The sequence below is a fragment of the Dicentrarchus labrax genome, unplaced genomic scaffold (genome assembly GCF_905237075.1).
Source record: "Dicentrarchus labrax unplaced genomic scaffold, dlabrax2021, whole genome shotgun sequence".
NCBI classification, from domain to species: Eukaryota; Metazoa; Chordata; class Actinopteri; family Moronidae; genus Dicentrarchus; species Dicentrarchus labrax.
The window spans coordinates 18681070-18753158 of record NW_026136705.1 but is presented as its reverse complement, the minus strand read 5'-3'; the positions used below and the strand labels follow the sequence as shown (position 1 = coordinate 18753158).

General features: G+C 38.8%; 3 protein-coding genes across 6 annotated transcripts; 1 reads left to right on the top strand and 2 right to left on the bottom strand.

Annotated features, from left to right (window-relative positions):
- Nucleotides 1–8316: 8316 nt before the first annotated feature.
- On the top strand, nt 8317–13909 carry ugt5d1 (UDP glucuronosyltransferase 5 family, polypeptide D1). Of its 2 annotated transcripts, none has more exons than XM_051401980.1 (4): nt 8317–8647; nt 10124–10422; nt 10519–11232; nt 11775–13909. In XM_051401980.1, the coding sequence occupies exons 2-4, from the start codon at nt 10129–10131 to the stop codon at nt 12357–12359; spliced, it is 1593 nt and encodes a 530-aa protein (XP_051257940.1). In that variant the 5' UTR covers nt 8317–8647; nt 10124–10128; the 3' UTR covers nt 12360–13909. The 2 variants fall into 2 exon arrangements, with proteins under 2 accessions (XP_051257940.1, XP_051257941.1); XM_051401981.1 differs by lacking the exon at nt 8317–8647 and adding an exon at nt 8680–9911.
- Nucleotides 13910–21948: 8039 nt separating this feature from the next.
- postna (periostin, osteoblast specific factor a) lies at nt 21949–40997 on the bottom strand. 3 transcript variants are annotated; one of them, XM_051400947.1, is made up of 24 exons: nt 40745–40997; nt 39796–39894; nt 34732–34796; nt 34440–34597; nt 34201–34365; nt 33938–34084; nt 33636–33777; nt 32106–32318; nt 31847–31981; nt 31449–31597; nt 30871–31007; nt 29753–29883; nt 29451–29581; nt 28058–28160; nt 27901–27968; nt 27715–27760; nt 27586–27621; nt 25432–25676; nt 25218–25392; nt 25060–25095; nt 23433–23477; nt 23110–23196; nt 22973–23008; nt 21949–22754 (listed from the first exon to the last, which is right to left on the bottom strand). In XM_051400947.1, the coding sequence occupies exons 1-24, from the start codon at nt 40861–40863 to the stop codon at nt 22699–22701; spliced, it is 2724 nt and encodes a 907-aa protein (XP_051256907.1). In that variant the 5' UTR covers nt 40864–40997; the 3' UTR covers nt 21949–22698. The 3 variants fall into 3 exon arrangements, with proteins under 3 accessions (XP_051256907.1, XP_051256906.1, XP_051256908.1); XM_051400946.1 differs by having other exon boundaries at nt 25218–25676; nt 40745–40996; XM_051400948.1 differs by lacking the exon at nt 23433–23477 and having other exon boundaries at nt 25218–25676; nt 40745–40995.
- Nucleotides 40998–45746: 4749 nt separating this feature from the next.
- On the bottom strand, nt 45747–71102 carry trpc4a (transient receptor potential cation channel, subfamily C, member 4a). The gene is made up of 15 exons (XM_051400942.1): nt 70421–71102; nt 66905–67134; nt 65624–65842; nt 61983–62123; nt 61220–61396; nt 58755–58955; nt 51398–51743; nt 50681–50820; nt 50383–50583; nt 50142–50263; nt 49688–49883; nt 49388–49582; nt 48663–48704; nt 48164–48253; nt 45747–47365 (listed from the first exon to the last, which is right to left on the bottom strand). The coding sequence occupies exons 2-15, from the start codon at nt 67061–67063 to the stop codon at nt 46652–46654; spliced, it is 2943 nt and encodes a 980-aa protein (XP_051256902.1). The 5' UTR covers nt 67064–67134; nt 70421–71102; the 3' UTR covers nt 45747–46651.
- Between the last annotated feature and the right edge of the window lie 987 nt (nt 71103–72089).

Sequence of the window (72089 nt, the reverse complement as noted above, 5' to 3'; positions counted from 1 at the left end):
AAGAGTTGTACAGATAAAAGAACAACACACTCTTTGTTTTTTGTTCATTAAGTTTAATTTGAAAAACAAAATTGTCAAATGTAGGGTAATCTAAAGAGGTGAGTTTTTTAAAAGGAAGGAACAGATGCAGACGCTGAGAGTGAGCATTCGAGGGATTAGGGCCAGCTACCCTGAAGGTTCTGTTCTCCATTGTGCGGAGCCTTGAGGGGAGAATGGAGAGTAGATGGGCAACAGAGGAACACAGTGAACGAAGTGGTCTATGGGGATGGAGAAGGTTGGAGAGGCACCAAACCATGGAAAGATTTAAAAGCAAGAAACAAATGTGTTATTTAAGTGGGAGCTAGTGCAGTTGCTGAAGGGTAGGGATGATGTGGTCCCAGCACTCTTGCAGTTTATTTCTGAACATACTGTTGTCTTTAAACACCAGATTGGGTACGCCGAGATGAAGGGCATTACAGTAATCTAATCAAGATGCAACCAGAGTCTCTGCAATGAGTGGGAAAGAGAGGGGAGGAGTCTGGGTTTTTTGTCTTTTTAAAACAGTACAATTAAAGATATGCTTTTGCTGCCTAGTGTGGGGTAGTGGTGGTGGTTTTGGAGAGTGTGTGTGTGTGTGTGTGTGTGTGTGTGTGTGTGTGTGTGTGTGTGTGTGTGTGTGTGTGGTGGCGTCATGAGTTGATTTCTCCACTGCTTACATCACGCGGTGGCCTTAACCTCTTCACTGTTTATGGATATTTACAAAAGAATCTCCAGTGTAAACGTTAAGCCGTAGAAAGTTACCGAAATCTTTGAACTAGGTGTGACTGAACTATTCTGTGTTCTGCACGAGGTCCTCATGCCTAAACACAGGCCCTTTTCAAGCAAAACGCTTGTGCCTATAACTTTGGATTTTGTAAACGGAACTGACTCTCTGGTGCCAAAAAACACACTCATACACAACATACATGATTTTTAACCCATACTCAGTTTATGTGTTGTACAGATTCCCATAACACAAAGTCTCACAGGGTGCCAGTATTGTTTGGTTTGTGTCCTAAATGGCCGTTTATGAGGCTATAAATATCTCTAGCTCTGTGTCTTATATAGAGTAAATAACACAATCAGTCTTTCTGAGGCTTTAGGCACGGGAAAGAGATATCCCTTTTTTACAAGAGTGCATGCCCTCTCACATACTGAACCGTCCAAAGTCTGTCACATCATAAAAACACATTTGAAGAACATATGCAGCACATTAAAATACAATATTAGCATATTAGAGATCTGAGGACAGCTTCACAAGAATCCTCATCCTCAAACAATGGGGGAAAAAATGCTGAATGCACAACAATCAGTAGAGGTATAACAGTCATTGCATTATGCATTGTACACAGTTTACCATTGTGTGCAATGCATAATGCATACACTTTATGGTTTGATCAGGTTTGACAGTTGGAGCGCTGCAGAGTTTCAAATTTGGCCTGTAGTATTTTCTAAAAGGATACAGTTAAGTGATTAAAGTGCCTCAACAAAGTGGACTTTTACCAGTAAGAGTGAAAGTTATTCCCATGAGGAATGACGCACAGCAGACATGCCCTTTCCTCTTCCTGTGTATGCTCTTTGTTAGCCTGCAAGTATTGGCCCCAGAGTTCAGTGTTGTCTGTGAAGATTATGGCACAAAATAAAAACCTGCACAGATTGCTTTCTTTGAATGGGCTTATAAGGCCTGTTTGTCTGATCAACTTTCAAGTTTTTGTTACCTTACAATGAGCTGGTTGTTTTCTAAAAGTAAACCTTTAACTCCTTCCACACCCAGAAACTTGTTTTTCTGCATATGAATGAGGGGTGAACAGCTCTTCAACAAAAGGTGTTAATCCACCTCTACAGGTGTACCAAACCCCATTAATATAAATCAAGTAATGTGGTACAATTTTCTGCGGTTATCTTGTCATTAACATATATGTATTTATGTTTGCTAATTAGAGTAAACACAGAGAGAGTTAAAAACAATACTAGGTGATAACATAATGTTCATTTGCAACACGAGGTCCATCCATCCATTGTCAGCCAATTATTCGAGTCTGACTCATGCTGTCAGAAAGTATAAAGTAGCCAGCACATCCTTCTCCCTTACCATTCTCTCTATTTCTTCCTGGGGGATCATGAAGTGGCCCTTTGCCAAATGATCTGTAATCCCTCCAGTGTGTTCTGTGTCTGCTCCACAGTTGTTGGGCATTCAGTTGGATGTGCCAATATGAGGTTTAAACTTTAAATTACTATCTAATAGCCTGTGGTAACTCATATGAACACTATTCTTTGTTGCTTAACACTAAGAGATGGGAACTTCCCTTTGCAAAGCTGATGACCTGAGCCTGCTAGAAGAACTACTGCCCAACTAGCCTCTTAAGAAAAATAAAGAACCTTACAAGAATCAGATATCAGAAACAATAATGCATTAGACATCACTCATTAATCATCCCAATCATCAAATCAATCATCAGTACCAAGTGTGTGTATGTGCATTTGAATGTGTGTCTGCATGAATGCATATGTGCATATGTCCTCTCCAGAGAGCTGTCAGTGCTACAGTGATGTTCTCCATGTCCAGAATAGAAGACAGATTGAGCATTATGGATGGAAAAATAATCACTGTGTTCACATGTGCGTGCTACTTTGCATTTGTGTGCACACGTGCAGGGGTCAGTGGCCCTCACGCTGAATCATGTCCAGTGATGAAGATGGCGAAATAGAATGAAATCATAAACCTTGAGGAGTTTTTGATCTCTCCCAGATGAGCGAACCGCCTCCATGGTACAGAAAGTAAAGCAGAGGTTAACGTTGTTAAAAAGCTGCTAAACTTTGGACCTTGTTGAGAACAGAGCGGATGTTAGGCATTTGTTGCTGATGCTATTGCGGCTTGCACATTGAGTTGTTTTTTGCTTTTTGATCTGCCACTGAAATACATTTGACCATCAGTCATATATGCATTCCGTCAGTGAGCCAAAAGCAACACAGATATTGCTTTGTATCTTACTTCTGCACTTCACAGACTGTAAATGATGCAACTGGCTCCACTAGTGTACATACTGTTTACAGTTGTTTATGTGAGAGACTTTATGGTGGATTGCACCATCGGTTGTTAACGGGGTGACACAAGTTTGCTCTTCTGACACTGTTTAGTTAATGAACAGAAGAGGAAATCTGAGATAAAGGTAAAGGTAAATAGATGAAACTTCTGGAAGTTATTTGGCCACATCTGTTCATTACATTAGTGGTGAAGATGAGGATATCATGCTATTTTATGCAGTTTCCTTTGTTCTCTTTAATTGATCCATATTTTCTAATCAAGTTATTTGTTTGAGACAATGATTTATAAATAATGAATAATAAATGAAGCATCATGAGAAGGATCTCTGGCTGGACATGTAAGAAAAAAACATTGATTATTAAAGTTTCTGAATGTTCATTTTGTGATGATAAACTTGCACGGCATTAGAGAGCAGATTAAAGACGCATACTAATATTTATTTTGCATTTTTTTAGTGTACCACAAATTGCACAGACTTTAGTTTACTGCTGCCAGTTTTCTAAATTGTAGTACAGGTTCTTAAGTTTCTCCTCCTTTCAGTATTGTCAATAAATTTGCAGAGGCTTTAAACTGTGAACAGTTGTTTTTATTGTTTTTTCTCAGAGTTTATTTTCAATTATCCTTATGTAGTGATAAAATTGTGAGAATAAACTTTTTGTAGAACTCTTAACGGCATGCTTGCAGGAAAACACAAGAGATGGCCAAAATCACTTTATCATTTTCATGATGTCCGTGTTTGCCTATTGTTTGCCTTCTGGATTTCATTTCTAACAAAAATAAATATACACTGCTGACTAAAGTGTACTATATGTACTCAAGCTTTCAGGTCTTTGCATGTTCATTTTCCAACTATTCAGGCATTAAATAAAACAAACCATGAATCAAAAAATGGATATTAGCATTTGGAAAAAGGTTGGTGGTAGTTTGTTCACCTTATGATGAACATGGTGCATATTACAAACACGGTCTTCTAACACAGACTACATCTGACTTGAAATGGCAATACAGTATTGGATCTTAAATCTTGACTTCATCAAGGAGCAGACATTCATTTTGTTGTGCACCTCATTGTACAACAAATTTGTGGCATTTTCTAAATTGTTTGTTTATGTATACAATGACAGATGCCATTATAATCTTACGGTGAGCTGGGATGATCCCATGTGACTCCATAATAAAACAGACTGTTCAGTCGTATCTAAGAAGTTGGCCTGCAAGATGTAATTTAAATAAGCACCTTAAACAATGAGAGGACAAATCAAAGGCATTTGGCTAAGGTGGAGCCTGTAATGAGCTTTATAGTTTGTCTCTGAGAACATATCTGTCCTTTAATTTAGGCTGTGTATAGGAAGCTAGAAAAATTAAAGGTCAGTTTGCTTATGTGTATTTATACGAGCACATATGAGTTACAAAGCAAGGCCCCCTGTGTGTAACCAAACCAAAGCTCATCAAAGTTAAGTCTAAAGTCTAACCTGAATAGAGTTTTTTGTTCATGAAGGACTTGACATTCTTCCTGAGGAACCATCCATTACTGAACCACTGATTCTGCATGTGCTGTAGGTTTCTTTCTTGAGCAGGTTGGCACATGAGAGAAACTTCATCTGGGTGTATCTCACACCGTTGTGTTTGTTTTTTAAGGTTTTCAACTGTCAGCTGCAGGATCCTGCTATAACACACTGAGATCATCATCTTCTCCACCCCAAGGAAACTTAAACGGCTATACTCCAAACACACACACACAGACACACACAGACACACCCACACACACACACACACACACACACACACACACACACACACACACACACACACACACACACAGAATGTCACTACAATGGGAGAGTCATTTGGCAAGTGTATACCTGCTCTCTCTCCATCTGTAAATGGAAAAAAAAAAAACTAAACACAAGAATGTGTAAGAGCTCTTACAACAATGGTGACATTGACCAATGTTCCACTTGCCTGACCAGATTGATGTGTGTCCCTATTGGGCACAAAGTGATTTTCCAATAGAATTCACCCAAATTGTACCATATTACTTGATCACTCATAAAAAACAACAACAAATGATAACAGTCCATACAGTGATGATTAATTGAATTTTATCTTTCCAACAAAAAACGAAGAACTTTTGTGTAAGTCAAAATTCAACCTAATTTTCTACTGCTCTTTAAGTTTTGTCTTCTTCAGGTCACGACTCAATGATCCTCCATTCTACTTCCACTTCAGCTAGTAGCACTGCACTCAATGTGGGAAAAACAAATTCCTTCACCTAAGACTTCAAGAACTAATGAGACCTAGCCACAATGAAAAGTCAACTGTAACTGCAGCTATTAGCTTGTATTTGACCTTTGAGAGAGAAAGTTCTTGATCCTGTTGTTTTTTTTAACTTTATTTCTTTTATTCACTTTGTCATTTATTCTGCATTTAATAGATTAGGCTGCATTTTTGGTAAGTCTATGTATTACTTGGAATTCGTTTTTGCCTTTAGCTATGGGATTTGACAAATGTAGAGTGTTAACTGATTAGTAAAATTCACAGCTTAACATTTGTTGAAGTTGCACATATTTTCCACTTGTCGCTGCCAGTGACTTTCCCTCCCTCTCCAACCTTTGGAATCAGAAAGTTTCTGTACACTTTGGCTCTTCTCAGATGGTGTTTTTAAGCTGCTCTCCATTCGCTAGTTAACCATTCTCAGCCTAACTAACACAATAACAATTTGGAGATGCATTTATTCCCCCGTTCATACTTCACTGACTCCTATCAAAATCTAGCCATGGTTGTTTGCTTATAAACAATCTCAAAATCCTTGTCAAGGGTGCAATGATTTAGACAGAAATTGGTCTTATTTAAACAGAGATTTGTTATTTCAATCAAAGCCTCTTTGCTTGAATACATACATTTTAATCACTTTACCTTCTGTATAGTGATGTGAATGTTTTTATATTTGTTATTACAGCAGTGTGTAGTGATTGATTTGTTGTTATATTTTTTTGGAATGAAAACATATTTTTCTGTGCATTTAAATACTATTTAAATTTAATTTATTATTTATTCAATATAACTTTTTTTGTGATGTGTTTTGGGCTTTTTATGCCTTCATTTTGATAGGACAGCTGAAGATAGTCAGGAAAGGGGAGAGAGAGAGAGAGAGAGAGAAGGGGGGGCGACATGGAGCAAAGGGCCGCAGGTTGGAATCAAACACGGGCCGCTGCGGTCAGGACTCACCCAACAGCTCACGCTCTATCATCTATATCACTTGCCTACCCATAACACAAACCAATATCCATATTGCCTATTTATTATTTATTTTTCAATACATGTATTTTTATTATTATCATTTTTGTCTTCTCTCTCCTACACATCATACACATTAACACAAGTGCCATATTTAACCGATTTACCCTAAAACACTTGGTTATTACACTAATTTAAATAAGAGTAACGGCATGATGTTATAATAATAATAATAATAATATTAATAATAATAATGTCATCCTTGTGTGTTTTGTTTTTTATATGTTGAGTTATGTTCTGTGCATCACAGTTTTCCTCTGTCCTTGTACATTTTTTCCCCGTTTCTATCAATGTTGCATCATGTTTTGTTTTTGCATCAATAAAAAAGAAAAGGGAAAAGATAATCATTAATTAATAAATAAAGTAAAAGCAGGTGAGAAACTTCTCCTCATTCATTCGTCCATCTGCTCTGATAATCTGAGCAGTTTGAAGCTGTTACTAATTCATCATGTGTGGGGCTGCAGAGACCTCTCACAGATGCATGAGTCAGACATCCCTGGGTTTCCACATGGTCATTATCCTGTCCAGAGCCCTGCTGACAAATGTAAATGGCTTGTGCAGACTGTAACAAAAAAAATAACCCTTGTGATACTGTAATGGCAACTTTTATTTATTCAGACTTAAGCTGATACATAAGATATATGACATGGCATAATTCTGTATGCTTTTTGCTTTAATGCCATTAAATGATTGTTTACATTTAACAGTTAATCATTTTGAAGTAGTTATTACATGTGAATTATTTGACAGCTGATGAACCGAGTCTGTCAGACCTACTTTGTAAGAAATTATGGTCTGGTGTGGGTGTGTTTGCCTTCCTTGATATAGCTGGGGAGTGAATACAAATAAAGGAAACACCTGGAAAAATACGGAACACAAAGTGTAAGAGCTGACGGGGAGCAGTTTCCTGTAATGTCTGCTCAATGCCGTAGGAGATAAGTTAAATACCAGTTCACACAAAGGGATTCTACGCTATAATTTTATTCTCATAAAGCACGTAATTGGTTAGTGTTAGTGTTAGTGTTTAAACATCCTGTTCAGAAATGTCATGATCGCAATAATGAATCCTTCAATTAGCTCAAGTAAAAGTCATAAATGTTATCATGAACAATATTTTGTTGTTGTCTTGGTTACAACATCTTTACCCGCTTTAGCTCTGTGCTGTATGGGAGATCTGGGTACATCGCCTGACACAGTGTTTCCTCCATCAACAGACCACTGGATCATGGAATAAAATAATGGTCATGGAGTTTCATCCTCCTCCAGCTGACGCGCGTCAACAAGTGCAGCTTGGTCAGCGGCCCTACGCTTCAACAAGTGACGCTGTCGGTACCCTTGTAGCGTCACTTTTTAACGATATGAGACAGTGGCACTGTCAAGTTAGCCACAACACATTTACCCACGTCCGGGTGGACTGACTTAGGAAAATAAATAAGCAACGTCCGGTTACACTTTCAAAATAAAGCTAGAAGAGAAACGGCATGAGGCAAGAGGTATTGATTAGTATAAGTACAGGGCTTTATTGCTGGTCAACCCGTGAGAAGTGGGTTAAAGAAATAAAAAACAAATTAACAAAAATAATGCTGTATGCATGTCTCATACATCTTGTGCTATAACCAAGCATACAGTATATACAGCTAGACACTTTACAGTTTGATTGAATAAACCGAAAATGACACATGCAAACACAATAATCAATTACACCTTCACAGCAGATAAACAGCCAACAAACCTCATTATATATCACAAAGAGTACATAAGTTAACTTATGTTATTATGACAACCACAGTGGAATCGGCATTCTCTTTAGCGGGCAAGTTTTCAAAGTTTCGTTCAGGCTAAAAGGCGCTCGGGTGAAACACATCGGGCGGAACAAATAATTAATTACGAAATAATTAATTCCGTCTAGCTGTACAGCAGCTACAGAAATGCTTATTGGTGAAGCACTGCACACACCAGACGGCCACATGGACACCTAGCCCACCTTTTGTGGGGATATAAAATTTGGTTTCCACCAACCAAATTGCACCAGACTAAACAGAAAATACTTTATAGTTTTGTGGCGGGGGTCACTGTGTGCCTGCGAAGAGAGATCTTTTCTCTCTACAGGTATATCAAGTGCACAATAGCGAGACGTCAGAAAAGGGCAGACAATAGGACCCAGTAGAGATTGTGTGGACATTGTTTTTTTCCTGCTGAGGAAAGTGGACGATTGTTTTACCTCCAGAGTGTCGGAAATCCGTGAAAAAGCAAAGAAACCAGTGAACTCAAGAACAGAGATAAACGGTATTATGATAACTGACTAACATTGTGATTTACTGATTAACTGTTTAAACTGTTGAAATTATAACTTTTCATTGTTCCAGCTTCTCAGATATGAGGATTTACTGATTTTGTTTATCTTAATTACAGTAAACTGAATCATTTTGGGCTCTGGGTAATTGTAATGGACATTTCTCAAAGTTTCTGACATTTTACAAACCAAAAGATTGATAGACTGATGAAAGAAACAATCAGCAGATTCATCCATAATAAAGTCATTGGGAAAAGTTGCCTATATAAAATAATTATAAATGAGGTCAACCACCTACAGCAGTAAAATGCTGCTTAAACATTTATTCATCAGTATTGATGATGTATAACTGTATAATGGGGCCATTTTTCCACATTAAGTACTTTAAGTACATTTCCCAATAATACACACTTACTTACATTAAGTAATATTTTATGTCAAGTACTTTTATTTTGTTTATTTCCCTGACCTTTGTTCTTTGCACTGTCCATGCTGCTGTAACAAAACGAATTTCCCCGCTGTGGGATAATAAAGGATTATCTTATCTTATTTTCAATGCAGGAATTTTACCTGTAATGTAGTATTTTTACAGCAAGGTATTAGTACTTTTACTCAAGTCAAGAATCTGACCTTCTCCACCACTGATATGAGAGTACATTCCTCAGGTCAACTGAGTTCAGTTCTGAGACCTGCAGCCTACATTCATAGCAGTTATATTTGGCACAAATTGCAGTAGACAAACCTCTAGGTCAAAAATCTGAAAATAACTGCATGTCGTGCTTAAAGCATGATAGCTTATACATGTACTATATCTGGGAAACCCTTTCATAATTTTTGCAGATATTTATTTACACTTTCACCATTATATGCGTGAAACTCATGTGGGTTAACATTACGCAACCCAGTCTAATGATCTTATGAAAGAGGTCAGAGGTTCTTCTGATGTAAGCATTGTTCTTGCGTGACAGGGAGAAACACATTCACAAAACTACGCTGCACAGAAATTTTAAAACATTAACTAAATGAATACAACGATGATGACATGACGAAGAAGAAAGCATCACTTTGTTTATTATCTGCAGAACGTTCATGGCAGCACCATAGCTTTGTGTGACACGTGTCACATGTAACTCATTTACCTGTTAAAGGACCGGTCATCTCTGTGACTGGAGTTTGAACTCAAATATGTAAGGAATCTTTTAGATGGACTGTCAGTCTGCGAGCACATAGGGTTACTGCTGCCACTCCTGAGCACAGGTAAGTACATTTCAGGAACATAAACAATGTTGTGGCTTATTATCATACTATACTTTCTTATCAGTGCTTGAAATTTTCCTACTGGTTACATCACAAAATAGATTGTTTTACCAGCAGGAACTGTTTCATTACAGATCGTACCTGATCTTCCAGATGATATGTTGAAACTGAAGATGTCTCTTATGTTACATTTTCTCTGTCTTGCATCTTAGGAACCATGCCATTGCAAAGTGTGTGTGGAATATTTTTATTCCTCAGCGTATGTCTGATTTCCTTCACACCACCTTGTGATGGAGGAAACATTCTGGTGTTCCCAGTAGACGGCAGCCACTGGATCAATATGAAGATCCTGCTGGAAGAACTTCATGCCAGGGGACACAGCATGACTGTGATAAGGGCCTCCACCAGCTGGTACATCCCAGAAAAGTCTCCTCTCTACAAATCCATTACCCTCGAAATGGATGAAGGTTTAGAGAACTTTTTTGATATTTACCTGCAGGAACACATGAGGGTATGACATTTTGCATTATATTGGGCCCTGTGTGGGTCATTTAGTCATTCATGTATCAACTTTTTCACCACTTTTTTTTCTAATAATTCTTTTCAGGCGCAGAGAGAGGGGGCTTCAGCACTTACTTTCTTCAAACTCACCAAGGATTTCCTTTCTATGATTTCTGAGGCCCATTTATTGTGGTCTGAGGCCCTTGTTCAAATCTTTGATGATGAAAGAATGATCCAAAGCTTAAAGGATTCCCAGTATGATCTTGTTCTCACTGACCCAGCCATAGCACCAGGGGTTTTACTAGCCAAGTATCTCAAACTGCCCATGGTGCTCAATGTTCGCTGGATCACCAGCGGAGAAGGTCACTTTGCGATAGCCCCCTCACCACTCTCTTACATCCCAGTGCCAGGATCGGGCTTAACAGATAAAATGAATTTCATCCAGAGGGTCAAGAACCTGCTTTTCTACAGCATTATACTGTTCCAGCAGAAATTCATGGTGGGACCATGCTATGATACTATCTGTAATAAATATATAGAGGGTGGATGTGACATCATCTCGCTTCTTCAGGAAGCAGACATTTGGCTGTTCAGGTCAGATTTTGTATTTGAATTCCCTCGGCCCACAATGCCAAATGTCATCTACATAGGAGGGTTCCAGTGCAAACCAGCCCAACCCCTGCCAGCGGACCTGGAAGAGTTTGTTCAGAGTGCTGGGGAGCACGGAGTGATCATAATGACTCTGGGAACATTGGTTAACGCTTTGCCCAAAGAGGTTGCAGATGAAATCGCCAGCGTCTTTGCCAAGATGCCTCAGAAGGTAACACATGCTCAGTGATTCCCTTATTCAGTCACATGAAATGTTAAAAAGATTAAAATGTGCACTTCCAAATGCAACTTGTTTGACCTAGAGAGTCTTACAGATATTCATGCAGCAATGATCCCATAACTAAATACATGAAATTAAAATTTTGAAATAGAAATTGCTGAAATACTAAGTGAACAAATCAGTCCTCCAAGGCATACATCTAATTAAAAAAATGGATTCATAGCTCTGTGATACACTTAAAGCCTGACCGGGGAGTTGTAATGAGTGGGTATAATAATGGATGGATTCATTCATAAAGGAATTAAACATTAATGTTACAAATGGTGGACTGGACTTGTACTTTTCAAGGTTCTTTTGTTTAATTTGTTATGTAAAGCGTCTTTGAGTATCTTGGAAAGTGCTCTTAAATGTATAATTATTACATAATTGCTGTGTGGTAAGTGGAGTGCTGGCTGCAGCAATGGTAATACTATTATCTGTTGGTGTGCAGATATACAGATAATTCATAATGATTCTTTTAATTTTCTGTTCAGGTGATATGGAGGCACAAAGGGGAACGTCCCTCTACTTTGGGCAACAACACCCTGATAGTGGACTGGATGCCACAGAAGGACCTTCTGGGCCACCCACAGACCAAAGTCTTTGTAGCTCATGGAGGAACCAACGGAGTCCAGGAGGCGATCTACCATGGGATTCCTGTGCTTGGCATTCCCTTGTTCTTTGACCAGTATGACAACCTTCTCCGTCTGCAGGAGAGAGGAGCTGGGAAGATCATTCAGCTAGGTGACGTTAGCGGTCGCAGTTTCGAGCAAGGACTCAGCGAAGTGCTCCATCAAGACAGCTACACACAGAACATGCAAAGACTGTCACGTTTACACAGAGATCAGCCAATGACACCCATGGATCAGGCCGTTTTCTGGGTGGAATATGTGATGCGCCATAAAGGGGCTCCTCATCTGCGCACAGAGGCTTATAAGATGCCCTGGTACTCATACTACTGTTTAGATGTCTTACTGCTATTGCTGACTGCAACGACTGTACTACTTCTCTCTACTTTGGCCATTTTCAGGTTCCTATGCTGCAGAAGTAGAAGAAAGATCAAAACCAAACAACACTGATTAAAGTCAACTTTGTTTAGAAATATGCTTCAATTAGTTCTTTAAAGCATTGAATTTAGACAAAAATGTAAAGTATCTTATCATCTCTTTATAATTAATGAAGTAAAATGACAATTAGTCAGTTGAAATAGCCATATGAAATATAAATATAGTGAAATAATGCAGCCCTTTTTCTGTTTTAAAATTAATGTTTCTATATGATTCTGTAATTTCACATCCACTGTTTTAATAGAGCCACTGACTCACTGCCCAGACACTGATCAATTTCCAGTGTAACAAAACCCTGAACACTTTTTATCTTGAAGATTTATACACGAAAACAAATTCATATGTGACTAGAAAGTCCAGAAAATCAACATACTGTATGTCCCCCCCTTCATTTAATTATTGATTAAAGCAAAGATCAATATATAAGGAATTGCTTTTGTTTATTATTACTCCTGCAATAGTGGATATTCTGCATTGAAAACTACAATAACTCACTCTAAGAACACAATACTGTAATTTTGGTCTTGCAGACTGTAACTTTATCTTCATTTCACAGATGTCTTGGCCTCACATGACATGCCCACATTCCAGCCGAAGCCCTAAATCCTAAAACACATGCCCCACACTATATGCCAGACATCACAGCTGGCATGTTTTGGGAAGGCTATGAGGCCACATTTCCACTGGGCCAGAAATACAACAATTCTGTAGCTCATTATTTAGTCAGGAAGATTTGATTATGATAAGAAACTAGAAAGAAACCTTCTGTTACTGTACATGTAATAAAAGACAACACAGTGTTTTCTTTGAGATGCCTGTGGTATATGACTGTGTGAGAAACAGCAAAGATAATCTCAAAATCAAGAACACATGTATCGCTACCAGCACGCCACAGGCAATCCAGTTTTATGGAAAACCTGGAGATCGATTATGTCCTCCTTATTATTCTTTATATTTATATCAATCCATATAAATTACATCATCTTCTAAACTAAAATTAATGCCAGCAAGAAGACAAACCTAAAAAATGACTATGGAAAATGCTATAATTTCAGAATATAGACCGTATTAAAACCATTTCCCTTTCCCAAACAGTCCAAAAACAGATGCTTTGAAACAATCAGTGGCTGGAAAGGAAAACTCTCTTTGATAAAGCATAAGCTCATATGGTTTTGAGTTGTAAGATGAGTGAGGTTGTCTTGGTAAATCCTACTACAAGCTAAATTACATTTCACTAATCATTCTGCAATGCACTGCTTGAAACTCCTCCGTTTGCTGATGAGGAAAGCAAATCTGTGAAAATATTCGAAGGTACGAAGGCAGTGAGGTGATTTATAAGGCTTGGAACCACATTAAGTATAACTTTCAAAAGAAACACACATGATGAAATAGAGAAGAATTGTGTGTGTGTATGGGTGTGTGTGTAGGTGTAGTGGCATGTGTTGATTTTAATGTCTTGTAATCCGGAAAAGTTTGTTGTGAATCAAATAAATGTGGGAAAGTCAAATTTTAAAGTTATGTTTACAGTAGTAAATAAAGAAATACAATACATCACGATCATACACTGCCTTGTAGGAGTGTCTACCTGTTTCTGGCAGTTATGAATAATTCATTCACAATTTTCAGGGTCAATGATTTGATACAAATACACATACATTTGTAACAATCCAGTACTCATTGATTTGTCTCAGTTTGGCTTTTGATTTAAACTTGACTGGAAATACTAATAGACCTTATCATCTTTATCGTTTTTTCACAATATTTCACTATATTGTGTATTTTCTTATAAATGAAATTTATTTTTTATTAGGTAGTTAGTTATTAAGGAGCAGCTGTGCTTTGTTAACATAGTTGCTCGCTGCAACATGTCCATTCTTTAGTGGGCTACTAGTTTATTTCATAACACCATTGTGTGTTATGCTTATTGCAGCTGGATACACTTTTATATTAAGCCATATTTTGTTTGTTTGGGACACTGGTCATACAGATAGACAGTAGTAAGGTAAGCTACAGGAGCGGTTTTAACTTATCACCATTGTAGTCCATTGCAACCAACATGAATTCAACATCACCACAGCTTGGTGAATCTGAAGTGGCCATAGACCTGACACAATGCTTTAAAAAAGGATGAAAGAATTACAATTAAAACTGAATAAATGGAAGAACTGATGCAATTGTTTCTTGAGTGTAAATCACAATTTAATGATGTGGTGAAACAAGCCAAACCAATAAATGTAAATCAGTCTGTTTTATTTAAACAAATACAAACTCATCTGAGTTGCTCCCACAACATACTCAAGTAAATATTAACAGGCTTGTTTTGTATCTACAGTATGTTGAAATGCAATCGTTGAATGCCTGTTTTCCTTTTTCCAATTAACTCACGTACCTCCATTGTGTTGTAAAAGATGGCAGATGAACTGAATTGTATTGTTTCAGAATAAATGTACCCTCAAGGTCAAGAACAAAGCTGAAAGTCAACATTTACTGCAACCCTATTTCCTGTATGAAAATCCATTTAATTCTACGTTGCACAACTTTTACGTTCAGCTCCCCACATTATTTTTTCCCCAAGGAATGCCTCAAGTAGTCCAGACATAGGGTCAGACACCCTAACATCTGCTGAACAGCCAACATGCATATAAAAAACAGGTGCTGTACTTGTCTAGTCACTGGTATCACTGGACAGTGAACACACAGCCTTCCTCCCTTTGTGTCCACATAACCGTCCCTGAGTCTGTTTTCAACTCTAGCTCTTCTCCCTCCCGCTCTGATTTTACACCCCCTTTTTCCTTGGTTGGTATTGGATGATGTCACTGTGCATGTTCTGTGTTAAAGACCAGTCAAGGCTGGGCTATGAATACAGGGAAAGCAGATCCCTGCATATGATTGAATGCAACATTTTGAGTATGGGTTTACCTTCACCCATGACTAGATTCTACATGGTAAAAAACTAAAAACTAGACGCCTGCCAAATAATAAAGAAATTGCAAAAACAATACAACAACATTTTTTTTTTACAAAGGAAGCATACTGCATCTTTTGAAATCCACTGCCTGCTGTGCAGATGTATATCCTGAAACTGGAAACCAAGAATTACAGCTGATATCTGACCCGGCTAGAGAGCCTTCATTTTCCAGATTTTCAAGCAGAGAAACACACCAAGCCCAAACTGACACGCTTATTTACTGACCTCACTCTGATGAGCTGTACTGAAAATAAGTTTTTACTCGGTAAGGGGGCTCATTATTTGACTTGACAGCCTTCGTTACTACAAGACAGCATAGATGGAGAAGAGAGAAAATCTTTTTAAATGAACTGATACGTGAACAATTTAGTGCTGAAATATGGCACAAAAAATGTTAATTCAACAAAGCTATATTGCTCCATACCTCTGTTCTTCAAGGAACAAGCATGCACTTACAGTTTCATGTACTCCTTTCTTGTCACTCAACACACTACACACACACACACACACACACACACACACACACACACACACACACACACACACACACACACAAACCCACACAGAAATTCAGCCTCTTTGCTTGTGCTCCCAAAGGGCATCTACAAGGCGTGACATCATTCTCTCCACAGACACACAGATCACATTAATTGCTGTCTCTGTGGAGGAACTACTGGCCAGAAGCAAACTGATCCACTGAATCTGCACAACAAATCCTATTCTGCTTTGGTTGGGGATTGCACGTGTTGCTGTCTGTTGAGTCTTGGAACTCACAGTCATACTTCAGCAATGTGAAATTCGTCCAGACAGACCACACCATCCATTTTCCTAAAATCTGTTGGATCATTTGACTATACACTGTGTTCCAAATTATTATGCAAATACGATTTCAATTAAACAAACATTTGATTTTTTTTTTTTTGCATAAAGCTGTATTTCGGCCACCCTTAAACAATGCCCGCAAGGAGAAACGATTGCAGTGGGCTCAGAAATACATGAAAACTAATTTTCAAACAGGTTTATTCACTGATGAATGCCGCGCTACAATGAATGGTCCAGATGGAAGGAGGCCACCATGTCCCAACAAGGCTGCGACGTCAGCAAGGAGGTGGTGGAGTGATGTTTTGGGCTGGAACCATCGGAAGTGAGTTGGTAGGCCCCTTTCAGGTGCTTGAAGGTGTCAAAATGACCTATGCAAAATATGTGGAGTTCCTAACTTCCTAATTTCCTGCCATGGTATAAAAAGCAGAACCGTGCCTTCCGGGGTAAAATAATTTTCATGCAAGACAACGCACCATCCCATGCTGCAAAAAATACCATTGAGGCCTTGGCTGCTATGGGCATTAGGGGAGAAAAAATCATGGTGTGGCCACCATCATCCCCTGACCTCAACCCTATTAAGAACCTGTGGAACATCCTTAAAAGGAAGCTCTATGAGGGTGGGTGGCAGTTTACCTCAAAACAGCAGCTCTGGGAGGCAATTCTGGCATCCTCAAAGGAAATACAGGCACAAACTCTACATGGACTTGCAAGTTCAATGGATGAGAGTGTTGTTAAGGTGATATCAAAGAAGGGCTCCTATGTTAATACGTAACTTGATCTGTAAAGATGTTTTTGATTGGAATAGCTTTGATTTGAGAAGAATTACCCCCTAATGCTAAAATTCACAACAGATTTCTGTTTTCAAGCATTTTGAAACTATTGAGTGTTTTGAAACTCTGTTTCGCATAATAATTTGGAACACTGCATTTTGAGTTATTTTACAAAAAATGCCATTTTCATTATTGGTAATTTTGTTTAATAAAATCCGGATTACGATATAACTGTTGAGGAATAAAAAATCCTAGTAAAAAAAAGAACAAAAACAGTATATTCATAATAATTTGGAACACAGTGTAAACATGGTGGCACATGCACCTGAGTTTCTGACTCTGTCTTCATCTATTAGGGGTTCCTGTTTGCAGTTTATGAATACATTTTCACTGGATTACTTAGATACGGGAGAAAATCAAAAACATGAGGATTCAGGCCAGTTCTGGAGTGGATTTTTCATGATTTCTAAATGGATTTATGGAATATTTATCGCAAGAGATAAACAATGTAACAACTGTCATATCACTGCGAACATCATCAGAATGTATTTTGAGACTATTGTTGTGGTAGATGTTGGGCCATTTTGAAATATGTAAACACACTTTGTGAAAGCAGTTTGTGTTTGGAGTTATTGCCTGAACTGCGTCATGGAACTTACACTGGTACATACTCTGGTCTGAAAAGGCATCAGCAACACTAATGCTAACATTTGACTTGGATATGGATGTTAACATGTGGTCTGAATATGGTGATTAAAACTATCTACAGCCAGTGTTTGGTTTGTCGGTTCTGGGCTGTTGATAGGGCAGTTAAAACATGTCTGACTCCATTGAGGGTGTTCCGAAGCATGAAAATGATTATAAGTTATTATTCTTATAATTAAATCCCTATAGCTTCTGTCTTGTTCCTCTCACTTGACTTGCATTTCCGTTTACTTATCTATGATGTAGCAACCCTACTTGATTAAAAGAAATATACAAAATATATAAATAAAGCATATCAAACACTGTGGTTTCCTACTGTGCATCTTTCTTTATACCTAATCATCTGTAACACACAAAATCCAAACATGCTGTCTGAGATCAGTGGAAATGGAGAGGTTCAGAAACGCTTCTCTGTCACAGTACATCAATCATGAAGTGAATCCTGGATGGCACTTAGCAATGGTCTCTGCAGAGGCTACTCTCAACCTCCATAAAAATCAGATCCATAACTATGGTCATCTGGTTTTCATATAGCGTTGGAGGATAGACAACAGAGCTGTCAGGCACTGAGCTTGGAGAGAAAGAGTGGACTAAGCCTTTGGGTCAAACCCTGGGAAGAAACACATTGCAGTTTCAGTTTGTCCAAAATGTCTGTCATAGGGGAAAGGAGTAGTAGTACATAAATACATACTGTATGTCACAAGGTCACAGTGGGTCACTACAAATAATGATAATATTATTATATCGACGTATCAAGCACTGTTCAAATGCATTTTTTTTTACACTTTGTATGATCAATAAAGGGGAGACAAAGGATACACATTAAAAATAGAACAGAAACCTTATAAAGATCATAGACAGAAATATGGAAAAGTTGAACAGTCAAATACTTTACTTTTACTAATGAGCACAAGTTGAAGTCAGAACAGCATCACATCACATAATGTATAGTTGTATCTGAGTATCTCCACAGTTGGTCATTTTTATTAAAAAAAACTTTATTCTCAAATGGTCTCTGATTCGGAAATTGACCTTTGCCTTTTTAAATAAAATACGAACTTCAATCAATTGTTTTTAAATCTCAATTTTGCACATGTGACAAACATAATGTGGATTTTTCATATCAGATGTTTAAAAAAATTTTTTCATTGGATGGTGGACTTAAATTAAGTGTTTAACTACAGTATAATGACAGAGGAAAACATACATTCTGTGTCACATGGATCAGCCATAATTGATGATGATAATTTAATGTTCAGTTATAAGGACGTATTCCCACAGACTGACAGGTAAATGGTTATTATCCTCACTAAGATTCACCGATCATTTTACAGTGCTGATTTCCATTCCTTTTATGTTTAGTTCTTGTACTCTAACTTTATTATGAAATAAATCTGTGGGGGACTGTGAGTTCATACTTGGCCACCTTTTCTGGAACAACATAACATCTAAATCATATTCATGATTCTGGATCGAATGTGACTTTGTGAGATTCATCCAATAGTTTTACTTTTTCAATTGCTCGTTACAGAGAGAAACAATAGGGCCATTCTGTCAACCCCACAGTATATTCATGGAGGAGCATTGATTTCAACACTTAGTCTCCTGAAGGGAAATTGGGACAGTGCTTTTTTGATGCTGATATTACTCAAAACATGTTGTTTCTGTTTCAGCAAACTCCATTCCACTTTAGATGTGTCACTCAGTTGCACCAAAGCTTGTCAAGTTTAACGTTTGACACCTGGTCCTTGGTGGACTGACAACCAGGTGTTTTTTCTGAACACATGAAATGGCAAGACACTGTAGCTCCACTCTTTGACATTAAAAATTTTACAATAACAAGAGAAATGAGCAAGCAATCGCACTTTCCAGGAAATCAACAGAGACTCCAGGAAGTTATTGTACAGCACATCACACACCAAAACAACAAAACTTCTTTTGATTTTAACATTTTGTTTTTTGTAAAAATTAAACAAATGAGAAATAATTTGGTAATAAGGTGGATTTAGTTACTATTGGACTGAGCCAAGTCAGTACTACTGATACTACTGACTGAGTCAGTAGTATCAATCTTCTCATCTAACAGAAAGTGTAGGTCTGAAAATGTTGAACTATTCCTTTAATGAGCAAACTTAATGCCTGTCATGGCTCAGGTAACACAGGACTGTGATGCATTTGAATCATGGCTTTGTTGAGTCTAACAATATGGCTTCAGTGGCTTCAGTGGTTTCAAATAATCAACCTGGCATTGCAGGTGAGTTGTGAGTTTACAGTGTACATTTTTTATGAACCTTTTAAATGGTTAAAATACCACATTCAATACATTTTCACTTTACCCTTTTGTGTTGGAGAAATGTACATGCACATAATGTGTTTCATACATAACTTTGAGAGACATGTATTTAATTCCTCATACTGTGAATGCTATATGTAAGCTACAGTCTATAATGTATCAAATGCAAGTAATTTTTAGATTCTCCATTCTTCTGTGGATATGATCATTTTCTACCGCTTCTATGCTAAATCTAACCTTGCATAGTCACATGTGGCTCATGCCAAGAGGTCTGGAGAAGTTCTAAATCTAATGTCTCAGGTTGTGGTGCACATTTGTTTTAGTGTTAGTCAGTTAGCTGGCTGACAAAATAAAAGTGCCAGCCAATGCAACAAGTTGCTTGAAGTGTGACAAACGTATAAAGTCTGTAAAATCTCAGGTATAGATGGTTGTTTACTATCCGCATTCACAATCTGACATAGCAAAGCTGAGTACAGACAAGGAAGAGCAAACCTTTTGCCTTCTGTTTTGAGAAATACTGGTGTGATCTACAATTGTATTTGATAAAGAAGTGAAACAATTCCTGACATTTGTTGGAAGATTCTGTGATGGATTTGATTAATGGATTAATCATCTGTGTAATTATCTGATCATGTTAGGTCATGATTATGATCTCATGATCTGAAGTTGGATCTAAAAGAAATGAGGCACAGTAGTATCCTTTCATAACTTCCAAATAGTTGGATGTGTGCTCTTAATGTACAACATACAATTGTGTCATTGTGAAACCTGATTATCCATATAAATCCAACCAGTTGTCCAGGGGGTTCATCACGCTTATACCACTATGCTGCATGAACACACCTGGTAAGCTAACAAACTATCATGACCATTTTTCGTCACCTTGTTATCAGCACACTGTGACGTTAAGCCTGCAGTCCTTGTGCAAAGTTTAACTCCCCTCCGCTGCTGTCAACTCCCCTGTGCTGCTGCTGCTGCCCTGGACGAGGTGCCATGGATCATTTTAATGATGTTGCAACAAAGCTTCAACAGAGAGTGAACCAGTTCAAAATGTTTAGCTCATGGTCCCATGTTCGTTTTCTTCTCAGAAGGAAAACATGATATACTGCAGGAAAATCTCAGTCCAATAGATGCACACTTGTTTAATATTACTAGTACATGTGTTTCAGAGAAAAAAGTGCATTGTGTAACTATTATGTAATTCCTCAGTTCTGGCAGGTTTTTGTATATAATTCCACCAAGCAGATGACATTTTGACCACTTTTGTCAGATAAAGTTCATAAGATTCATATGGCAGATATGCGTGGCAGTCCGAAGCTAGTGAGAGATTTACAAGTGTAATACTCAAAAGAAAGAACATGCTGTACTTCCACACCTTTATGTTGTAAATACATGGTAATATTCTTGAAGGTGTGTAGAGAGAATCACCGGATTAAATAGTTGCCCAAAAAAAAACTATTTGTGTGTATCTGCAAAACTCATAACATAGTGTGGCCTACAGTGTGTTGCGTGTTTATTAGTATGTAGTCAGAAAAACATGTAAATGGTGGCTTTTACCCTAGAATGCTACACAAATGTGAAAATTATTTTGTAAAGCTATGGAGATGACTTACAAAAAATTCTGAAACCACAAAATCAAATCAGAAGAAACTAAACTGTTAAACAGAGTCCAAAGAAATTGTGGACTCAATATAAAGTATTTTGTTATGTTATGTATTAAGCTTTGTTTTAAGATTCATATGGAAATAAAATATACAAACATGTCGGTGATGGTGGGACTTTGAAGCTTTAAGCGCATCTGCTTTTGTCCTGGTAAATTACATAACATAATGCAGATTTTAGATTAACTAATTACTTACTGTTAGATCCTGATGTTTTCAATATAAAATCTTCTCTTTTTATTATTGTACTATTGTCTGTTATTTTCAAAGACTCTGTTTTAAGTTTTAAGTATTTTTTATTTAAATGCAGAAATCTAGCAATAGTACTGTGTAATGAAGATTAGCTATGTTTGAACATGGAAAACAAATGAAAAGAAATTAGTGCTTTGTCACCATGCACAATTTATTTACACATTTATTTGCCACTTTTTTGGTTTTAGGTAAAAGCAAATATGATTGTGAAGCCTGGTTGCTCAAGGACATATACAAGTCAAGGTCACATTCAACAGCATGAAACATTTTGGTTTAGTCATGACTCTCATGGAAACTGTAAGTAATGAATAAAAACAGTATAAAAATTCACTGTATTTTTTAATTACCATGTGATAATTTACAGAGGTACATTACAGCATCTAATGGTCGCAAAACACAGTTTGACACTGTTTCATTTGTCGTATTCATTAAAATGCATCCATCATTCAGAATGCGAGCACCATAAAAAGCATACAAAAATCTTCCCAAGCCATCAGTATACAAAGTGACATGATTTTTAAAAAAGCAAACCTTTAAAAAAAAAATCTCTCAGTGGTAGAATATATTTCACCTCACCTTACACACCACCTACCCCACGGCAAAAGTCCATATTTCCCTTTCACACTTACAATAATTACATGAAGGGTATTCTAATGTCATTGCATTACTATAACACATTATGCTTATCACACACTGTATGGTGTACAGGTGGTGTAGTAAACAATTATTCTTATTTGGGGTTTGAATAAAGAAACAGCTCGATTGATCTGATCTCTCCCTATTAGTCCACAGTTTTTCAGTCCTCCAGTGCTCAACCAGGAGCACTGGAGATGCATTCAGTCTTTGCGGTGAGCCCAAAGGTGTTTTCTCCCTGCTGGATTCACTCCCTTGGCTTGTGGTGACGCCTGACCAGCCTTGTTCTCCTCCTCATTCCAGCTGTAAAACAGGAGACAGACTTAATGGAGGGAACTGGAGGTATGACTGAATGCATGGATACAAGAAGTAAAATATGAGGTGTGACGAACAAGTAGAAGCACTCTAGGGTAGATACAATGGAAGTGAGTCCTGCAGTAAGTATGTGGTTTCTGGCAAACTCTTTTTAGTCCAATAAAATTAGCTTTGATGAATGCGTCATCAACTAACTGTGCTCTCACCTGGAGCTTTCCTGGCAGCAGCAAATCTACCTCCCTCTGCAAAATGAAGAGACGTTACAGTCAATCACTGTATTTGGGTACACGTACATTCAAGTAGTTAACAAAATCTGTGCAGATCTGAAGTCATGAGCATTCACCTTTAATTAATTTGGTAATTCTCTCTGATTCCTCATCGATCAGATTTGGGTTGCTGTGGATGGTGGTGATCTTAGAGAAGTCTGGTCCTGAGTGTTCAAAACAAAACCATTAGATCCAAAGACAATTTGTGCCTCACATACACAAATCAAGTATGGACTTAAATCAGCTTTAAAAATGCATCACATATTCTTTTCCACCTTGAAGTAACCACTTATCTTACATATGAATGATATACAGATTCATTTGATTATTTCAAGGCAGAAAGGACACAAACGTGAAAGAAACCTGTTTGTTATAAGGAGTTTGTGTATGGAGACCCTACCCTCAATGATATGAGGCTCGTTCGACGTGGTGTATCTGGTTCCACCTTCAGACGGGCAGCGGAGAAGGGTGTTGAAAGTCATTTAATGACTTAGCAACTGTACTGACTGACAGACAGACAGACTGACAGGTACATACACCCCGTAAAACACCTCCTCCGCCACCGCCGACACAAAGTCAAGCACAGATGTGCAGTATTTATGAACACACACACACACACATTTGCACACAAATGCACAGGGTGCGAAGTACAGGTGTGGAAGGGGCCCTCAACTCAGAAAAAGAGATCAAATTCTTTTTCTTAGCCCATAAACTAAGCTGCAAGACACCAGTGAAGCAGTTGTAGCAACCGAAAATGGCACATTAGAATTTGCTCACTGCTCACATGTACACATCACAGCTATGTTAGACAGAGAATGCGTAACAATGCCATTCTTGCACGAGAGACAAGAACACTGACAGAGAGATGAAATTTAGATGGACAAGTGGTGAGATCGACATCCAATCATGGTGCACCATGGGCAGAAAAAGAACATGTATAAAAACTTGGCTTTATCTTCATGCAGCTATGTGTGCCTAACAAGGAGATGGACTGCAAAAAAACCACCTCCTTCCTCCGTAACATCGTTACAGAGCCTATATAAACACCATAAACCATTATGAGCTTGTGATGTTTTGAGTGGGGGCTGTCCAAAGTTGGCCATAATATGCTGTATAATCTCAAGGAACAGAGTATTCTCTGTGTAAAACATATCTGGCTGTCCATTAGTGCAGCATATTATTACAGATGATTTGTGATTCTCAACATTACAGCAGCCAGGAAGCAACATAAGTGCTCCGGCACTAAACATTCATTGGCTCTGTTTTTCTGTCACTGGCCTACTTCATAAACCTGAATGTGATAAAAATATACCTATATTATATATAGGTAGAACTGTTTAAAATAAGAAACAAATGCAGATACTAAATTTAGTTTTTTGTCTTTGTGGGGTAATAATGACGCCACATAAGCAACTATACATAGTGTCATAATGCAGTTTCCTTTAGTGCATAGCCTTTTTGGTTTGCTGCAAATGAGCTAATAGTGAAACTGGATAAAACGACTCAACCAGTTTGATGTGTTGTTTTAAGTCAGATGTACAGTAGATGCTTAGTTTTATAAGCCAATACTGAGTGCTGATCAGGAAGTAGAGACACTAAAAAGACAGGCCCAAGCAGCAACAGAAACTCTGGCTGGCAGTTAACTAAACACAGCAGTGCAGGATATAAACCTGGGATTTGGGTTTGTCTTTGAACCACCAGTGGCACTATGCTAGTGACTTAGCATGGATAGGTATTTGATTTTGATTTCCAAATACATTTTATGATCTACAAATAATCCATAAACATCATGGAAATTGTGCCTTTAAGGCTAAAATGGTGCACACCATGAAAATTATTTGTCTAATGACTTAATTGATGATCACCAAGGAAACATGAAATGCAATGTGAAATGAAATTCACATTAGATGATGATGATGCTATGGTCAACAGGACCTTAGATGCATTTGTTAAAAGAGCTGTTAGAGTATGCATGAAAGTTCTTAGATAAAGACTATCATGCTCTCCAAGGGTTAAAAGAAACTGACCTGTAATTGTCTTTTCACTTGCATCAAGATCTCCACCTGCATTAAATAAAATGTGTCAAGTCAGAAAAATCCAAACTTTTGTATGGTCTAGATTTGATCTACTAACTTCTCATTTGCACTCAAAATATGATTGATTTAAGCGTTCTAAAATGTTTTACCTTCGATAACTCTTGTAACCTTGGTAATGGTAGGCTGTCCTCCAATGACCCTGGTTACTTTTGTGACGGAAGGATCTCCCTCGATGACCCTTGTTACTTTCGTGATGGAAGGATCTCCCTCGATGACCCTGGTGACTTTTGTGAGGGAAGGATCTCCCTCAATGAGCCTGGTTACCTTTGTCAAGGAAGGATCTCCCTCGATGACCCTGGTGACTTTTGTGATGGAAGGATCTCCCTCGATGACCCTGGTGACTTTTGTGATGGAAGGATCTCCCTCGATGACCCTGGTGACTTTTGTGATGGAAGGATCTCCCTGGACGACCCTGGTTACCTTAGTGATCACTGGCTCGCCCTCGATGACCACCTTAGTTACTGTCGGTTCTGTCTCGATGACCCTGGTAACCTTAGTTACAGTGGGTTCACCCTCAATGATCCTGGTCACCTTTGTTACATCAGGGACTGTTGAGAGGGAGAGGTAACATGAACATCTCTTAAGAATGACAGACAGAAAGGTTACATTTAAAACACTCCCACATTCTCCCTATTATGAGCAAAAAAGAAGGCTGGAGGAACCTTATGTGAAGTGATAAAAGCATGCAGAACAAATGGAGGCTGATGTGTGTTGGATATTAGATTGCATCACTAAAAAAGAAAGGCTTTAATAATCAGTGGTCAAGTGAGCTGCTCTCTATGGACAAATTCAATTTTCTCCTCTATTGGTTGAGTTTGAAGCATCACATTACATACATGTTTATATATCATATACCATTTAAAGGTATTGGTACAAAGAGGCTTGTCTACTGATTTGAAAATTATACAAAAGGAGAAAATGTGACACTACATAAACTTTTAACACATTTTTCTCCAGTCAATGAATTCTCATTCATGGTCAGGTCTATAAAACACAAGTCATCTTTTGAATCAGGTTCAATGAAAAATGTCAAACTTCCGCCAGGAACATTATTTCACTTTTTTTACATGATCTGCTTCTGAGCGAGGATTTTTTAATGTGACAGTATTTATATGAGCTATAAAGAGATGAAAGCTGACAGATGTATGTCTATATCAGAGGGTTTCTAATCTCTGACCTGAAATCTCTTGCTATGTGGCCTAGGCTGGTAATCATTGCCAGACTCTTGTCAAACTAAGTTATAAAGAGATGTAAGTAATTTATGCTTAAAACTGTGGCTGCTTTGTGAACATATACCAATACAAGGCCATACATGTCCTAGATGATCGATTATTTCACCTAATATCTAAGCAGTAACGATAATATAATGATGCACTATATATTTATGCATTTATGTTATGTGTTTGTGTGCATGTGTATTCTGCATGGTTTTACTGCCACATGTATCTTATTTTTGAAGTCTTGTATATCAAAGTTAGAACTTTTGGGAATTTAAGTCAGTGCCATTTTAATTTAAAAGTCTTTATATACAGTAAGTACATCAGTTAAGGTTACCTCATCAATCATGTCCAAGGACCCATTATGCAATGTGATATTATACACCAGATGGTATTACAACACAGTTTCTCTACTTTTAGTACCTCTACTACTCAATCTCATGAAAAGAATGTATAATGGTGCATTATAAATCTGCAGATATTTCTGTTAATCCCTCTCGTTCTCCCTCTTTATGCCTCTCTTTAAAAAAGACAAAGACAGAACCTATAAAACAAAGTGATGCCTACTTGTAAGCAAAGAGTGATTACAGCATGAAACCTAATGACACAATGACAAAAAATTGTAGAACATAGAAATCTTAATAGCTTTATCAAGTATACAATTTATATTTCCATACATTTATAGCATAAAATTGCAGCCCCTAAACCCTTAAAAATCCAATCCCTTTGAGCTTTAGCTCTATAGTCCATGTAATAAGCCTAATTACCTTTGAAGAGTTAGACTTAATCTCTCCTATGTTACCCAATATATCAAGGCATGCTCCCATCTGCGGGGAAGTGCACTAGACTCAGCCCAACTTAATGAACAGCATCCAAGAGTCCTCTATGGTCTCTGACCCTGTTATGCTTTGACAGCCTAATTACCTCATCCTTAAAAGAGCTGATTAAATATGTCAAGAGGTCCAAGTGGACTTCGTCCAAGCAATAGTGAGAGTGGCTAATCAGAGGAACAAAAGAGAGAACCATGGAGGAGGACTGAATGGAGCAATAACATGGATGTAATATTCTTGTGACTGCAGGTTGGATTTCACTTTAACAACAAAGGCTCATCTTTGAACAGAGAACATGAATTCCTTTAAAAGGCAGTCCGCCTCTTGTAATCACCACTAATGTTACATATACTGTATGACCATGACAGATTAAAAACTTGCCTTTTAATCATACAGTTAGTAATAGTTACCTGTTTCAATGTAATGTGTAGTTGTGATGGTCCTCTCTGTGAAGTAACACAAATAGTTTTAAGTTGTTGCAGATGCAATAATATCCACATGTCATACAGTACAATGAGAGTGGCACTAAAGAAACTTACTGAGGAAGGTGAGTGGGATCTCAGCATAAGAAAATCCAGAAACAAACTAAAAAACAGAAGGCATAACAGAATTGACAGTATAAGACACACAAACATAAAAACATAAATAAATAAATATACATAATAACATAAAATCTCTCTTTGATCTATGCATATTCAGACATATGTTATTTTTTCTTTCTCTACCTTTATCTGGATGTACTTGATCAGTTTCTTCAGGAGGACCAGGAGGTCCTGGCGGCCCACTGGAAGGTCTGTAAGTAATAAGAACATAATATAATGCATCCCAGCACAGAGTACACATTGTATGAAAGTACTGTATAATAATTTATGCTGTTTGCACCTCCGGGATAGAGAACATTTTTCACCACATGGATCACACCATTTGTTGCCATCAGGTCACTGTCTGGCACATCGACAGAGTTGACATGAATAGAGTTGTTTACCTGGGAAAAACAGAAAAACAATGTATATCTATTTTTGAAGGGCACATTCATATTGTGTGATCTACATCAGCTACTGCCTAAAAAAAAAAACATACCAAGACAGGGTATGGGTGAGACTGTACAGTACTGGCAGCCATGAGGGTGGGTGCATAAAGGTTAGTGTATGCTGTTAGCATCACTTGTATCAGAACTGAAGAGTGTTTCTTCATTGAAAAAAAGTAATGAACGGTACTGAAAGCTTTCCTCGACGGAAAAGATGTTTGCGCTCTTCAAGTGACTGACTTCCGTAAGAGTTTGACTACATTATTTTTTGAAAAGTCAAAGTCCTTTTTCTTAACATTTTCCGACAACAACTTCTATGATTCTGTGTAACAAACCATCTGGTTAAATTGGGTTAAGACTTAATAGGAATCCCAGGCAGTGTGCTCCATTGTTCGAAGTGAGATCTGGGAATCCTATTCATGATTAATTTCCTGAAACTTAATTGTCTCTGTGGAGGTTACTGAGAGTGGACATGAGTAAGTACAGTAAGGGATAGGTTTCCTCTCTCCCCCACCCACCTTCTAAATCAAAACAAACTTCCCTGTGTCCATTAAGAAAGTCCTCTAGCCCTGATATGAAACCTTGGCTGATCTGATGGCATGATAAGAGGGAGGGAAGGAGGGCAAAATTGAGGTAATGGGTGAAAAGATAATAAGGCCAACATGAAGACTGACAAGCAAGAGTAAGTCAGACAGAAGAAAATGGCAGGTGGAGGGCATCAGAGTGGGAGGTGGGGAGTGGTAGGTGAATATAGAGAGCAGGCGTTGATAGACATGACAGGAAGCCAGGTTTTTATTACTTCTGGCCCTTCTCCAGAGATATCCAGCTTTGAAGTAAAAGATTAGCACTGGCTCTTTGATGCTATTGTTTAAATGAGAATGTGAGGAAAGGTTGGGTTTAAGTCTCACAATGGAGGCTCTGAGAAAAGGAAAAGAAAGTGGTTATGTGTGGTCATTTTAACTTAATACTAATGCAAATATGCTGTTAATGGAAGAATCAACCCTCAGATATGGCCTTCTCTGCTTCTTCTTCAGTTGCAATGTCCTACATTTCCCAGAATGCCCTTTTCATTTAAAACTGGGAAGGAATTTAAATCTAGCTGCCACCAAACTAGCTTGTAGGGTATAATAATGGTTGCACAACATTCTTGATTTGATGGATTTGTTGGATACTGATGCATCTGTTGGTGTAGAAATAGGAGCTCTGAGGACACAAACACAGACTAAAATTATGGCTGATTGTACATACAGATATAACTTGCAGGTTGTTGCCCTGGAGGGTTTTGAGCAGATTGGTAACCCCTCCCTCTAATCCTCCATTGATGAAGACTCCATTACTGAAGTGGTACAGCAGAATGATCCTCAGAGCATTCAGATCACCTGTCAATCACAAGGAAACCACAATTTTCATACTGTACAGGAGGGCTAATATCCTTGATATATTTCTCTCCTCACCCTGCATTATATAGCTTTGAATCACAGCATACTATCCTGACAGCAATCCCCAATCTTCAAAAGGGAGATGCATGAAATGAAAATGTGTTTATTCACTTTTGAGCAGAGCAAGGTCTTCTCTACTGAGGCCATCGAAGGCATCATCAGTTGGTGCAAAGATGGTGTAGGAGCCTTCCTGCTTCAGCAAATCAGTCAGACCGGCTGTCTCCATCAGCGACAGGAAAATCCTACATTTATTCAAATAAAATTAGGAAAAGGGAAAGAAGAAAGTTATCAATACACAATCAGCATACAGTACTGTAGGAGTGAAAGGAAGCCTAGGAAAAAAAAACTAGGAATGTAGGAAAATAACATTTAAGCGTACAATGGCACAATGAGTTTGGGGTGTTAGGAGACCAGATTATATGTTGCATTTGGACCAAAAAACTGTCATGTGTTTTTTAATAGTAAACAGGAGGATTATGGGTTTGGCAGTGTGTTATGGAGTTCAGGTTGGAATCCGTGTGAGACTTGTGTACTTGTGTGGTCTCATCTCACACACATCTGCTTCCTCAGTTATTCATCATCAGCCTCTACTAGTGCCAATATCTGTCATATGACAAACAGTGAAATGTGTATGATCAGGCATTTTATTTTATTGTGAAGACGTTAATATTCTCCTTACACCACCACTTAATTTCTGTGTTCAGTCTCCTCATGTTTTTGTTGTACTTTGTTGAGCCTATCCCTTATGTAACATTTTTCCATAGTGGGGTGGGTATGGCAAACTGCTTTACAAAAATGAGTACATGTCCCAGTAAATGTATGTACAGATGTGTATATAGGTATATATATTTATATTCAGTGTCTACCTAATTTTCCACACATCAGATACTTTGGTATGGCATTGATAAAACCATTGAAATGTTTACGTTGTCTATGAGAAACCAAGTATGGCTGTAGCTGCAAAACTCCTGAGTGTGTCGAATTGAGAAACGTGTTTTGTTGCGAGTTCAACCTTTCAGTTGTAAGAGTAAGATTTTGTTATTTCATTTTTTTTTAAAGTTACGTAGTGTCTCTTTAATCTTACAAATGCTACAAGTGTTTCAAAGTCAGGAAAACAAATACATTCAAAACAACAGATAAACAATGATTACGTCTGATCTGATTGATAATTAATGTAGAAACAAGTAGCCTACAGCAACAAATAACGTAAAAGTAGTAGTAGTTCTTACTTGAACCGTCCGTCAGCAATCAGGAGCTCATACATTGTTTTCTCGGCAGGTTTGATGAAGGACTTCATAACATGGAGGGCACCATTGCTACCCACTTTACTGCCACGCTGCATACATGCATTTTCTATGCACACAGCCTAACAAAGGAAGCACATTTAGAGAACAGGGTTACAGGTCTTAAAGTCACTGTACAAATCTGGTAACTGTTTAGCTTAGGGTAGGGGGACTGTCACACTGTCCTGTTTGATTGCAATCAATCAAAAAGAAGAAATTCTGTGAGGAAATGAAACCAGCTGTTTCTAATATCTGAACCACCAGAGTGGAACACATTTAATCTGCCAAGAGCTGGACTAATTAGCTGTTTTATTGCATTTGTTTACAGTTGAAAGACAGCAAAATCATGTTAACACTTGTTAAGGGGCCCGGTAATGGCTTTCAGATTTCCACTATGGTAGCCGACAATCTCCATTGTCTTTCCATCACTTCTTATTTATCCTTTTTTCTTGTTCCTTCCTGACTGCTGACTGTTTAACTCCCTGATGCAACAATACACACACAAGCACACACATAGTTCTCACAGTGCGGTAAATGAAGACTCTGAGCAGTTTGCCAGCCAGCGTTTCCAGCAGCTGTCCATTGTAGAGCTCACTCAGCGTGATTTTCAGCTTCAAAATATGGTTTTCCAAAATTAATCTCAGTAGGCTCTGGTCTGTTGACATCACTTCGGCTGACAAACACAGAAAAAAGTTACAGTTTTAAAATGACTTGGGTAATATTACATGCCAGTCTTGATAAAACATGTAATATAAAATATGTGCATGCCTTACAAAGTCCTAGTCGTGAATAATATGAAATGAGTAATCATATATTTTGATCTGTGAAAGAAAAAATATGACTTCTCTTTTACATCCTTACTCAAGGTGAATTCACTGTGCCTATCTGATTCCCACAAGAACTTGTTTGGAGATAAACTCACTAGTGAAGGCAGCGTTGACAGGAGCAAGGAGTGTGTACTCTGTCTTCGGACCCAAGAGAGAGGCTAAGCCCAATTCGGACACCATGTCACTGAAAGTGCTCTGGAGGTCTCCCAACAGTTCCTTCCCTTCCTTGGCTGATATAAATCAGATTAACATCACATGTTGGTAAATATATAGCAAAATAATTTGTTAATTGTAAATTCATTAGGTAATGTTTGCTGAAGCAGAATTTGGATTAAAATTCAAGATGTGTTTTACCTGAGTCAGGGACGAGCACCTGATCGATGAGGTGGATGACACCATTCGTAGCAACAATGTCCTTCTTCAGCACCATCTTGATGCCATTGACTGTCAGACTGTCGCCGTCACAGCCGATCTCTATGGTGCTGCCTTCTGCTGTCTCATACACTGACCCTGCCATGATTGCTTCTGAACACTGGACACTGTTCAACAGGTGGTAGTTTGCCAGTGCTGAGTGGGTGAGTCGTAGCGTGAGAGAGACAAAGGGAGAGAAACAGAAAAAGTCACTCATCAGATTGCACCCTTTTATAGACTTTCTGGGTTGTCTGTAGTTATTTGTGTAATCTGGTTACGCAATCCAAGTTCGCAGCTGAGATCATTACTCAATATGTAATATGTACGGAAACACGTACATATTCTTTCAGCTCTTAATATTTTGGCATGTCTGTCAAGATTAAGATATAAGATTACACCCTGACTGAGTCCAACTGTCAAAGTAAGCAAGCAAAACTGGCCTGCTAAAGCAATGCAATGACAGCATGAAAAACCATTCCAAACCCACAAAAATTCAATTACAATCAGTGTCGTACTGTGGGCCAAACTACTCTGTGGTCCAAACCTTCCCTTGTAGAAACAAGGCCCAAGACTCTATATCATCTTTACTTTGGAGGCTGTTCTTACATGGTTGGTCAGCAAAGCCTGTTTGCCAAGTGTCTGAGAATTTATCTGAGGTTATATTGTGTTCCCAGAGGGAGCCACTCACTGAGGACACCAAAAACTGGCTTCATGCCGATAGAGATTCCTGGCAGGCCTGTGACTCAGCAGTTATGTAGATAAGCTACCACATTGGAGACATGGGTTTCCCCCTTTCATTGTGTGGTTGTGGACATGTTTGTGTGTGAGTATGTCTTTATTTGATGGGTATCTAAGTTTAGACATCCTTTTGGTAGGAATTTGCAGAATGGAGTTTGCAAGATGGTTTCATTAGTAGTTTTCATTTAACCCTAAACTGTGGGCATGATTTAAGTTCACTTCAGGGCAAATTAATTTGGGATGTCAACTGACCAAACCCTCAACCAGTGATGCTTTGAGCTAAATGCTAATGTTAGTATGGTAATATATTCACAATGACAATGCTAATATGTTGATGCTGAGCAGTTCACCATTATCAATTTGCAATCAGGGTCAAAGACTTGGTCATTCAAAACAAAGTACAACTACGGCTGATATGATTAGTTTTTTAAGTGACAAGTGAAATCTGCTAGTAGCGTTAGGAAATTCAGGGGAGTCAAAGTTAATAGAATTCATCAACTAGGGACCATGGAAGTCTGTACTAAATTTCATGCCTATCCATCCAACAGTTGAGATATTTCAGTCTGAATTGATAGTCTGTCCAGCTGACATTGCCATCCCAAGAGCCATCCCATTTCAAACCAGCATGGCTAAAGTTATTTAATATTTAATATTTAAGTGCACTGGCCCTCACCAGAATCAGTTGAAGGATGATATGCTAGTAGCGTATGTAAGTGTATCACATGTACAAAGTACCTGTAATAACAGCCTTGTCTCCCATAATACGCTCCAGATAGCCTGGGCCCAGTCTGTCAAAGGCTTTGTTAGTGGGAGCAAACAGTGTATAGTGGCCAGGCTGGTCCAGCTTGTCCATCAAACCAGAAGTCAATGCCACCGCCTGGATAAAAACACAGTGGGTCTCACATATAGCATTTTCAGATTCAAACAAGTTTAAATAAGTTTCATTAGACATGTTCTACTTCAAGCACATTTAGTCAGACACAATTTTGTTTGGCCATTTTCAGAGATCAGTTTAGGGTGTTGTGCATTTTACATACGTTGAAGGAGGAGAGATCATCGTTAACATCCAGGACTTCCTTGATGGTGCTGCCCACAGCGCTGATGACCCGATCAATGACATGCACCACACCATTTGTGGCAATCTGGTTACCGTGGATGATCCTTGCACAGTTCACTGTCACAATCTTCACGGAGAGGAGACCACAATTTAGATTCAGTTCAGTTAGTTAGAACTCTCTTTATTGACAATAGTCATGGATTCATGCAATCTTGTGCATTTCTAAACTGTAAAATGACTGACCCCATTTGAATAGTGGTTGATGTAGAGCCCCAGGTTATTGTACATGGAAGTGACACTCATGTCGTTCTTCATTTCTTTGGTCAGAAGACGGCGGTTAACCATGTGGAAGTGAAGAGAGTTGAACAGCTCGATGTTCACGTTGCTCACCAGTGCAGACCGTATAGTCTGGAGAAATCACAGCATTAGTTAAAGGGGAGTAAGTTTGTGAGTAAGTATGATTAAACCTCCAGTCCACTTACAGGGTCCAGCTGATCCCAGGCTTCATTACTTGGTGCAAACATGGTGAAGGAGCCTTTGCCTTCAATTTCCTCTCTCAGCTTTGACATGTCAGCGTATTGTTGTGTGGTCGTAGCCTTTATGAGCCCCAGCGTACCATACACATGGTCAATGGGAGCCACTAGAAGGGGGTAGCAGAGGGATTGTTCATGCTACAGACTGATAGTACAAGTTAATTAAACATTTGACTATGAATCCACCCCACTGTGCATGGGATAGTAATAATATCAGAAGGCTGTGGCGAGAGTCACGTACCTGCAGGGCATCCTCTCGCACCCTCCAGCTTCATGTACCCAGGACAGCACTCATAAAGCACCACACTTCCAAAAAAACAAAAACACGTTTAACATTTGAGTGATACAGTAGATTAAATTATCATGAAAAACACAAGTTATTGATATTCAGGTAAAGAATGTGAAACAGAAAGATTTGCATAGTGTTGGAGGAGATACAGTCAGAAAGATGATTCACTGTTTTTGTAACAACAAAAATACAAATAATATAGCGAGACGCAGAGTGAATGTAACACAAGTTGAGAAAACAGAAGAAGCTTGCCAGATTCAAGTCAAATTGACATCTGAGAGCAAGAAAAAAAGCTCTGGAGCTGTAATGGTCGAGGGTGACGAGTGCTTGGACTGAGAACGGTGAAGACATTTGAGACAGGAGAGCAAGGCTGCATGAAGAAGGGACTCACCAAATAACAAATCCATAATTGGGCAAAGCACATTTGAAAGTCAGAGCAAAAGAAGTGACGGTGTAAGAAAATATCCAAAAAAAGCAAACAAGTCAAGGAGAGTCAACACCATTAACATGAAAGTGGTACATTAAACGCTTCCACAAAAAAAACTGGCAGAGAGTGCACATCTCCCAGCAGGCCAATCACAGAAAAAGCTGGACTGGACTCAGAAAGAAAGACATGACTATGATACTTGCTTCAAGAGAGCCAGAACCTACAACATATATACGTATACATAATATCTCATACAACAGTAATAAACCAAGCAAATAAAAAAAACAGATCAGTAAGTGAGCCTTTATAGTATTCTATCTCTCTTAAAAATGAAATGATTGTTGAATAAAATATGTAAAGCAGTATTTCTACGGGCTGTCACATTAGTCAAATCCGGCATAGTCTCGGAAAACTCACAGCTACTACTTTCCTAAGGAAATCCGAGTCTTACAGTGTACACTTTATATTAATCTAGATACTGTAAGTGTTAACATGAAAACCAGACAGTGGTGTCTGCCCCCCCCCCGCACTTCCCCTTGGCCATTAATCTTATTCCCAAGGAGGTCTCCAAGAAAAACTAAATTTTGATATACAGTCAACTTCTCCTGCCCGTGTATATTTTGGAGTGGGAGGAACAGCTTATGAACATTTGTGAAAACAGAGCTCAAATAATTAGAAACATCCTGGCAGGAAGCTGAGAGGACCTGCTAAAAAAAAGTGCAACATAGAAGCTGTTCAGCTGCATGTTCCTCAAGTTCACATTGCACTTGATTGCAATGTTATGAGTGACAGAATGAGGTGTGAGCAGGCTGACAGTGTGAGCCCCAAATTTAGGTTTAATGGAGGAATAAATTAGGTTTTTGAGTAGAGTTATACTGAAAATGAACCACAGAGAGAGTAATCAAAGCAGACATTTTATTGGGACTCATCCCAAGATAACACAAATCTTCCAAGATGCAAACAAACTAGCTGTGAGTCAACATTGGACGCTCAACAATGATCCACCAGAGAAACAGCTACGGAGTTCCTGAACGCTGGAATAAGTTTAATTGGGGTTTAATGCAAAGCCATTCATGGGTTCCAGGTGGAACTTTCAGTGTGCTTGCTAAAGAGGGTTTGCTTGGTAAGATTACACATTCACTGCATTTAGGGCTTGAGTTTTAAGGTTTCCTGCTTTCTGTTTTCCCATGGAAATACTATGTCTCATATGAACTCTGTGCTTCTACAGAATTCACCTCCAAAACAAATAGCTGTTTGCTTTCCTTTCAGTAATGAACACAGTAGTGATATATTATGCAAGAGCAAATCACTCCCTTCATAGCCCACTTCAAACATGTAAGCACACACAAAATACAACATCACTCACTTTCTCCCTTCAACTCCCTAAAATGACTCACATGTTTTGGCAAACCTAATCCACTTTACACAGTATTTGTGTTTATGGAAATGTGTGTTTTGATACTGAATATTGTGAATTTGCTATTTTTGTGAACATAACCATGTCGTTAATAGTGCAATGGTTCTCTGCTTTGACGGTAATTGTTATAATGTATAATACATAAATATCCACCACAGTTGGCTGTCAGGAAGGTATGAAGTCATCACTCCCCGGCTGCATTCTGACAGAATAATGGATGCAGTATAGACCAGAGACAGAACTAACCAGTGCACTGCAACCAGGCCTCTGGCAGTGTCATTGCATGAACCAGCTAAATGTGGCATCCAGATGAGCAGATGTGCAAACACAGGGCATGAATGCACACACACACACACACACACACACACACACACACACACACACACACACACACACACACACACACACACACCTGTACTAGGGGTTGTCTGGCATCAGATAAAAACATTACAGTTTTTTTCCTGTTGTGTAATCAACAATCAACAGTCTCTCTTTTGTCCTCAAGTGTTTTTTAATTCAGTGCCAGTGGATTCCTGAATACTGTGCCAACATTTTCTTTTTTACATACACTGGAATGGACTTAAATTATGCCAATGCTTTACCAGTTCTCTGACATTATTATGGTTTAATCAAAATAAACTTGATTTTAAGCACCTCTTGTCCTCTGTTCCCTGCATGTGGTGTTTGTCACCTACAGCACATCGCTTTAAAGGAAATTGCTTCCACCTGAACCGCCTGTAACTCACTTTGTTCAGAGATCTTTGTGGAAATAAATGCATTGAGAAATCTCCATGGTATCATTTAACTCCAGGTTGGATAATTAGAAGAACACAGTTGAAGTTGAATTCATAGCAACACAAGTTGTTCTTTGTAATAGTGGTTTCTAGATTCATTCCTGGTATTACTTCAACTGCTGAACCTTCAAAGCCTGTTTAAACACTTACTTGTTTGTACACCAGCCTGCAGCGAAATAGCCATACTGAAGACTCAAACACCCTTTCCTAATCTCTCATCAGTGCCAAATCCAACTCAGACAAAACCACAGCTGGGTGGATTTCCTCCAATGCTGCTGAACAATGTCCCCAGTGTGACCACAGACAGATTTATATTTTATTTAAAGCCATGTTACTTAAAGATGGAAAATCTGAATACCTACTGCTGTATATTGGATGAATATATGTATAATAAGGGGGAAGAGAGAGGGAATGACAAGTAGCAAAAGGCCACAGGTAAGAGTTGAACCATGGGCTGCTGCAGCAAGGACCCCTTGGTACATGAGGCACCAACTCTACCAGGTACGCTATCTGGTTACCTCTTAATGCCTTTTAAAAACAGAGTTTACAAAGTGCTTTAACAGACAAAGCAAAGTGATGGTTGATGGTTTATGTTCCCATAAATCATGATATGTTTCTCTATTTTACTCTCAATTTGTTAAAAGTCAATACAGTTAAATGTAGATGAATTCATGTTTTCTTGACAATTTTTTTTTTCAGAAGGAATACGTTTAATGTGTAAAATATTTCATTGTTTTATTCATTCATAATTACAATCTCATCTTAAAATCCTATTATACCTAACCGACTTAATAAACTTCTTTGAACTTGTTTTAAGCACCACACACCAAACTATATTGTCAGGTGAACAATATAATGGAATTAATAAAAGGAAATATATTTTTATGGTGCATTAGCAATCCAAGAGACAAAAACAATTCAACTTGTTTGCTACCTCAGATACCATCATTACCTTCCTGCTGTGTACGTTCTTGTTAATCCATGTAATGTTATCTCAGTATAATCCATCGCTGTGCCGTGTTGGGGGAAAATGACTCACTTCTGGACTCAATCCTTTATCCCTTCTCATTTATTTATGTATCATTTATTTCCAGGCTTATCCTAACACAGCTGCAGGTGTTACAGCTGACTGCATGACTAAGAGAAAGAGTGTGTGTATGTGTGCTGTGTTCTTGTATGTGCATATGTGTCTATGATAATAGAGAGTAAGTGAGAAAGAGTGTGCAGGTTTTTTTTTCTAATCTCCCGCTACACTCTAGTCACCTACAAGGCAGCAAGCAGCTCCATTCGAGCCTTACACTCCATCAACACATCAATGTATTTCATATTTTTAGTCTTATATCTATCAATTCTACACTTCATGTCACAAGAAAACATTACAATCCACCACCAACAACAACAACCTCTGATATTATATGTCCTGCAAAAGCCCCCAAATCTAATCTGGTGACATTTCAGCTTATGATGTTCAAATTTGGTGTTTTTCAACCTGGAAAAAACAATTAATTCAGCACTATTAAAGTCATTTTAGCAGCACAAATATAGTTACCACAACCTATGCCAAGAAAACAAATCTGGTGAGACTAGAGCTGCAATATATCCTCCATTTTACACAAACGCAAACAAACACTAGAAGCGTATAGCCTGAGTTTTTGCACCTGAGCACCTAAACTGTGTCAGAAAGGAAGTGATGAGGCATCAATCACTGTTGAGAAGAGTTTACAACATCAACAGGCCAACAATGGAGTGAACCCCAGGCCTGGAGGCTATATAACATGCCCAGACTGGAGATGAGGGGAGGGGTGGATGATGACAAAGAAAGATAGTTGCTGTATATATAAATAATCTATATGTAGGACACTGAGAGTGTGAAATGCAGTTGTAAAGGGATGTTTGTATGTTGAGCTAAAGCTCTATGAAAAACTAGAATGATATGCTACAGCTTGGGTGGATTTTTCTCTTTATCCATGTTTAAACATGGAAATCTTTACAAAGACATCTTAAAATGTGTGTTTGTGAAGGTTCAGAGAAGAGAGAGAGACAACTACGTGGTCAGATGAATTGAGATGGAAAGAGCCTGAGGGTTCAGAAAACTGGGGTCATGGAAAGCTGACCTTGGCTGTTTCACACATAGGGGACCAGGTGGAGATAAATGGAGGGAAATCCACCCACATGTTAAGACACAGACACTTAGCACTTAGCACTTAGTACTTGATGTTAGTTTGGCTTGTTATAAAATTATGAAATACTCCTGTCAGAATGTGTGAAAGCTGGGAGTGGTTTGCACTTTGGGTGAGGCAATTTGGGATCTGTGCAAATGAAAGAAAAAGCTAAAATAAAATAAAAGCACAAAGTAATTCAATCCATTCAAGACTTACGCCTTCTTGCCGCAGATGGAGCCTTTGTACCAGTTCCTGCATGTGCTGAAGTACTTCTTTTTAGTCCCCATGACCTGCTGCAAAGCGCACACATTGGGTCTGTAAGAGGAAGGAGGCGGGGAGGTTTGATGAGGGAATGACAAAAAAACGTGAGACGCAAAGGTGGGAGGAAGGGCAGGTGAGGCAAGTTGTGGGAGTGTGTGAGGGTGGAAGAGGGGAGGGGAGGCAGACAGGTAAGGTGAAGAAAGAAGGAATATGAGATAAGAAGACATGAGAGGTGGGTTGTTGAGTGAAGGTTAATGACACAGGGAGGGGTACATGCAGGTAAAGAAAAACATAATTTATACATGCCCAGGTGTATGCACAGTTCTTCTTAACAATAGTTACTTTCTTTTTGTTTGAAGACCCAATAATTTGAAACTAATACTTTAAAACAGTATTCAAGTATTTTGAAATCACAATTTTTTAATGGCAGCTGATTCTAAGATGCAAATGAACTTCCTTACACATGAATGAAAATTTTAAAATCAAAATCAGTTTCAAACACCAAATCGGGCACATTTTTACAGGAGAGGAGTGAATAAATGTGAAAGACAATATTGAATTTTCCATTACGGCTTGAATCAATATTTTCATCAATGTGGCTGACCTGATTCTCAAATCAGGATCGAGCGCTTTATGTGATTTAAAAACACCTCAAAACATAAGTATAAAATCTGACATAGGCAGCACTTCACATAAATACATATTTGCCATATTGTTACTAATCATGCACATTATGTTTTCACATCTACTGAAAAGTGCAAAAAGGTTGATGTGGATGGGAAAAATCACTAGTTATTTGGTAAATAAAAAAAGAAAGAAAAGAAAGCCAATAACTTTTACACTGTTCTTTAAATTTTACAGGCGCCACCCTTTCCTCAATCCTCCCCAAGTCCCATTTCCTTACCCTTCCTTCCTGGCCCGTATGCGACTGTGGCTGACTATCTTGTCATAAGCTGAAGAATCCACACTCCCTAGAGAGCAGAGTGTCACCAGCACTAAAGTCACCGCTAGCAGCTGATGCATCCTGGGGAGTTATCAGTCCTCTGAAATGCAAGGGCACCAATACACACTCCTCTTGTCTTTTAAACACACACACAAACACACACACACCCTCACCCCCCAAAAAATACACAGGAGATATGGGAGTGCGAGTGAGAGAGGGAGCTTTTATACCAACAAGTCTCTCTCTCTCTCTAAAACACACCCGTACCCACCCACCTCTCTTTTTACTGCCTCACTGTCTTTTCCATACCATTATGTCCTGCTGTCACCCCCCCACACACACACCCTTCTCTTAAGTCAAAATCCTCCCTCCAGCTCTGACTCGAGCATGAGCTTATTGCCTCCCCCTCCCTCATGATGTTTCACATGAATTTCTCATGATTTTCTTTACCACCATCACATCCTAGTGCACCGAGGACACCCTGTAACTCAAACTTTCAATTGTTCTACACTTTAAAATGACAGCATGTCCTCCAATTTTGGATTGTCCCTTTAAAAGTATATTAGATTTGTATGACCCATGCATCTAAGATTAACAGACAATTTTAAGAGGGGAACACACTTGGAATTCCCATCATGGCTGAAAGAAAAAAGAAACAAGTAAATTCATGTGAAGGAATCAAGAGTTATAGTAACTAATTAAATGTCATTCACATTCACACCTTAACACACACAGCAGTAAACACACCTTTAATATGTGTCCCTGGGACATTTGGCAACAAAATGGTTGAGTTCAATTGAAAGAAATATTTTGAATAGGCTTTAAAGTAAGGCTGTAAATCAAACTCAAAGAGCCATGGTGATGAATCTGTATAGATGATAGGTTTACACTTTGCTTGACAGAAGCCTGGCTGTATTTTTATCATCTGTCCCCTGTGATAGCACTCTCCTCCTCATTACGTTTACGACATGGATTCATCATTTCCACCAGCCTTTCCTCCCTTGGAACTGCTATTTGAGCTTCAACTCCTCTTTTTTCCCCCTCCATCCTCCCTGCTGTCGTGTTCGTCGCTTAACGGCTCAAATCTTCCACTGGTCCCAACCTCTCCCTCAGCTGTCTTCATCTCCTGTGTTGAAGCCAGATCTGATACAGCTTCAAAGGGAGAATCCATCACGAAACATCGTCGTGTACAGGCTTGACTTGTGAACAGTCATGCTTCTTAACTAAAGACATGCAGGTCAGGAGTCCCATGGGGATGTGGATTCATTGAATTAAGAGGATGAACAAAGATGACCATAGGTACCCAGGTATAGATGACTGTTTTGTTTCTTACATAATAAATACATATGCATATGGGTTTTTCTTGTTAAAATATAACCAATAAATATATGTGATCAACAGAATAATATAAACAAAACACATTTACTCATTCTTTATGAACTTACATGACCTCTCTGATCCCAGCAGCATGCAGAACGCTGAGCCATCTCTAACAGGGCTTCCTCCCTGACAACTTCCTGTCTATGAGGCTATCTTAGCATTTAAGAAAAAAAAAATTACAGCTTGAGAACGGTGCACATATTCAGCCCAGCCTGCAATTTACAGTAATTTAAACCAACCGGCTATTGATTTTGTTTTTGTTCCCCGCCCGCTTGAGGCTCCTTGAAGATCCCCACACACACAAAACACACAATAGATGCACACTCACTGACTCAGACATATAAACACCTACAGGTCATGATGTATTATCAGTCAGCAATTAATGAAATACCCCTCCTCCATTCGCATGTCAGCTTTCCATCCTCTAAGATGAATTTAAATCCTGTTTAGCCCTGTGTGTCACCCTGTTTCTTGCCCACAGTCACACTCTCCTCTAGATCATGCTGAAATATTGGCAGAGAGGAAGCAGAGAGCTGGAAATCCATCCTATAATGACATCTCCCCCAAGTGGAAAGGACTTGTCAGTACAGTCCTTTGTGAGGTTTCTGTACTGTAACATGACACAGAGTTTTTTTTAAAAGCACATTAACACATGTAAGAACAGGAAAAACAAGTTTTCCATTGGTCATTTTTGTCTCATGAGTTCCCTTGGATATTTAGCAGTCAAGAACTTACCCTTCTGTCCCTAGCTGTAGGAAAAATTGACACATTTTTCTTATTGATTAAAGCATCCATGACTCACCTGGCGTAAAAGCTCCTAAAGGCCATGAAAAGGTGTACAAAAAAGAAGCCTGCACTATTTATTTCATTAACAAGTACAATTGAATATATTAAAGACTAGTGTGTGCAGAAGAACATTCCTCTCAATTTTTAATTATACAGGACATTTAGGTTAATAACACATCATTCTTTTATATGTAAAAATAAAACAATAAGTTTATATCAGCTCAACTCAACTTGATTGTGAATTTTTGGAATCTGATTCCATAAGATTTCTTATCAAAAAGTAAAGGTTGATCCATGACATGCACTCTAAAATATTTTATGTATTTTAGGGATAATATACATTTTTGGGCAGAATTTTAAAGTAATCACATTCCTATTTAAGTGTTACAGCAACAATTGTAACTTTTCTAGCCAAAAAGAAAAACAGCTGTTGCTTTCTGAAACTGGGGTACCAAATTGCAGAAAATACTAGTTCTTAGTCTACACAGAGTTGCTTTAAAGGGACATCTGGAGGTTCATAAGTAATCGGGTAATTTGTAATTTAAAGTGACACATTCATATTTTAAATAAATACATAGCATTACATAATACTAATATTACTGACTAAGATTTGAGCATTTATAATGTGTGAGTGTGTGCATATAGTTGGAGCGCTTTATATGCATGTGTTTCTGAATCTGTGACAGCCTGGTTCAGTGCAGTTGGAAGATCCATCACAAACCCAGGAGCATTTCAGCAGAGCCTTTTGATCACACACACAGCTCAGTTTCATCATCTGTTGAATATTTCATCTCTTTTTCACTTGCTCGGTCACTTAGTTTGTTGATAGAAACTGTAGGCCAGTGACAAGTACAAATAGAAAAGAGAAAGAAAGCAGCCAAAAAATCAGTTCAGGGACAGCAAAAATGTCCAGTCTGTATGAAAACACACAAGGCAATTCATTCAACATTCATTGCCAAAGTGAGAAACTGTAATATAATAATTGAAGTACACATTCAATTAACAAACTCTTACTGCTTATACAGAAAGACTTTCAGTGTTAGCATAAAACCAGTTGCTGGTGGAAACGTACCGGCAGATAAATGAAATATTTACAATTTCCTCTCATTGTGTGGTTTTGCTGTAGGCCTACTGACTATTAGAACTAATGGAAGGACATTTCAGCCGTTAATGGACAGACTGTTGCTGAGTAAGAAGGGAAATTGCCTGATATCAGACAGAACTGTCAGAAACGAGATACTCTTTCCATCTTTAGTCTGACAATTTCCATGGGGGACCAATGTAACAGCCAACATAATTTTAAGTCGACACAGATACGTTGCCATGCAAACATAATGGTTTTGCTGTCAATATGTGCTACCCATTGAGAGTTTAGGGTTAGACTCTGCTAAAGTTTTTCGCTATAGGGTAGCATTTATCAAGCAAGGCAGAATAAATCGTCAGAACACCAGGGCTTTTAAGAGTGTTTTAAAATGTTTAAAACCAAAAAGCTTTGATAGTGTCTATAGTGGTCACCATCATTGTTATTACCCCTCCTTGGTTCCAGTGCATAGTTTGACAAATAAGTTGTGCCGGTTGTCCCACCCTTGGCAGTAATTGGCATTTTGTTAGCCCTCCCGCGGTGTTCACTGGATAATCCCTTTGCCAGACCAGAATCAGTCAACTCGGAGGAGTGGGCATTTTCAAAGGTCTGGACCCAGGCAAGAAGGAAAAAACTTCTTGAAAGGATTCAGTAATTCTGTGCAGTACTTGGACTCACTCCATTAATGCACTCAGTATATGGCACTCGCTTCTAGGCGTCACACTTTTTAACACAGTACTTCCATTTTAAACAACAATATGGAGGTTAAAGTTTAATCCAACAGTTTTACATATAAAATTGACTCATATGTCTTCTCTTCTTTTTAAAGTGTTAAAGACGGTATGTAAAATGTAACTGAATGGAAGATTTTGAAACAAGTGCACAATATAACATAACTATATTATTTTATAATTGAAAAAAACAACTCTTTTATTATTATATAATATAGATATAATACATTTTTAAATATCCCTGCTCTGACAGTTCACTAAACTGATATGTGCCCATGGGGAATTTAGTTCTGATAACCTGGGCCTACCTCATTCTGCTTTTCCAAAACCAGAGACTTATCTAAAAGCTCTGCACCATCCCTCATTACAAATGTGTTTTTAAATTGGAGCCATGGGAGTGGAGTAAACCTTGACATCCATTTTTTAAATGAGAGCATAAGCCAAGCTAATGACAGATTTTAAATGATTTCTTTTTCAGACAGTTTTTGGTAGATTATCAACTAGCCAAACAAAAGCAATAAGCTATGTAAACTATATGACAGCTATTAAGATATTTTTTGTGGCAGTTTAATTGAGAAACATGATCAGGCCATGGTATTATGTTGTTATGCTTTCATGACTTTGAAACTAATTTTCAAAGAAAATAAACTTGATAAACAGATTAAATCCACGAAAATGGCAAAGAAAATAGAGCTGTATACTTTTTTTAACCAAACCATGTATTTTTTGTAGTTATTTCCTTTAAATACCACACAGGTTTTCTTCCCAATTGATAAGCCTTTATGAATGAATGAATGACGACAAAAGACAAAAAACAAGAAACAAAAAACAACAACAAAAAGTAAGATCCTCAAAAGTGACACATTGTGTTGGCCCATTACGATAGCATCATAGTTTTTAAGCATTCTGTTCATGTCTGTATCTGTCTGCAATCTGCATTGAACAAAGGAAAGGAAAAAAGCCAAATAAAGAGTCTAGTTTCCAGTTTATTTTTTATCTATATTTTAATCTCTATAACATCATTCATTCAAACTAACATGACATCTAAAGTTAAAAACAGCAAATTTGTTGAAAATAACTAGTTTATTTTCTGTAGTAGCGATAAATAATGAATAATATGTTGCTTTTAATGGTTGATAGGCTGTGTCCATATTGTATATCTCTTATTATTCTTTAATTGACAGTCGGCTACCTTACATATGAGAACACTTGTAATAGACTGTCACGATTAAATGTACCATTATCCTCTTCCACGATGAGAATCACCAATCCCAGGTTTTTGCATAGAAAAACATTGACAGAATTGTTGTTGCATGATAAGAGCTTGACACATCTTTGACTAATACTGTATGCCAGTATAAAGTGTGTAAAGTGCCGAAACAGACAGAGTAAGGCAGAGAGTCGGGTCTAAAACAGAACACATCTATTGCTCTAGTGAGATAAGGATAGGGAGAGTTAAGCAGTGTTGAGATAAACAGGAAAGGGAAAGAGGTAGAGAGAAATTGATGAAGGAGAGTATGGTGAATGGTGGATAACTTGAAAAAAAGGGCACATGTCAGATAAGGGTCAAGGAGAGAGAGGAGGTTAAAGAAGGAGAAAATTATGTTTCAAGAAATAATAAACCTTCCAATTATCTGCAGGGATGAGATAAGATGACATGACTTTATCCTAAAATCTAAATCCTTGTGATGCTCACACGGAGCTCCGTTTACCTTTGCTGCATCTCCACTCCAGCATCTCCATATAACAGCATTTAAAAACACTGAAACCAAAGGCCTCCCTGAGTCTCCAAAGATCAAAGCTGGTCATCCTCCCTCGAAGCTCACATTGATTGTCAGTCTTCAGCCCAGCATTACTTGTCCTGTATTTATATGCATGTATTGTCACATCTTATGCTTCTTCTCTAGATGACCCTGACAAACATCCATCAGCTACTGAGTCACTGCAGGGTAAACTCTCTTTGTCCTTCCCCTCAGTTTCTTTTTTCCCACCTTCATCCAAGCTGTTGTTGGTGTTGGAGACCTCGCTATTTTCAATCAGGGGCTCATTTACAGCGGCTTCTTCCTCCTTTTTTGTCTCCAGGAGTCCCTTCTTATCCTTGCCTTTTACTGTATGCTCTTTGTCCTGGCCCTCTGCGTCTGAGCCCCCAGACTCCCCTGCTTCCTCTGACAAAGAGTACATCTTTCTGGAAATTTCTAATGTGCCTGATGCATCTTCATTGCCACCCCAGTGGCGTTTCTGGAACAACCCAAAGTCAGTGATATCTTTGGGGAAATTTCTCCTCTGGTTAGACTTTTCACTGGAACTCTCATCAGAGACCGGGGACAAGAGTCCGTTAGGTAGACCGTTGGAGGCTTCAGGCGGCCTGGGTGAAGCTGTAGAAGTGCCCTGCTTGAGGATGGATGTGATGATCTTGAATCGGTTGAGTTTGCTTTTCACCTGGCTGCTCTGAGGACAGGGAGAAACCTCGAGTGAAGAGCTGGAGTAAGCAAGACTGGAGTCCACTGAGCTCCCACTGGCCTTCGCCCCCTGTAGAGCAGGCTTTCCTGTCTTCATCATGCCCATCACCTCGTAACGAAAACTAGAGATATCTTGTTTCAGCTCCTGGGTGAGTAAAGCAGAAAGTGATCTCCCTTGGTAAATTAACTAATAATTTTAATCGTCCCAGTCATTGGTAACTTCAGAGCAGACTGCAGAGTATTGATTCAATTTAAACTCAGTCAATACTAAGAGGATAATTATAATAATGATAAAGCACTTTCTTGTTCCCACAAAGCATGCAAGAATATTTTAATATGGGACATTTTTCCATATGCCACATCTTGAAAGACCCACAGCTGACAAATAATAACAAGCCAAGCGTCTGTCCTGCTAAATAATGGCCAATTTAACTCTTTTTTTGTGTATGGATTTTTTTTTTTTTAATGGTTGGTGTGGCAAACGTGTTAGCAAACGATTGTCTATTTATACACCCAACAGACATAAAGCTACATTAGAATAACTTTGGAGTTGTTCGTGTCCACCTGGTGGAATTAAGTTCAATAGTGAGTAAGTTCAATGTTAGTTTCTCACTTTTTAGCTCAGGTTTTGGTTTCCACCAACATCTGACAGAAATATCTGGATCCATGGCTCCTATATGTTCCACTACGTTGTCCAGCAAGTCATTTGGTATCATATAGTGGCTTTTTTACTGAAAATGGCTGCCTACTGCAGCCCAAAACACACTATGAAAGCGGTGAGGATGAACCTAAACAGCAGTTGTGGGTCGGAAAAAAACAGAGTTCTTACTGCAGAGTCTAATAATTCTCTGTGGGTTTGTCATTAAAACTCCTGTCAAATACATGTAGTCATGTGATCTATTGCACCCATTTCAGTTATTTGCTTTGCAGGAACTGTGCATACCTTGAAGTTTTCTTCAGTCAGGCCTTCCTCTGTCTTTGCATCTCTGATCATAGCGGCCACATAACGTTTCACCAAGTTTCTCAATACCTCCTACGGGGGGAATGTATTTGAGCACAATAAAATCTTCTAATATTGAATGAAAGTGTCGTTTTACAACAGAATACAATAGTCAGTCAGGAAAAAGATGGCAAATATAGATGCACACAAGAAAATACATTTCAGGCTAGCAGCTACTACAATAACCACCTGCAGATATAGACAAATAGAAAATCCTCTACAGAGAATGGTGATGAACATCCCACTGAGTGTAATTGTTAGGCCTGTTATATGAGACATCTCAAAAGCGTTCTATTGATAGATTGAAAAGAAAAGTGTAGAATGGCAGTCAAAGGGCAGAATGTGTGATCTGTCACTCACACTCACGCTCTTACACACACAGAGACACACACTCAGAGGGCAATAATCAATTTCAGCTTGCTTTGAAAGAGACTACATTTACCTGATACTGATGGTTCATCCTCAGGTTCTCTGCTGCTCGCCTCTGCACAGACATCAGATGCCAGAGAGGTTAAGTTAGAGCAAATGTGGGAGATGAGAGAAAAAGCATATTTAGTTTTTCACAGTATCACACATTTTTATTAAACTTTGCTGTCTGTGGGTCTCACTGCATGTGGCCCCTGACTGTTGTAGCGCAAAACAGTAAAGACTTCCGTCATTAAAAAAAATATCTTCTGCTTCGTCTGCCAGTTATTTTCTCAGTAAACTGTTTTGTCTATAAAATGTCAAAAAAAAAAATAATAGTGAGAAATGGTGGGGTCTTGACATTCCTGGTTTATCTCACCATCAGTCATAAATAACATATTCAGTTTACTGTGATATATGATGGGGAAAAGCAGCAAATCCTGGTATTTGATAAGCAGAGCATTTTTTGCTATAACAACGATTGAAATGATTAATCAAATCCAATGAATGTTTCTGCAAATCAACTAATCGATTCAGCTCTACTATTCTTACAAAATGACTGACTGCACAAAGAAGAGCAAATAATGGTGGGTTTTAAGAAAAATAAGTAATTTGTGTCTGGCTGACAAAATAATAAATATAACAATTTTCAAAATGAATTATGGATATCTGTCTAACATTTTAGAACATAGGTTTTCTGAGATTCACTCATCAAAAAAAACAACAAACAGACTCTCTTCTTTCTATTTCTGTGTGTCTTACCCCGAGAGTTCCAAAAGTTTCGGGCCGCTTGGAGCTCGTCCTTTTGCACACTTGCTTCTTGATCCAGCAGATGAGGTACAAGAATGATTTGGGGCTGGGGATGATGTTAAATGGGGCAGGCAGAGTGGCCCCTTCTTCAAAGTAACTCATCCACAGCTTTGTCCTGGCAAACTTCCACTCAATGTCGGCATGATCCTGAAATCAAGATTAGGGCACATGAACAACACTGCCAACACAATCATTATCTAATCCACACACTCATGTGACTTTTTGTTTGCAACATGTTTGATCTGTGCTCACAGCAATGTGCTGGTAGGAGTTGTTCATCATGGCTATGAGCATGTTGAGGAGAACCACCAGAGAGATGATATTGTAGGTGCCAAACATGGTGGCGCCTACAAACTCAGTGAACTGATGGTCTGCATCCACGTTGGTCACATAGAGGCTGATCAGACCAAAGATTGACCAGAAGAGAGACTGCAGGGTCTCAAATAATCTGCATGGGAAAGATATATAGTCAGTGTAAAGTGAACATTTTATCAATTGAAGGTGGAGAAAATTTTGTTTTTGAAATTCATTTTCAACATTAGTTTCTCTTAGCAACTGAAAACCTTTTCAGTTTTCACGCATTTGGCAACCAGTAACAGTAACAACATACACAGACACACAACTCTCTCTTTTTTTGCCACTCAATTTCCCAACATCACACATCTACACTACACATGCAAGCCAGTTTAGATTCATGTGAACTTACGTGGAGAAAGCGTTATTCTGCTCCACACAGCGGATGCCTTTGCATTTGCCCTTCTCATCTGAAGCCTTCGTCTCATAGTAAAAGTACAACTGGTTCAGCCCATTAGCAAAGGCCAGTAGGACCTGGAGAAAGAAAATTGATGAAATTTAAGCCAACCCATCTGTTTCTTTGTCTTATTTACTGTTCCTTACTTAAACAACTGTGCGCATGTTTATATTCCTGCCCATGTGCAAACATTTACCAGACAATAGATGAAGAGGAACTTCAGGATGTCCAGCAGCATTCTCCCCAGAGAGATCTGCAGTGGCCCCAGATGAGAGTTGGCTGTAAACAGCGAGATGAGGCGCAGGGAACTGAAAATGTTCGCTATGGCAAACACTGCCTCAGCTACTAGTGTTGGGTGCCACATCTCCCACTGGTTCCTGGGTTTACTACCACTGTACTGAACAAGACAAAGGATGGCGGACAGAAGTGAGAACACAGGAAAGTTACACAACACCTAGTGTCCATTTCACTGCCATGCAAAAATAATTGGTTACCTTAGTGTAGGCTACAATCTTGAGAGATATGGTGGCCAAGTATAGAGAGTTCATGACAAAGTCCATCAGGTTCCACCAGTCATGTACGTAGTCTTGGAAACCACCATCCCACATTTGTTTGATCTCTGCCCAGATGAATCCTAGAAATACAGAGATTGTCTTCTCATCTGTTCAATAAAAATTCTTATACCAAGGACACAGAATATACTTAGTTTGTGATTGGCTGTTGTGGATGTCTGTTAAAATAATATGAGTTATTTCAGGCTTCCAGTGTTGTACAAATAAATGTCCCGTTCACTTTCTGCATGGACAACTTTAGGTGAGTGGGAGTTAAAGCAATTCTAGCACTTCTAGCTTGGATGAGCATGAAACTCCCCTGGCTGACTCTCCAGAGCAAAAGATCAGAAATTGCATTATAAAATATCAGTTTATTTTATTATCAGGACTGAGAGTCTGCATCTCTGTGACACTGTATTCAGACACAGTGGTGCTTTGAGTTACACACTAAAGTCCGCATGCTAACACACTCACAGAGACAAAAAACTGACTACCTCAAACTTAAAAAAAAATGTGTGATAAGATGAGCACATCTTCTCCTCTTTCTATGTTAAATGGCCATGATGTTATCATGATGTTATTTTTGTACATCAATGCACTCATCTCACTTACAGCTATCCGCAACTATAAATGCCCTCAGTCCTCACCCCTTTTACTCACCCAGTACCCAGGGCAGGATCATCCACTCCACAGTGGTTGGTGCCGGCCCCTGTCTGTCCTGCCTGTCCTGCTCTGTGGTGACAATGTGCTGGGAGGCGAGGAGCAGCAGGAAAAGAAAGGTCAGGTAGGACGCTGTATGGCAGATAAACTTGATGAAGGGCTTACGGATGAAGAGGCCATAGCGACTTTTAGGAGCGATGAGGTAGCAGAGAGCAAACGCAGGGTAGAGGAGGCCGATGAAGACACAGGTGAAGAACTTCCCTGCCCATTGGCGACGTCTCCAGCCGGGGAACTCATCATACCACCGGGATGCCAAAAGCTGCTGGCAGTTTGGCTGAGCTACAAACTTAAAGTAATAAGAGAAGGGAGGGGAGAGTTATTTCATCTGTTGGATCTACAGAGATAACAACTTCACTAATCTAAGGCATGATTGCAGCATGTAAGCCTGCTGGGAGACAGCATCCTCAGCCTGAGGCTATTTAGAGGTTTTACACAGAACATAATGCCCTAGTGACCACATGCCAGAATTAGCCCCTGCAGCAAGTTCCAGTTTAGAGAATACAAATGTAGGAGTAGGATGTGTTGGTGGTGTCAGAAATTGAAGGGTAATAGACACACATGGATATTTGAGAAGGGAACTCAGGTAATGGCTGTCTTGACACAGAAAATAAAAAACAAAAATAAAAAGGGGCCTTACACAGGCTGTGAAGTCAGTAAAAATTAATGTTGTCAGGAAACAAGAGAATCATGTTTTACGATGACTGCATTGCATTTCTTGTTGATTTTCCTGAGATAATAACACAGCACTCCCAAAAATCTGAATATTATTGGAATTTCATCTAGAGCAGACAACCTTTTATGTCTCTTACCCACGACAGGAAAAGGTTTAGGGCATAAATCATCATGTGGGAAATATTTTGCCCTCTTTTCTGTCATTTGGCTCGTCTTATGTTTTGTATTACTGTGATCAAGGATCAATACCTTATGTGGCTGCAAAAGTGAAAAGAATGACAAAGGAAATTTTTGCTAAGTTAATGCCACGCTCCACTTGGTAACTGAGTACAGGTTTACTGCCTCAGCCAAATGGACTGAAGCATCGTCAGCATCTGGTGATAATCTAGCCATAGCTGGGATTTGTTCTCATTCAAGAACAACAACGGAACTCATTCTGTATTGTATAACTTAGTCGCACAACACGAGCAAGCATGTACATGCAAACACACAATTTTGTTTAATGTCACATTGAGCCTCTGTGTCAGAGTCAAAGTGTCGACTGACACTGTTAGGTGCCAATTCACCAACTCTACAGCCTTGTTACCATGGGAACCAGAGATCCCTATCTGCGTCAGGGTCTGGAGTAGAATGGCTTATATTTCCATACTTAGTACAGAGTATTATGTATTGTGTTGCCACAAAACTTGAGAGGAAATCCAGAGAGGGAATATAGGAGAAGACGAATATCATGGATGAGTGGAGAAGAAGAGGAATTGTCCTCCTTTTTCCAAATGAGAGGGAGAGAATTAAGATAATAGGGGTGATCAGTGATACAGCCTCAAATCTTTGTTGAAGCTGTAACTTCTGACGATGGAAGAATAAAGAGGAAAGAAAATCTCTGCTGATTTTCTTTCTTCATATGACTCCTTTGAGCATGAACCTTATAATAGACAAAATAACCATTAAGACAAACCTCATTAAGTTGCAACCAAATTCTGAAGCGGACCCATGGGTGCAGGGTAAGTCTTGTAATGAAGTACTTAAGCCCAGAAAATAATGAATGAATCAAATGAAAATCAATTGTTTTAAATTCTGCAGCAGCAATGGATTGAATAGCATTCTGTCTATTTAAAGAAAGCTTTGATCACTTTATCACAAAAGGTATTTCATAGACCTTTTGGGGCATAAGTGAGTCACTCATATGCAGTTAATTTTTTGCTTGTGTCTTTCACTGCTTGTCTGAACATTGTTCCTAATTAATGACATTAAACAAGAGGTACTTAAGCTGCCTGATGTCTTGCCTTAATCAGCATGATATATTAAACACTGACAGTGATGCTAATAAGGTCAGAAATTAAGCTAATTAATGTTATAATTAGGAAACGTATCCATGCCAATATTTGTCTTAACACATGAGGTGTAATTATTTAATAACTCTGCAAAATCTAATGAGATTATCAACTTTATAAGGGAAATTTTGATAATAATAACAACATTAAGTGATCTTATTTCATTCGTTTTTTTTATTTAGCTATAGCTAGCCACCCACAATCCCCTTAACTTCCATGCATTATATGCAGCTACCTTCCCATACGAAGCCTCTCTGCCTATTCCTTTTTCGTGGGCAGAGTCCAACACCTCTGTTATTTCACTCTTTCTCTCTTCATCTTTCACAATCACTTCCAAATGTCAGCTATAGCAAAGTGTCATATTTGCCTTAGGTGGCTTGTTCACACAACTCAAACAGTATCCCCCCTGGTCTCAAGTCCAGTCTTTCCACTGTTAACTGTCCAAAAGTGCCAGGAAAGCACTTCGGTGTGTGAGGGCGCTTTTTCCTTTTTTTTGTCCTGTAAAGACAAGTTTCCCTGCAGCTTTACCAACGTAAAAAAATCTGCTGAAACTCTTTTCTTCTACTTTCACACACTGACAAGCATGCAACTTACAGCTGGTTAGGTTTAACAGTTTTTTTTACTTTTGTAAGTGTTAAACAAGGTCAGTGTAGTCCATAGTTATTGCAAGACCTAGACTGATCATTTACAGTATTTTTCAAAGCAAATACAAACAGGTCTTCGGAATTAACCTACAACCTGATGATCACGCTGTCTGTCACCTTTAATGCTTCTGAACTGCTCTCACGCTTATAAAAACAGGGTGTTGATGGATTTTACTTGACTCCAGCAAAACAGCATGCAAACAATGTCCACTTTCAAAATGTGCCCCAGAGTATGTGTACATTTATAATATAAACTCTAGTAACAATCAGATTAAATAAAGCACAACATCCTTCTAACAAGACTGCAAGATATATAACTGGTTTAGTTTACTAGTCAAAGAAGCTAGCTATGAGATTATATTACCTTCAGGCAAATAGGAGTATTTTTAAAACTGCATTGGGAACAAGTTATCGCTTGTGTTAAGAAAAGTATTATTTGAAGGCACATTAAATTGTGAAGACAGATATCTGTTGCAGTGGATTGCTGAAACAACTGTGTGCTAATGGTCCTTCACTACATAATACATATTCCTGTTAGTGCAATTTTATCTCCATTTAATGGTGTCATTAAAAAACATCTTGAAACACTGAATTGCAGTTTTTATGACACATCACAAGGGGGCAACGTCAAACTACAGCATGGAAAAATTAACAGGTTTCTCTTGGCGCTATTTTCAAATATTAAAGAGACAGGCATTTTTACACATTTTGCGAATCTTCCATGTACTCACCTATATTTTTGCAAGTATATCATTACGAATGAGAGTGATCCACTGTTGAAAACCCTCAGGGAGGTTGAGGGGATAATCGCCACTTTAATGCGTATGTGTTACTGATCATATTTATCTGATTCGGCCTCCCGCTGCATCAAAGCGCAGGCTGCTCTGTTAGCTCAGCTCTTTAGACGAGAGGCCTGTGGAGATTTCTCTTCAGACCGTTATAAATTGCCTTTTTAAACCCTGGGAGCACAGCAGCAGCAAAGCCAAAAAGCACACACAGATTCAAGTATAAATAGGACCGTAAACGAGCAATTGTAAACACACTACGCGCGTAAGAGGGTTAAGAGGAGAACTGTCTTTTAGTTTGTTCGGTTGAGGGTCAAAAACATGCACCTCACCTGACTCACTGCAACACTCATCAACAGCCAGTACTAACAAACAAATTCACACATTCAGGGTAAATGTCATGCCAATTACAAGAGCATGTCTGCGAAATCGCTGAAAGAGATGAGTGGTGATCACACCACAGACAAAATTCTCTGAACAAAGTAACTACTTTCTGCAAAAACAGTCAAATGAGCCTTTCCAGTCCAACTGAGTGTCCACTTAACCCTCCATGAAATGCAGAGGGCAAAACCCTGTCTGGTTTAAAGATCATCTGTCAGAGACACAAAGCAAACATGTGTCTGCATGTGTGTGTGTGTGTGTGTGTGTGTGTGTGTGTGTGTGTGTGTGTGTGTGTGTGTACATACATTGACTCTGTATAGAATAAGTCATCTTCCCTGCTGCAGAAATCGTCATTACATTGCCAGTTCTGCAGAGAGCTAAATTATCAGCTGAGTCATAATTCTATGGCCAAAATCTAATGTTGTATACTTCACACACTATATGTTTCCTTTCTCAGAATCTATAAACAGTTTACTAAAGCATGTCTGAAAGATTTCCACAAAATACTACACCTTATGGCACAGTGCTGGCACAGTCACTGCTGTTACTGTTAATGGAATATTTGCTTGTGTGGTTAAATTTAGATAAAATCAAGTGTCACACAGCAACTTTTGCAAGACTGCTATATTCTCTCCATATTCTACAAGGGTGAAAGCACTAGCTGCATGATTACCAAATATTCTGCAAAAAAACTGTAAATCAAATCAAGTTGTCTCTGTCTAATATTCAGTTCAAAACAAGTGAAAAAAATCTACCAGTGTAATAGGAATATTGCCTCCAATAGAAATCAAGTTATTCCAAGGACCAGAGTTTTGAAACAAGACAGAGTAAGGCAGGTTGTTTGTTTCATTTGAATGAAGAAAAATTTAACTTGATTTAAGAAAAATAGCTAAAATGCTTTTACTGTAATGGCAGACTTTCATTTCTTTCAGGAAAAAAATACTTTATGGACAGAGAGAAATTACTTTAAATGAAGGAGAATTTTACATCAAATACACAACACTCTATACACACACTCCCACACACAACCACCACCACAGAATGAGAATTTCCAGCAGAATAACTTTACCTTGAAATGACTGCTAACCACTTATCATTTGAAAAGGGCAGCTGGGTGGATTGTTACCCACATCATGAGACACTTCTCCTCCATCAAAGTTCTAGTGCGATCGAAGGGTGTTACTGATAGCATACAGGAGAAAGGCATATTGGGATATCTCTAGGATAATTAAAACACTCCCGTGGAGAGGAGATGCATGAAGGACCACTTGTGGCTGAGGCAGCAGGAGGGAATGTTTGTTCACAGTGTGTGCGATGACAGATTTACTGTCAGTGACAGAGAGGTTGGGTACGCTGACAGGGGACTGTCCATCCTTATGTCATACTGTGCACTTGCGCAACTCCCAATTGTCCTTTTGTGACCCAACATGTTCTTCTGCCAACCTGTGTCTCGATGAGCAACAACTGGATGGATAATGGCCATTTCATAAATGAGAGATGCCTTCATAAGAGATGCCTTATGAAGGACTGCTCTGACAGCCAGGCAAAGCTCCAGCAAAAGACAGCTGAATGAATTATAAGTCACTTCTGGGATTAATGTGTCTGCTTCCTTATCATTTTGCTTCGCCTTTATATTAACCGGAACGATTCCGCAGTGTAATATCTATTTAACCCCTTTCTTGTTGCCTGACGAAGCCTTCAGTCATCCCATAATAACTTAGCAACACTATCAAAACCGGCCCTCCAAGGAAAACATAGCTCATTCATCAGTTATAACCCTTTTCTATTTACCCACAGCGCTAAGCTTTAGACAGGTCAATATCTAGTTAAAGTAGATTAGAGCCATAACTAATTAATTTTACAAAAGAGTTGGTATGCTGATGAATTATCTGAAACATATCTTTAACATCTCTTTATTCATCAGTAATAATTATAATATATTTGGCACATTAACGACATGAGTATAAGTGAAAGACGATTTCTTTATTAGCCATAAAAGTACTCAAGGTTTATATAGCAGTAGCAGACATTTAATGACATACTTCAAAGGAATTAAAATTTACCTTTTAATTATTTTTCCCCATACTAATTGTTCCTAGCTCTACCCACTCAGAAATCATTTATCTCACAACAGAAACAAAAGAATGAAATCCAGCATTATGAACAGATGTTCTGTACATGTTCTGAATTAAACATTGTAGAGCATGTATGTTTAACTGGATGTACTGAATGTAGAAGTTCCAGCAAAAGGTTATTGTCTTTTCAATGGCATGATGGCTGACTGGACTTATACTAATGTGTGTAGCTACCTATGTGTTATTTCAAGGAAGTAAAGATCCTAAATTTAGAGCCACAGTTGCAATTTTAATATGAAAAAAGTATTATCTTGCAGCTGCAATGCTTTGGTATTGGAAACACGCTTTGGCTATCTGTCATCTGTGTAAGCTGCCAACTTGAAAACAGATAAAAATCCTACCCAAACCAGTTTCTGGCACTCAAAAAAGAATCTGATGCTAATCGAACATCATTACAGCAGTTCATATTGGCTGGCAGTGACACCTGTGAGAAGACACTGGCTTGGTACAGCAGAAAGTACAGGCTTGGCAGTCTTCCCCAGGCAACAAACAGTGAATGTTGCCTGGAGCACGTGGCATTGAAATCTAACAACAAGCTGTATCGTAGATAATGAAGCAAACAATACTTGATGGAGGAAAAAAATAATACAGTAGAGGATCAAGGAGAAGCATGAAAAAAGAAAATATGATTCCTTCTATATTACAGAATTCAAAAAGAATTAAACTGTGATATTGCAGTCATATCACAGCTCTGCTTAGGTACAAGAGGTGGCAGGTGAACTTGACTGTGTGGTAGAGTGTGTGTGTGTGTGTGTGTGTGTGTGTGTGTGTGTGTGTGTGTGTGTGTGTGTGTGTGTGTGTGTGTGTGTGTGTGTGTGTGTGTGTGTGTGTGTGTGTGTGTGTTCCTCATTCCCTGCTATCTTCCCATTATTGCAGCCTCCAAAATAAAAAAGCAACACTGTCTCTGTGTCCTTGATTTGTCCTTCAACTACTGTATTCATGTGTTTAAACTGTCATATAATGGCAAAGTGAGTATCAAATTACCTTAGGATACAGAATTTCTTTTCACAGCTTTTGCCTTCTGATCCATTCAGAAAGCTATGCATTACTCTATAATCAAGCTAAATACCTTATAAATGGTAAATGGACTGCACTCAGGGTTTTACACTACATTTCACATTCAGCCATTCAAATATATTCATACACTGATGTTACAGTATCAGGAGCAATTTAGGTTTCTGTATCTTGCTCAAGCACACTTCAACATGTAGTGGGAAGATCCAGGGATCAGACCGTTAACCATCTGATTGGTGGACAACCCACTCTACCTCATTAGCCATAGCAACCCTTGTACACTAAAAAGTGAAATCATTAACATTTTGCACTTTACTATTATGTATCATGCTTACCTCTTTTTGGTGGTACTTGATAGCAAGTTTTAGTCTTGCAAGGTCATTGTTGCCCTCCTCGTCCAATAAGTTGGTGTCATCTCTGTAGTTGAGGATCATCTCCAGCTCTCTGGAGCTTCTTGTTTGGTCCAGGAGGTCCTTGGCAAATTGTTTACACTGCTGAGACAGCTCCTCATACTCTGATTTGAACTCATTCTCCACCTTAAAAAGAGCAGGATACAGATAACACTTAACATAAAGAGAACTGCAAGAACCTGGCAGCTGAAATGTAAGTCAACATTGTAAGTTTGTTTAGAATGCGGTGTTTCTAAATCAAACTTCTGCCTTTAGGTGTTTTGTGTCATGAAGCTGTTTCAAGCTAGTTTACTGCCATTTAATAAATGCACCACCCCTAAGCCATTTATTTTTATATATTTTGAGGTTGTTTTATCTATACAAAACTTAAATGCAATAAAAGCATGTTAAAATTTGTGTAAAATATACAGCGGGTAAAATAAGTATTGAACGTCACCATTTTTCCCAGTAAATATATTTCTAAAAGGTGCCATTGTCATGAAATTTTCACCAGATGTCAGTAACAACCCATGCAATCCACACATGCAAAGAAACTAAAATAAATAATTTCAGAAATTAAAGTTATGTGTAATAAAATGGAATGACACAGGGAAAAAGCATTGAACACGCTTACTGAAATTGATTTAATACTTCGTACAAAAGCCTTTGTTGGTGATGACAGCTTCAGGATGCCTCCTGTATGGAGAAACTAGTCGCATGCATTGCTCAGGTGTGATTTTGGCCCATTCTTCCGCACAAACAGTCTTCAAATCTTGAAGTTTCCGTGGGCCTCTTCTATGAACTCTGATCTTTAGTTCTTTCCATAGATTTCCTATTGGATTCAAGTCAGGTGATTGGCTGGGCCATTCTAGCAACTTTATTTTCTTTCTCTGAAACCAATTGAGAGTTTCCTTGGCTGTGTGTTTGGGATCATTGTCTTGCTGAAATGTCCACCCTCGTTTCATCTTCATCATCCCGGTAGATGGCAGCAGATTTTTATCAAGAATGTCTCGGTACATTTTTCCATTCATCCTTCCTTCAATTATATGAAGTTTGCCAGTGCCGTATGCTGAAAAACAGCCCCACACCATGATGTTCCCTCCTCCAAACTTCACTGTTGGTATGGTGTTTTTGGGGTGATGTGCAGTGCCATTTGACCTCCAAACATGCTGTGTACTATGGCATCCATAGAGTAGAATTTTGGTCCATCTGACCAGACTATATTCTCCCAGTATTTCACAGGCTTCTCTAAATGTTGTGCAGCAAACTTTAAACACGCTTCAACATGTTTTTTCTTCAGCAATGGAGTCTTGCGCGGTGAGTGTGCATATAGGCCATGGCGGTTGAGTGCATCACTTTTTGTTTTCTTTGAAACAATTGTACCTGCTAATTCAGGGTCTTTCTGAAGCTCTCCACAAGTGGTCCTTGGCTCTTGGACAATTCTTCTGATAATTCTTTTCACTCTTCTGTCAGAAATCTTGCAAGGAGCACCTAGTCGTGGCCAGTTTATGGTGAAATGATGTTCTTTCCACTTCCTGGATTATGGCCCCAACAGTGCTCACTAGAACAAACTGGAACGTTTAGAAATCCTTCTGTAACCAATGCTATCAGTATGTTTTGCAACAAGAAGGTTGCGACAGTCTTGAGAGCGCTCTTTGGTTTTACCCATCAGGAGATGTTTCTTGTGTGACACCTTGGTGATGAGGGGCCTTTTTATAGGCCATCAGTTGGGACTGAACCAGCTGATATTAATTTGCACTGACAAGTGGCAGGATTGCTTTCTAATTACTGATAGATTTCAGCTGGTGTCTTGGCTTTCCATGCCTTTTTTGCACCTCCTTTTCGTCATATGTTCAATACTTTTTCCCTGTGTCATTTCACATTATTACACTTAACTTAATTTATGGACATCTACTGTTTCATTTCATTCCAGAAATATATTTACTGAGAGAAATGGTGACGTGTTCAATACTTATTTTACCCGCTGTATGTACACTGCATTTAATAGTAATAGTGTCTCTCTGAGTAAACTCAATGAAAGCATCTGCCATCCCTCATTTTTATTTTATTTTTAGCTTTACTCAACAATTTTAATGATTAACTTTATATTTAACTTTTATATTTCATCTGGAAATGCCATGAATTATAGCAGGCAAGGATACCAATTTTGTAATTATTTCAGTGAATTTTCAAAGCTGAACCTGGTGTATTTTTTATTATTTTTTATCAAATTAAATTTACCAAGATCAGTTTATATGAAAGCATGGCTAATTAATTGACATGCTATTGAATGTCACATGATGATATAATCAAAGGGCACATAGAGGTTGATTAAAGCGACAGTCAGATAATATTCCAGTTCCTTAAAATCAAATCCTATATTTCAGATCCACTAGCTAGCTCTCTCTCACCTTGCTAAGCTCCTGCAGCTCCCAGCTGAGCCTGAACGCAGTGAGGAAGGGGTCCTCGCTGGAGAGCGCAATTAGAGAGGGACTCGACAGGGCTTTGTAGATGTTGAGACGTGAGCGTGAGTGCCGCAGGCTGTCCACGTCTGAACTAGACACACACTCCACACAGTTACAGCGCACCTGCAACATCAAACAAAGCATGAATGCATTTTAATAAGGCTTCCCCCTGTTTAGTAATAGATCATGATTCTGTCTAGCAATGCAGGCACTGTATCTATCATGTCTACTACGTACTGCCATGCCTGGTTAGGTTATTTAGATGATAAAAGCCCAATCTTTGAGATTTTGACTTTATAATAATTATTATTATAATGATTTTCAATTAAAGTTTAAGAAATAAGCATTTTGTTTGTTTCAAAACCAATCATTATCTAAAAAAGCACATGCCTAAAAGCATTAATCATGCAAACAAACCTTTATCAGCATTAGAAAAAATGTATACTTTAATTGATTTAGTTGTTGTCTATTATATCGTATAACTAAGATCAGATAGTGTATGTTCTGTATTATCTGAATTTGTGTTATTGATTGACTCATATAATACGTCCATGACCCCAGTGGATAATGTCAAACTTCAATCATGCTGCTCACTAGACTTGTGTTTGTTTTCTGAACAGTCGTTGACATTTTGGAGATGTGGGGTTTCAAATAACAAGAAAATACTAATCAATTTACACAACAAATTAGGGGCGTTTGGTTTACCCACCTCATGTGGCTGTGGCATAGACACACCTTTCTGCACCAGAAGCTTGATAATTTCATAGTTGTTGGTGTGGGCAGCAAGGATGATGGGAGTGATGTCAGGGGTGAAGTCAGAGAACTGCTTGTCCAATAAGATAGGAGGAACCTTTCAGGGGAGAGGAGAGAATAAAAGCTTTAATCAGTCACACATACAGTGAATAAAGCTTTGGAATAAAGGCCTTGGCCTTATGTGAGCTATTGTCAATGTTTGGCCATTCAGGGTCCTTTTTCTTTCTGTCCGGTTTAACTGTCACTCTGACTGAAAGATCTGTTCACCTCAGAGCGCAATTCAAACGTCTTTAAAGTGAAGTTAAATGGAATAAGCAGGATAAAAAAAATGTTAGAACTTTTGGCAGCTGCAGTGATAACTGTTCAAGAAATGATGCCCTTGGTCACAAGTTGCAGAATAAATGCCCTGCATATCAAAACCGCTGTAAATTTCAGATTTCAGAGGGACTCATTATGCTCCGAAAGAAACTCATTCCACCTATCCCTCTTATCACCCACTCCAGCTAAGCCCTTTTGCTATTCCCATGTCATTCAGTGGGAAAACAGGGCTGCGCGCTGCGGAGGAGTAAGCTGGCCCTTTTCACTTCTTTTAACTGAAGGCCTATTATCTGATTCTGCTGTGAGGGAGAGGAGGAGGAGAGAAAGAAGATAGTCAGGGAATGGTTGGGGTATAAACATGCGATAGGTGAGGACCTATTTAGCAACTTGATGCAGACAGAAGACAAATCATGAATCATGAATCATGAATGCCTGTATGAGTTGGTGCCATAACAAATATCTTAGAATAAGTGAAAACCTTGACCTGTGAGATGGATATCATGCATGTTGGTGACAATTTCATGGTAATCCATCCCGGTTTGTTGGTGTCTGGTATGTTTTGGTGATGTCTATATCTTAAAAAGCTCAGTGTGTAAATCTAAGCTGAATCCAAAAATACCCTAAAAGGCATAGAGAATAGATGTGAATACACAAGTCGCTGTATCGTAGATGTTTCACTATTTCACTATTTCACTATTTCACTATTTCACACAAAGCAGTCTGAGTAGAAACTCACCAGTCAGCAGTACTCTCTGAGGAGCAAAATATGAAGAATTGTTATCCAGGGAATTGGCTCATTTTCTCAGAAATTTTTCATTACCCATATTGCACAGAAAAAGTCATTTTATCATGTGGATACTAATTAATAATGTAGTTTACTCACAGAGCAGTCACAATGCAGCAGCAACTCCAAAGAGTGGCACAGAGTTATGTCTGAGAGTCGTCATATTTCGCAGAGGAGGGTGATCTAATAAGCTATATACTCTGTTCTCCATGTGGGAGGAGGAGGGACATCAAATAATCTATATCAAAAAGCCTTGGCCTGTGCCCAAGCATAGAGCAGGATGAGTGCAGGCTGGTAGATGTGAAGTTATGATAATAGTGGAGAAAAGAAATGTTGCAGCCCACTTGTCTATGTAATGCACTCACGTTACTCATATCAGAATGCGGCATCCAACATCAGCATATTGAAAAAATGCAACATTAGCATTAGCCTGCTTTTGCTTTTGTTTTCACTGTGCTCCTTTTTGAGCTTCCCTACTGGTTTTCATCTGTCATCCTACAATATCACAAACATTGTTTAAATAAAGCTGTTGTGAAATGGGACGCTGAGCAGTTTGTTTTTGAATGACACTGCAGAAAATAAGCTCAAGTCTTTGTGGATCCGAGCAAGCATGATTATGCTCACATTATGCTCTGTGTCATGTGTAGGAAGAAGCGTAAGGGGAGCCTTATGTAACTATCTTTATGTGTATATGATGCATGTTGCACAGAAACACAAAAACAAAATCATCAAAAATGTGGACTATGAAAAGAAAAAACAATAAAATGAAGAAGCGCCTGAAGGCTTGCTTAATTGAGAAACACTGTGAGCTGCAGTGTTTGTGCTTCCGACAGATGCATATCTACACTCAGAGGATGATACATGAAGCTGTTTAAAAAGCTGATATTCTATACACTCCTCGGTAGAAAACAAATAAGCCACAACACTTGTGAGGTTATTACAAACACATCATTTAGACAGCCTGGAAAATAAAAAGACAAATACACACAATTCCAGCAAAGCATAAAATGAATCTCCTCATTAATAAATCTCAGAGAAGACACTGGCAACAGATAGGATGCTCTTTTCCCAGACAGCCTTTTAATATAATCAATGAGCTTCTCTTGGGCAAATTTCGTAGCGCTAGAGTGATCTATTTTCGCAACAAACTCATGTGATAGGAAGAGGCACTATCTTACGAAGACATTAAGGTAAAGAGGAAATGTGGAAGCTGATAGATGTCACAGCTGTGGGGTTCAGACTGCAAATGTCTAGCCTCTGTACTTCAGTCCCCTCCACATCCATTTCACAAAGAGACTTGAGCTATTTCTTTGTGCTCTCTTTTGGTCCCCAATATATTCTTCCTTTTGCTTTCATTTTTCCCCTTTTTCACAATTTCACTTTATTCTATCAAAGCCAAATGAACAGGACACGACAGGAACGGCAATAACATCCTCCGTATGGTTGATCGATTGCGCCAAAAACATCTGTTCTTATGGTGCATTACTGCTGATAGAGAGAAGAGAGGAAGAACGCATGTGCGTGCTCCAGTGTGTACAGTCCATGTGTGGCAGGAACATGATAAAGAAAACGCTCCTTGAGTGTAGAGCAATCAGTGCAAAGGGCCTCCAATCAGGGATTAATATGACTGTATTTGTTTTTGATTACAGTAATTAAATCTCTAAACAACAGTTCCCATCAACAAGAAGATTGCGTTCTTGAACTAGTCTTGCATAGCCAGACCTATCTCCACACTTTGTTTTAGCTGTGCTAGTGCTCAAGATGGGTCTGGCCATTATCATATAGGGTAAAAAAAAAAAAAAAGAAAAGCTCAATCACTATGCAGCAACAGTACCCTTGCAAAATAGTGTTGGGGGGGGGGACTTGTTTTGGTGGATCATTTGTGGGATGGCGAGCAATGGCATTAAAATGGCTAAATCCCTGCAAAATAAAAGCTAACAGCTGCAAGCTTGCTTACATTGTAGTATACTCATTAAATCTCTTTCTGAAGACCTGTTCCTTTTCCAAAAGACAGAAAAAGGCTAATGAAGACAGCTTTTTGAAGTGTCAGCTTTTGTTGTTGCCAACACTACTGGGTCAATTATTTTGGATGGTATGAAAAGCTCCGGGCAACTGCATACAGTTTATAAGCTACACAATGAGTATTTTACTGACACTTCACTCTACCATTCCTCCTGTGATATGGCATGAGGGCCACTGTGCCAATGGCTGCTGTGTATTTTGTTATTTAGAGACACGTTGGCCTCAGTGATCAATTCTCTAGGATTTTAAACAAAGCTGGGATGTTTTTTTCAAATTTAAATTCAAATACTTTACATACATTTTATGATAAATAATACATATGGTATAGGTTGAAAAAATAGAAATAAATTGATGCTAAAAGTACCAAAACACAGTTATACTTATATAAGTTATATAAGAGCGCCAGCACAGACCTCAACCTCATGAATAAAACGCTTAATTTCAAACTCCTTTCCCATCAGTCCCCTCCTCACCTGCATGCCGCCACTAGGCTTCTTGTGATTTAGCAGCAGCTCCACAGCTCCCACCACTTCCTTGCGGATTGCATGCAGCAGGGCATCGCCAACGTAGACGCTGAAGCTCAGCAAGAGCTCAATGATTTCCAGGTTCTCGTTCTCAATGGCAATCAGCAGAGCCGTGCGGCCGAGAGGGTCGATGCAGTTGATGTTGATCTTGAAATAGATCTCTGCCTCCTGACAAAATAAGGTTGTGATTGAAAGTCAGGTTGTTTCAGGAGCTGCTCAGGGCCTTGGTGTAAAAAAAATGATTAGAAGGGAAGATACTAATTCACAACAAACAGACATTGATTTTTGAAAGGAAATGTAAAGTCTTCACACCTTTTAGATCTAACAGAGCAACAAGTCAAAAAAACAGTATTTTGGTGTGAGGCTTTGTTTGCCGCACTGATGACCACAGTCTGGTAACCTACCTATAATAATAGTAATTAATGGGGAACTACATCAAGTTTACACTTCAAAGTGTGGTTGCAGGTCTTGAGGTGTAGGCTACTACTGCATGGAAAAATTGTATAAAACCTTTTGTGGCTCCAGAGGGCGCTGTGAGCTGTGCATTTAAGTGATGTCACTTGAGTCAGCGTCAGTGCATTTAAGTGATGTCACTTGAGTCAGCGTCAGTTGGGGTTGACTACAAGTTTGAAAATGAAAAATATCTTGAGGCGTGCTACCTCTGTAGCTGCTGCTTGGTTTTTATTTTTTATTTAATTATCCATCAGGAGTCCAGCAATGTTATAAGAGTGCAATTTTTTACTGGTGGAGTACTCTTATGTAGTAGCTTTGGTGGTCATATCTGGCATTAGTTGGCTATAGCAGTAACATTTTAGGCTAAAGGCATAATGGAGGTTTTAGATTGAGATTTGCTCTCTAGAAAACAGCTGTTATGTACCTTTTCTCAGCTGTTTTCTTTTTTCTTGCCTTATTGCATTGCTATGTGACAAGTGCTCTGTTCATTTTGTGCATCCAAGGTACTGTGGTAACAGCTGGCTTGTTGTGGCAATATTTTGGGTCTACTAAAGGTCTGACACTGTCAAGGTAAAAGGCCCCAGATGTTATTGGTAACATGTGGAGGATAATCATAGCTGCACACGTTACCCATAAATCTTTTCTAAATCAGTCCTATTAGATTAAGGTTTCAATATCCGTCCATTCATCCATAATGTTTTCTCAGTGGCAGTATTCATTCATCCATTTACCCATCAAATGATCCATTCTTCCATGCATTTATACATACACACACACCTCCAGAGCTTGTTTGACACTAGCATAGTCCCCCTTCTCCACAGCTCCGAGGTAGGCTTTCTCCAAAGGTGACAGCTCCGACTCGGCCCGCACAATTCTCAATGGGATGCGGTCCCGGTACGAGGAGCTGTCACTCCGCCGGTAGTATAGTTGTGACATCTCCCCGGGCTTCAGCTTACCAGCACCCTGCTAACACTGCTACAGCTGCTGCCAGACTGGGGGAGTTCACACTAGAAAGGGCAGGAACAAAGGTGTTATAGGAAGAAGACACTTGCTGTTGTTGGTTTGGATTTTCACAAGTAAGAAAAGATGAGAAGAGGAGATGGGGACAGAGGTGAGAAGATTATTCTGAGAGAGAGAGATGAAAAGAATACCTGCAAATGGAGTGAAACAAAGACTGGAGTATAAAGGAATTTCACAAATTTTCAAACTTGAAATAAATTGAATATAAGTCTACTAAAACCTATGTTTACTGCAGATAAATCCTTCAAACTGTAGTTGACACAACATTTATGTCACTCAAGATGCATTTTTTGCTGTGAGAGGTATCTTTTAGTGTCTTTGAAGCATTAAGTGCATTTCTTTTGATCTACAAGTACCTCACATTTTGCACAACTGCATAAGCACTGAAAAAAAATGTCAGCAGAGAAACATTTCAAGTCACTGCATTATTTTCTCTGCTGTCCTATCAGGTAAATCTAAACCAAACAAGAAAAACACAGGTTGGAAGTGGTTGCTCCTACTCAATCGGTTTCACCAAGATACGACACACAACATCAGGCTTGAAGTGATGCAGCTGAAATGGATGGCTAGATGTTTAATTCTTGAGTTACTAATAGCTTTAGTTAATGTCATTAGCCATGCTTGCTAATTGATCGACAACAGCTGACTCAGTGGTTGCTTGGTGACAGTAAAATGACACCTCCAGCACTTTTGGCTGTGCAGCTTCACAGAAACTAGATTTCGCAGAGACACAGTGACACTGTACAATGATTGCTTCCTAACAAAGCGACGGCCAAGATATCTAGGTTCTCTGGAATCTAAAACTGAAACTGAATCAAAGATGAGAAAAACAGTGTTCACAATTGCATAAAAAGTAGCATTACTAAACTGATCTGTTACAATTTCTATTTGGATGTAGATCTCCTCAGACTACGCAACTATAATAATTATAACCTCATTTTAAAATCAGTATCAGCGTTAAGAGTAAGACTATATCCACTAAAAAGATGTGCAAAAAAGTGCTATGAACACAAAGGATTAGCTGTTTGCCTTCAGAGGATTTCAGACTCCCAGCAGCCCAATTAGTTAAAAAGAACAAGCAATTTATTTTGTTAATGTGTGTCAAAACTATCCACATTGTAGTCTGTGTCCTAAACAAGCACATTTAAAAACATTTTGGGAAATACATTTATTAGCTTTCTTGAGAGAGTTTGGTGAGATGATGGAGGTCCCTCTCATGTCTGTACATCAAACAGCAGCCAGCTTAGCTGTGCACAAAGACTGTGAACAGGGGAAAACAACTAGCGTGGGTTTTTCCAAAGGTACGAAAGTCCACCATCTCTAAGGCTCGCTAATTAACACATTTGTACAAATATTGGAGGATATAGCTCAAATGGTAGAGAGGTCGTCTCCAGAGAGACTGCTGAAGTTTACATGAGCAAGACCCGAACCCATACTGCTCCTGATGAGCATGCCATCCGTGTATGTATGAATGGGTAGATTGTTTGAACATACTCGATATAACGTGTTAATTAGTGAGCATTATAGTTACTGGAGGCTAGATGTTTTCCCGTTTCTAGTCTTTGTGCTAAACTAAGCTTACCCCTGGCTCCTGGCAGTAGCTTCATATTCACTGTACAGAGCGGTATCACTCAATACATGACATAACATGATACATTTTCAAGTTGAAACGCTTTCATGAAGTTTGAACAGTAATTCTCTATGGCAGGTGGCAAGCAATCATATGATTATTCAGGTTTTCAACTAGCAACCCAATGTTCCCACAGCTTGATTTGCAACAGGAGCAAGAATATAAGATGGCTGAAATGCAAGTTAATAAAGTGGAGGAACACAATTCACTGTCGGCTGGTGTTCCTAAACAACATTTGTTCCACCTTATGTCACCTGTCATCTCCTCTTACTGCCAAGGTGCTGCTTTCCTGATGTAGAAATGTTCTTATTTCCCTCCATAAATAAAAATAACTTCAACAAGCAGCATTAAAAAGTAAAATCTATTCCATCCAACTGCTTCCTGCTTGAGAGCCCTTTTGGTAGCCAGTTTTCACACCTCATTTGAGATCCTGGGCATTAGTCTGATATTGCTATGGCTCTTTGTGGAATAATTTCATTTTGAAGCGAATATACCTCTGAAGTGGCCACATGGGGACCCTGCAGTCACCATTGCTGAATAACTATAATCATGAGAGAGTAAGAATCATGCAGAGAAAGCGCATGCACTGCAGCAGAAAAGAGTAAGTGCCAATACAGCAGCTGATTTTTGAACTGATACCAAAGTGGGTATTAACATGTCTTTAACAACACAAGCCCCCCCCCTCAGCAACAGTGTTTAACATTCAAACAATATTATAATTCAAATATATCTGAAGACATGTTTTCCACAATTAGTTATTGTCTCAATTCCCCTTTTACATATGATGGATAGATGTATGTATGAAGTATGGTTATATCAGGTGTAAGTTGAGAGTTGAGAGTTACTCTGTGCTTATAAAGCTGTTGTGTTATTCCAACCCATAGGCTAATTAGACATTTTTTCAATGAATAAAACATACTGGTTTGATTGTTAATTGTCAACTTAGGACAGAAATTGCCATAAAAAGGCAAGTAAGCTACCAGCCTGCTGATATCTAGTGTGCTATTATTAAAACACACACAAACACACACACACACACACACACACACAGACACACAGCCTTCTGTGCAGAGGGCTCTTTCTTTAGTAATCACAGTTGCCTGGAATCAATATTTAGAAATAGAAAATCTGAGCTGTTTTGTTACACAAAGAGTGCAGCACTCAAGTGCAGTGGCAGGGAATATGTTGAGCAAAATGTCTTCATGTATTCTGAAAGTTGTACTGATTTGACACTGCACACACTACATAGATGAGCTTACCAGCAGCCCATTTAGATAGGCCTGTCCTGTGTTTCGAATGACAGTGAAACAATCATAAAATTGTCAGCATCCACTAATTAACGACAACAGGTCAGTGTAAATTGCCAGAAGGGCGCCTGCATACACTCACAGGTGAGATTTTGACATTTTTATTTCTGTTTGTGCAGTGATAGGTTCCAGCGATAACGTGGAATAGCATGGATAAAAATAAAAATGGTTGTGAAATTAAGACAGGACCCTTCTTTGCTGGAGTCCTTCCTCAGTTACATGCTGAGGGTCCCTAAAGGCGCCCAGTTACATCGTTTATCTTTACAGCCCTATCTAGCGTGAAAAGCCTTTTATTGTCAAAACCATTTTTCAAGTACATTGGAGCAAATAACTAACCTGTGGGACGTTGTGCATTGGAACTTCACTTATGGAGATCAATTTTCTTCCTTTGGAAAATATCCCAAGAGCACATGAGGACTAATAAAACAGACACGTTAAGCTTCAAAAGATCACCCGCCTTAACTTCTTGAATTGAGCATCCCCCCATTTGTTGAAAAACAAACAAACTGCAGGGTGGATCTGCATGAAGAGCCTGCTTGTTAATGTCTTGGTGTCTTGTTATGCCAGTCCGTCTTTCTCTTGGTTTTTAGTCTAGTCTGCATTCTCCCCTCTCATATTTGGAGACTTGACAGTACTCCCACTGTACATCCAGATTTGGTCCGTTTTGATCACGACTTCCATTCGGTCTTATTTGGGGGGAAAAGCGCAGACCGGCGCACACCGCATTCAGCTCACCGCGCAACAAATCCTGGAGACGAAAATAAGCAACAACAACGAAGTTTCCTCGGTGGATCGGTGGACAGCAAAGCGTCCAGTCTCCCCCAGGGTGTATTTTCACCGATGTTTATGCCAACTCGACTTGTCCACCTGTTGGAGGTGATTGAGCAAAAAGCAGCGCCTCCAGAAATAAACGCAGAGCAACCAGATGCCTGGCAGGCGGTCTGCGGAGCGCTGCTGCAGATTGGTCGTGCGCACTTGGAGACGCATTGAACACAGTGGCACTGCATGAGGGGGAAAACATCATCTAAACAAGCAACTCAGCCTTACATTCAGCCTCCCTTCAAACAAATTAAAATCAAATCCATTCCCATTCAGCTTCACTTGTCTCAGGAATTACATCCAAGATAAACAAAACAAAAACAAAAACAAAAAACAGTTATAGTGCAGACTAGAGCGTCAAGAACGACCCGAGCTTCTTAATTTGTATTGAAAACCAATACAACATTTTTAAATTATTTTTTTAAATTAAAGGCGTTTAGAAATAGAATAAAACACAATTCTGCATGCAACTCATATATACATATTTAAGTGTAATATTTTACATTCACTTGATGTTCATCCCGTGGAAAACAACAACAGGGATTACAATAAAGACAAATATGGGATATTCATAAAATTGCTGAATGAATGTACATTTCTGTAAAATAACTCTAAGAACACTGAAACTGAAAATACAATACTTACTATACAGTAATAATCTAACGCTTCTACAGTAGATTGTTACAGGGGAACATTTAGAATCATCTCTCTTAGACAAAGGAAGATGTCAATATCAATTTATGTAGATGGCACCTCCCATCCATTCCGACTTAGTCATCTGGGCTGGACATACTGCACATGCTTGGTGGTGGTGGAGGTAAGGTATGTATCATGGGTCATTTCTTCAAACTCCTAACTTTCTCTCTCTCTCTCTCTCTCTCTGTGTGTGTGTGTGTGTGTGTGTGTGTGTGTGTTTGGCTGACTTTGTAGGCCTGTTGATGTTGTAAATTCTTCCTAATAGTGTGTAATGGTGTTGAATGTCCTCTGACATGTTTAAAGTCTCCAGGCCAGACTCATTCCTTGTGTCTGTCTGTGTGTGAGTTTATGTTGGCAGAACTTGCAGAAACTTCAGGTCCATGTCACAGTGAAATGTCACACGGGACACATTTTTGGATATGAGAACCGTTGATTACTCAGTGCTTGATTCTGTCAGGGTGGAGTTACTGGGGCATTTGCATGGATTTGA

Coding starts and splice junctions, on each gene's coding strand:
- ugt5d1 (XM_051401980.1), top strand. CDS start 10,129: ATGCCATTGCAAAGTGTGTGTGGAATATTTTTATTCCTCAGCGTATGT. Junction 10,423..10,518: donor ACCTGCAGGAACACATGAGG/GTATGACATTTT, acceptor AATTCTTTTCAG/GCGCAGAGAGAGGGGGCTTC. Junction 11,233..11,774: donor TTGCCAAGATGCCTCAGAAG/GTAACACATGCT, acceptor TTTTCTGTTCAG/GTGATATGGAGGCACAAAGG.
- postna (XM_051400946.1), bottom strand. CDS start 40,863: ATGCATCAGCTGCTAGCGGTGACTTTAGTGCTGGTGACACTCTGCTCT. Junction 31,598..31,846: donor TGTCAACGCTGCCTTCACTA/GTGAGTTTATCT, acceptor TGTGTTTGTCAG/CCGAAGTGATGTCAACAGAC. Junction 29,884..30,870: donor ATTGCTGACGGACGGTTCAA/GTAAGAACTACT, acceptor GAATAAATGTAG/GATTTTCCTGTCGCTGATGG.
- trpc4a (XM_051400942.1), bottom strand. CDS start 67,063: ATGTCACAACTATACTACCGGCGGAGTGACAGCTCCTCGTACCGGGAC. Junction 51,744..58,754: donor TCAAGTACCACCAAAAAGAG/GTAAGCATGATA, acceptor TATTACTTTAAG/TTTGTAGCTCAGCCAAACTG. Junction 49,583..49,687: donor ACTCCTACCAGCACATTGCT/GTGAGCACAGAT, acceptor TCTTGATTTCAG/GATCATGCCGACATTGAGTG.